The sequence below is a fragment of the Mytilus galloprovincialis genome, chromosome 7, assembly GCF_965363235.1.
Source record: "Mytilus galloprovincialis chromosome 7, xbMytGall1.hap1.1, whole genome shotgun sequence".
NCBI lineage: Eukaryota > Metazoa > Mollusca > Bivalvia > Mytilida > Mytilidae > Mytilus > Mytilus galloprovincialis.
Genome location: NC_134844.1, coordinates 50,588,747 through 50,660,835, shown reverse-complemented (window position 1 = coordinate 50,660,835; position 72,089 = coordinate 50,588,747). Strand labels below are relative to the sequence as shown.

The 72,089-nt window shown below is 31.8% G+C and overlaps 1 protein-coding gene across 1 annotated transcript; it reads right to left on the bottom strand.

Annotated features, from left to right (window-relative positions):
- Positions 1-23,366: 23,366 nt before the first annotated feature.
- On the bottom strand, positions 23,367-69,662 carry LOC143081742 (uncharacterized). The gene is made up of 12 exons (XM_076257467.1): positions 69,584-69,662; positions 67,549-67,884; positions 66,230-66,337; positions 64,696-64,749; positions 62,230-62,277; positions 57,993-58,082; positions 55,376-55,447; positions 51,871-51,894; positions 51,066-51,128; positions 35,333-35,374; positions 27,234-27,277; positions 23,367-25,470 (listed from the first exon to the last, which is right to left on the bottom strand). Exons 1-11 carry the CDS (start codon positions 69,636-69,638, stop codon positions 27,273-27,275), a joined length of 897 nt encoding a protein of 298 aa, XP_076113582.1. The 5' UTR covers positions 69,639-69,662; the 3' UTR covers positions 23,367-25,470; positions 27,234-27,272.
- Between the last annotated feature and the right edge of the window lie 2,427 nt (positions 69,663-72,089).

Genomic DNA, 72,089 nt, shown 5'->3' with positions numbered 1-72,089 from the left:
TGTGCGTGTGTTAATGACAGTGCTAGTGGGATGAGTAGCACCAGCACAATATTCAGAACTTCTGTGTTGGTACCATAGTAAAGGGGCATACCGAGTTACTCTAGTCCGTTCGTCCCGAACATCCAACAAAAAAGGGTTCCCTTCTCTTAACTTTGTTGCCTCAACACAATACTACAAAATTTATACACAAAATAGAAAAAGAAAATGTGGCATAAGTGCCAAATTAATAAGAACTCTCCACAAAAGATTAGATGACACGGAAATTAACAGCTATAAGTCACCCTACGGCCTTCAACAATGAGCAAAGTCCATACCGCATAGTCAGCTATAAAAGGCACCGAAATGACGATGTAAAACAATTCAAACGAGAAAAGAAACGGACAAATTGATGTACATAAAATGAACAAAAACAAATATGTAACACATAAACAAACGACAATTCATGAATTACAGTCTCCTGATTTGGGACAGGCACATACACACAGAATTAGGCGGATTAAACATGCTAGCGGGATCCGCACCCTTCACCTAATGTGGCATAAGTGCCAAAGAAGAACTCTCCACAAGAGACCAGATGACACAGAAATTAACAACTATATGTCACCATACGGCCTTTAACAATGAGCAAATATATATAGGAAGATGTGGTATGAGTGCCAATGCATGAGACAACTCTCCATCCAAATAACAATTTATAAAAGTAAATCATTATAGGTCAATGTACGGCCTTCAACACGGAGCCTTGGCTCACACCGAACCACAAGCTATAAAGGGCCCTAAAATTACTAGTGTAAAACCATTCAAACGGGAAAACCAACGGTCTAATCTATATAAAAAACGAGAAACGAGAAACACGTATAAATTACATAAACAAACGACAACTAATGTACATCAGATTCCTGACTTAGGACAGGTGCAAACATTTACAGCGGGATGAAACAATAGTATAACATCACAACATAGAAAAACACACGAGAATACGAAATTCAAACGAGAAAAGAAACGGACAAATGTATAGGCTCCTGACTTGCAACAGGCATATTGATCAAGACGGGGTTGAACATGTTAGCGGGGTCTCCACCATCTCCGTAACCTTGGACAATGCTTATTTCCACATAAAAAATATTAAAATTTGAAATTTTGGTAGCGTTACTTTTACCGTTCATGAGTTATCATGTTCCTTTAAAAACATAGAAAATGCTGAATTTTTCGTTTTTGTTCTTTTCAATAAGTTTGACTCAATCAAATGTTATAAACCTTATACGTAATGCTTATTACCCCATAACACAGATCTATCAAGTTCGATATTGGGTGGTGTTACTGTTCATGACTTATTAGATATAAGAAGTTAACTGTTGTTTCTGTTCTTTAACTTTAGTTTGCCTCAACCAAATGTTTTGAAACTTATACAAAATGCTTATGTTCACAAAACAGTCAAAATTACGTGAATCCTGCATCTATATGTGGAAGTTTACTTGTGTTTTTTTTTTCTCAAGCACGGACATATCTTTTTTAGGATTGCTGTGCAATTTGATAACAGACAGTGACCAGCATAAAAAAAGTGTTTATTGATATGCGTATACCTTCTGTGTGATTTTTCAAGATGCTTAAACAGACTACCCATATCTACATGTCCATGAAATGAAATCCAAGGTAAAATGATTGAAACATTTTGAATTATCTATCACAACTGGCAGCACATGGTGCTACTGAAGCAGTAAATGTTCTCTCTAATTTTTCATGGCAATTAAAAGGTTTAGTTTTCATTTGATCAAAGCATTCTTCAATTCAAAAATTGAGAATTGAAATGTGAAATGGGTTAAAGAGACAGTAACATGACAAAAGAGCAAAAAGAAGTCGAAGGTCACCAATGGGTTTTTAACAAAGTTAGAAAATCCCTCGCCCGGCAGCGGACTTCAGATGGCCCCTAAGCAAAATGTGTACTAGTTCAAACTCAATACATAAAAACGAAATTACAATTAAAAACATAAAAGACTAACAAAAATCAGAGACTCAGGCCTGACTTTGTCAAGGTAATCATACCAAGAGGCACACCCAATATGCATAGGTCAAGAGTCAAAAAGTCATAGACTGGTCAAGAGTTCCATGACAAAAAACATACAAAGCAGATTTTGAGGAAAGGGTCATCGTGGTACACTAAACTAACAGATATATCTATATATCTAATATAGATATTAGAAGATGTGGTATGAGTGCAATCAGACAATTCTCCATATAATTCAAACAAGATATACAAGTTGTACAATGAGGGCAAAGGTCAAGCTCATATGAAGATTATCGTGCTACAAGACTCACCATCTTATGACAATACATCTTCATGCTACATATTCAGAAGCAAGGTCAATTAAGAATTATACTTTTAGGTCAGGGTAATATACAAAGGAATACACTGTATCATGATGACACACCCAAAGTGCATAGGTCAGGAGTCAAAAAATCATAATCTGGTCAAGAGTTCCATGTCAAAAATACACAAAGCAGTCCTGCGCGAAAGTTCATCACGGTTCACGTAACAATGTATTATGTCATGATGCACTACACATGCCAAATACAGAAAACATGGGTCAGGGACAGAAACAGAAGACATATAACTAAACTCAATGGAACAGTACTTGTATTGCAGGTCACTATATACAAATGCCTTCAACATAGGACATAAACTCTCGCCACACTTCAAAGTTAAAACCGTCTGTCACAAAAGTTTGAGCAGGATTCTTTGCAACGATTATCTTACCACTGTTAATTGAAAATCGGGTCGTGCAGTTATGTCTAGACTCAATAAATTAAAACGGTAAGATAAGACATTAAAACACTTAAAACTAGGGTTTACCATTAATTTCTAATCTTACCATGTGATAGCACTATGGTAAACTGATAGAAACCAATGATGCAGTCATGAAATTGAATATTCGCAATAGTATACGATCAGAACAATAAAAGACAGAGTTGGAAACAAATGAAAGTAATTATACATAAGAATTTTTAATCACAATGCACAAATAAGGAACCGTAGTTTTTATTCAATTTATTCATTTGAAATGTACGCTCGTGTTAAACAATGGAAATTAACACTGTGTATTTATATAAACGATCAATCTTGTAAATAAATAAATAAATAAGAAAAAAACACAAACAAATCCAGACTTACAAACCCAAAGAAAAGAGTGTTTGAATAAAACATTTAATGCAAAAAAAGAAACAAATATAATTCAAAGATATGTTTGTACAAGTTATTATTTTTTTCTCAACAAAAATTTTACAAGTAATTACTGGTACAATTATATTTGTACAAGTAATAACTTGTATGTTGGCATCATACAAGTAATTACTCTTGCAAAGCTTTTGTACAATAATTATTAATAACCTGCACCAAATTATAAAATGTACACGACATATATATTAATTCCAAATTGGACAAGACTCGGGGAATATATAATACACATGTGATTTTGGTCTTAACACCCTCTGTCAGGTTTAGACCTAAATACGTTTAGTTATGTTTCAAGTTTGAGCTATTTATAGAATTTTTCATTGTAGAGACAGTTGGTTTGTTAACAATCAAGTACGTACTGTTCAGTGAATTTTGCCACTATTCAGTAGAATAAGTGAACTGCATGTTACACTACTGGACAATTCTTGCAGATCCTAATTGACTGCAAGCAAAATGTCTGAACAGTATTAAGTTTACAGCGGTGGATACGTCAAAACACAGCTTTTAAGATTAAATGGCCGTTTCCATTCAGAATCGGTAAATAGGTGAGCTGTTTCCAAAATACCACTAATAACATGAAATAATATAATGTGAACATTATGATAAAACTTAAATTGAAATTATCAGGAAACAGATTTAGGACAAACTAAATTCGACTAAATTTCCGTAATACAGGAAAACAATTATTTTCCTGTAAAAATACTTTTTAACAATTCACAACAATTATCAATTAAAGCTTATTTCCAGGTCAGTACGATGAATCATAGTCTAAATCAGCTTAAAGGGCATATTTATAATGAAAACAATAACATGAATAAGGTTTTGATATTTTTCTACACAGATATTGAAAAAAAACACAATATTTTACTGATTGTTTAATATATAATTTGATGGTTTAGGCTTTTGAAACAGCATGATCGTTGATGTGTTGCCAGAACATGTTAATTGCCAGTACATATAGTAAATAGATCGAAATGTCGGCGTCACTGATGAGTCTTTTTTAGACGAAACGCGCATATGGCATATATACACCATTTTATTCTTGCATTTATGGTGAGGTTATTTATGTGATATTCATGTAATAACGTGTAAAAACAATAGTAAAACTACAGCCATTTTTTTCTCTCTGGTGTCTCTATACTTAATCAATTGGGTGTATTCTTATCGATATTTAATTCATGGATACATGATTGTTTAATTAGATGTTTGTGTCGCTTTTGCCCTGCGATTACTCACATATCGGTAATTTGTTTTAAAAGATTTTTTTCGTTTATTTATTTTTTAATTTAATGCTTTCTTTGTGTCGATCGTACGAATTAAGGCGTTTATTTAACTAATCTTAATGATAGTGTTGCGCGTTGACACCACCGATTCATACTCGTGGAGAGTCGAGGTTTTACCCATAGTTTACCCATAGTTTTACCCATAGTTTTTCTTTATTGTTTGTACATCAAAACTTGTTTTTGTCGTTTGAATGGAGAGGGCCTCTGCTGCCTAGTGGTCTAAGTAGTTCTTTTACTGTAATCACTAGTCAGTCAACACTGATCTTGTGATTTTTAACCCAACTACTGCAGGTGCACTCGACACTAATTTCAACACAGTAGGGTTTTCAGTTTTCCTATCGATGGTCGGAGGCTTTCGGCAGTCATGCAGGCTTCTACCACCAATAAAAACTGTCCGTAACGAAACAGCCCAAATGTTGCGCCTAAAAGTTATATTAAAACACAAACAGTAAATTAAGCAATCAATCGTTTGAATGGCCTTTCATAACTTGGTACGCGGTGCGGTTTTTTCTAAAGCTGTTCGGTGATCTATTGTTGCCTACTTCTACATCATTAAGCGTTTTTAGTGTCTGTTGGAAAAATCACTCTTAATTAATCATATCCCATCTTCAGATATTTATATTAATTGCAGTCTGTGTTACATGTGTTCAGCGGATACATGCGAGTGTTTGCGTGCTTGTATGGAGTATGGACTTCTTTTTTTTCCCTAGGGTTATGGGTGTCAATGCGACAATGCCTGCCGATGTCACATATTGAGAAAACAGCTTTCTGCAAATCTTTAAAATAAAAAAATTAAAATTAAAAGAAAAACAAATTCCACCACTATAACTTGTGTAGGACGATAGTTCACCACTCTGAACGGTTACATTTCAATTACGTAAGCCTCGCTATTTAAATGATCAAATTGAATTGTCTCGACTAGTGAGAAGAAATGTCTTAATACAATTGATAAATAGGTGGAATCAACATAAGGTTTGTTTTATTTCAGTTCTTCATTTGTAAAAATTCGATTATGACAGTCAGATATATTTGTTTTCCACGGAATTCTCTCATAACGTCATTAAAAAGGCAACCAGAACACATCTTTTTTCAGAGCATTCGAAAAGAAGGATAGAGGTTGTCTTAATATCGTTTAAAAAATGATTAGAAAAAATTAATCTATCACCAAATCGTATGCGATACGACATTTATCCACTCTCGATAGTGAATTTTAAATATATTTAAGTCGCTTGGCAATTCTCTCGTTTCAAATTTGCCACTAAACGTAAAGCTCCTAAAATTCCTCGTGTAGATAAATATCGTATGATTCTCGATACATTGGTAGAATCTATATATTTTTAAAGTGGTTTCACATTGCTCTGATTTCCTTTTTGATAAAATCTGCCTTCTTGGTCATATGATTGTATCTATGCAAGTAAATACATAACGTTCATATTTGTTTCTGTTGCCTCACCTTAAATGAAAACATTTACACAGTTGACACGGAAACTATTGTTATTATAGGAAATGCCTATTGATCAAATTTATTTAGATTTGACGTTTTGACTTGTGAAGAACAGAGTGGCATTTGTTAATGATTATGGCTGTTGCACTTATCCTTTTCCTATTGACACAAGGTAGAGTATATTTTACAGCATTGTAACTCGGTAATGTCAAATAACAGCCAACGGGTCATGTATTTTGAGTTTAATAATGAACAATACAAATAAAATTATAAACTATATAGAATATACATACTAATTATATATATATAAAAACTCCATTTTCTGTCATCAGTGCTTTTTTTTTAAATCGAAATCATGTCATATGAACTTCAATTTTTATAATTCAAAATATGGAAATAGTTCTTGGTTTTTCGAGTGGGAATATGCGGGTATAAACGCGTTGTGAAGCCATATAATGTCGTACCGACGTTTCGTCACTTCCAACACGACAATACACTAGTTAATACAATATAAGCAAGGTTGGTGACCTTTTATTGTGTATATCAATAACACGGAACTTTATGTAACAAACCATATTAGTTTGTAGATTGTTAATTTCATGATTGTTAAAATACATGTACAATCGAAAAAAAAAGTCATCGAGTTTACATGCATTTTCAAAACAATGTACATCTTTTTCAAAATATTGCATTGAATAATATTTAAGACAATAAAACAACAGCATCATGTTATATCTTTTTTTACGATTTAGTCTTTTAAAGACTGTGTGCATACAACACTCATAACATTCTGTGAAATGACCAATTTTTGGCAACTTGAACGTTACGTTATGACACCACAGCATTTAGCAGTTTTGTCAATTTGCTTGATCCCCAAATGTACTATCGGTCAATTAGAAATCCGTCAGAAAGTTCTGTTTTCTCTTCTTAAACTTTGTTTATATGTTGAATAAACAATTCAAAGCAAGGGTTATTATTGAACCATTTGAACTGAATAGCTGACATATGAGTCTACTTATAGTCTTTTAGCCTATAATGCAGATAATACCTTTGAAGGGGGAAGAATTCATCAAATCTAGAATACTTGATGTGTATTGAATGATCATTTGATGTGTATTGATTGGTAATTCATGAATGTGACCTATCGAATTAGGCTATCTACCGGATTTTTAATAACATGAGCAACAATACGGGTGTCACATGTGTAGCAGGATCTACTTACCCTTTCGGAGCACCTGAGATCACCCCAAGTTTTTAGTGGGAGTCGTTTTTGCTTATTCTTTAGTTTTCTATGATGTGTAATGTAAACTATTGTTTGTCTGTTGTTTATTTTTTCATTTTTGCCATGGTATTGTCAGTTTATTTTCTATTAATGAGTTTGACTGTCCCTCTGGTATCTGTCGCCCCTCTTTTAGTCTGACCTTTTTTCTTATTAGTTGTAATTGGCTTTAAACTAGCTCTCAGTAATAGCAAGTACTACCTCTCCAAACTGCATGTACTAAGTGACTTTTTGTAGTTGGCAAATACAAGTACCATGTCACATCCACGCGATTTTGTTATATGTATTTCTATTTGTGTTCAACTGATTTTTAAGAGTTCGTTCCTATGTTGTACTGTAACATCACTGTCCCTGGTGAGTTGAGGGGGATTCCGCTAACATGTTAAACCCAACCACATTCTGTGTGTATGTGCCTGTTCCAAGTCAGGAGCCTGTAATTCCATGGTTGTCGTTTGTTGCTGTGTTACATATTTGTTTTTGTACATTTGTATACATTAATCAGTCAACTACTTTTCTTATTTGAATAGTTTTCCATTTGTGATTTCGGGGACTTTTATAGCTGACTTTGCGGTTAGGGCTATGCTCATTGTTGAAGGCCGTACGGTGACCTATAGCTGTTAAAGTATGTGTTATTTGATCTCTTGTGAAGGGTTGTCTTATTAGAAAATCATACCACATTTTCTTTTTTGTATTGACAATATCCCGTTTAATATATATAGAGATATTTTATACATAACGTCATTTTGTATGTGAACCACGACCGTTTGTATTCAGTTAGCGATTGTATTTCTCGGTTACTCAGATACTTTAAAACATAATAACTTGAAGCGCAAAACAGCGAATATAAGTCGGCTGATTTATTTGTATAGATACGATAATCTGTCTGATTGAGGTCGATTGAGTTTTCCCGAAAGAATTCATTCATTTTGTTATGATTTATAAAACCGAATAAATAAAAATAAACCTGTTCGTTAAGTCCTTTACAATGTTTAAAAGCTTTAAGTAAATGGTGAGACCTTACGCGCGATGTTCGTACCTCATTGGCAAATCGGTCTGGTTGGCAAGATGCAAGTCCAAAATATATAATTTTGTGATATCATATTCATTGCTATTGTACGTATTTTAAAAAATAATGGTTTTTAAAATAAAAATGAAAAAAAATAATTATTGAAACTATGTTTTATGCAGCATGCGACAAGCTTCATTTTTAAAAAAAAAACGGCTATTTTTAGGCTGTCCCGCGTAACATATTTCATTTATTGTAACCACTAAACTGTGGTTTTCGTCTAAACTATTTAATATTTTGAAAAAACGTTTTTTTTTTTTCATTATTGAACAGAAAGGTTCCTTCAGTCTTTTATGCATTTTTTATGACGTATGATGACGTCATAGACAAAAAAGGCGTTCCATACTACAAGGGCAAATCTGTCCCACGGGGGAAAAATTGAGATTCCAGATTTGAGAATCAAAAACATTTATTTAAAATGGGAAAATGTTAGTATTTATATTTACTACAGCAATGTTAATTTGCTAGATTTTGTGAATTTAAAGACAAATATCCTGAAAAATGATATATGGTAATTTATGAGCGATTTTTCAAAGGCTTACAAGGTTGTCGCACCGCCATTTTTTGACGTAAAAACGAACTCAACTTTAATTTACGTCAATTGTTTGCTTATCAAAGTGCTCTTATAATGGTAGATTTTTATGATTATTTAAAATGTTATTTTTCTTAATTTTTCAAAAAACAAAAATACATCAATTTTCAATAAGTAGTTAAAAAGCACCGTCGATTTTGTGGAGTCTTACAAGAATGTCGCACTTGTTTAAAAACAACGTTTTAGTCGAAGTTTTGGTTTGAACGTTACGAAATATTCGCGACGTTGTGTTACGCTTACATGTACGAACATCGCGCGTAACGTCTATATATATTTGCGGGTATCATGACTTATAATATGACAGCATCCAGAAACCGAACAATGCGTATTCCCAGTAGTAAGAAAAACGTTGGAAAAAAATCACGATGTAAGGTTCATTAGTATATTGATTGTTATCTTTGTTTTTTTTTTTGTGATTTATTTGGTTTACTGTTATTGCGGACTTTTTCACTATATTAGTATTATTTGAATTATGTATATATATCCAGGTAAGCAATTAAATCTTATGAAGCCTCAGTCACGCAAGACCATAAAGATCTCACTGTGATACATAGGAAATAAGATCGCGTTAGAGATAGGAGTATGATTGGCATGAATATTCATTTTATATAAATTTTACATCTGTTTGGTCAAATTCTTTAAATCATATGCATTTGCATTGGAAAATGTATAATTTAACTATTTTTCATATTTAGTATATTTGATGTAAAAATGGAGTTCAAACTAGTGTGTCGTCTCTTTTGTTGACTAGTATATAAAATTGTGGATAAATATAACAGAGACGATAAAAAAAAACAATCTACTATATCCGCAATTCTCAAAATAATGTAACAATTTAGGTAAAAGCCTATATTTAAAAAAATAATAATTTAATACTAACCAAACTTTTACTACATAACAGCGTATGTCCCCCATTTTTTTTTTTGCCCTTCTAACATCTTTCCTAGGAGCGAGTATATTTCAAAATATCGTATGCATATTTCAAAAATGTTCACGTAAATTGAAGACGTCATGAGTTAAACCCGTAATTGACCTATCAAATCGGTATAAGGAGTTCGGGTTAAAGGGTCATCCTCAGCCGTGCAGATTAAATGATATATACCGACTTGCTATAACTTTAATCAAATTTCAACATTCAACTAAATCTTATTTAAATCAATCATTCGCAGGTTTTTGCTTTTAAAGAGAGAAGAAAAACAACACTATAGTCTTAACATTTAGTTTTTCCACTTGCAAACTATACACATGGAAAAAAGTATTGCAACACCTTGATTTTTTAAAATTTGAAAAATCAACCTCTTTTTTTTTGCTTCTCTCATGCTGATAATATGCCATCTTGCTGCAGTTTAGAGTTGTCGAGGACCCATTACAAGGTGTCAATCACATAAATTTAAAAACTTGGTTATTTAAAGTGTTGAAAACAATGAGGATGAAAACATCTGTTTTGCTGTTTACGGGTACAGTAGCTGCATGTGCAGATACAAACTTATCGATTCGATATTTAATGATTAAGCTCAGGTGATACTTAAATAATGTTTAAGTTGTTCTATTTTACCAAATTATATCACAAAAAAATAAAAAGTGTTTTTTTTATTTCAATTTCAATTTGGTGTTGCAATACTTTTTTCCATGTGTATATATCTTTCTTTTTTGTTCAGTACGAATATTATATGCTTAGAAATTGTAATCGACGTTGTAGTACTGCTCGTTAAATTCGAATAGTGGTACCAAAATTGATCTCTGATGACAAATATGGGTAACAAATCCATACATTTGACAGATATTAGACTAGCTCTTGATTAATTTCCTCCTTTATAACGAAACAAATCTTATTATATGTGTCTTTATATCTCACGAAGTGTCAAGTAAATATATCTTTTCCAACAACGCTTGTTGTTCCAATATGAAAACGTTTTAGTCGTTTGACATGCAGACTAGAATCAAGCATTTGTTAACCATCGATAAATTATATGTAATGAATAATTATACATTTCTTTTAGCGTGGGCATCCTCCGTCAATATACATTTGTATGGGCCACATTATGCCAGAAGTCGAGAACATGTATGGGTAAATTGTTCGTCAGATATTGTGCCGTCCGGTCAGTATACCGAATTCGTCTTAAACGGTGGAACTCTGGACAGCTTAGAACGGCGAACAACGGGATGTTTTTCGGCAATCCAAAGAGCAAAATGTTCTACAGATATGTGTAGCTGTTCAGAAGATGCCAAAAGATATGCCATAAGAATTTACGTAAATCCACTTTTTGAAAACCTAACAGTTGTATGTTCTATGAAATTCAAGTCAGCGGTACCATTTTATGTGAAAAGGGAGATAGCAATCCGTGTTCTAGGTAAGTCAATTTTTTAATGATTTTTACACTAAAAACCATGAAGTCAAATTTCCAAAGGTCGTTTAAGATCGCATTTTATGTAGGAAATATTGGTAAATAATGAATATGTCCATAGAATTTAGAAGACGTTGTATCAGTGCCAACTAGTTATATATAGTTATCAAAGGTACCAGGATTATAATTTAGTACGCCAGACGCGCTTTTCTTCTACATAAGACTTATCAGTGACGCTCATACAAAACTCTCAATCCAAGTCACGATTATTAAAAAAATGTAAACAGTTATAGATCAAAGTACAACTGCTCAACTCGCACTTTCATTATTTATGTTCAGTGGACCGTGCAACTGGGACAACAGCTCTAGTTTGATATCATAGTGAACATGTGAACTAAGTTTCCAGTTGATTCATCACCTTTTGGTTCATAAAAAATGTCCTTTACCAAACACTTTACTTATGACGTTTACCTGAAGCGGGACAAACAAACTAACGAACAGGCAAACATACCGAAAAACAAAATGTCACTAAGTGTGGCATACGCTGGACCTAATATGATAATTATACATCTTTATCTTCAAAGGATAACACGTTGTCAATCAGGGATTAAAAAATTGGACGCATATTATTCATACACTATTATTTTCTTAAACGCTAGGTTTTTAAATCTCTTAAAAAAAGATCTTTGCGTCGAATCGCGTATTTTTATAACATGTGTTATATTTCAATCAAGGCAACGCATCTAAAATTTTAAATAATGTTGCACATTGAAAAAGCAAAAAAGTCCACATTCCTTCATATCTTTTTACATCGGATGTGACCTTGAAAGGTTATACTGGTATTATGTTGCCAACATTTCCTTGTGGTTTTGACTGATAACCAAACATATTTCGTATAAATATGCGCATATTCTTATAGATATAAGAAGATGTGGTACATGTATGAGAGCAATTGAGACAACTCTCCAACCGAGTCACAGTTTGTAAAATGAAACCATTACAGGTCTTAGTACGGTCTTCATTATGGAGTATTGGATCACATCGAATTTCGAACAGCAATCTATAAATACATTTCGTCCATGAATACTGATGAACATATTTTTTTACGAACGTAGATAAATGACATTAACATGTTTTGTTTGGAAATTATATACTTTTTCAAATCAATAACATATCGTGAATACTGAAACTATGTGCATATGAACGCATACGGAAGAATATCTCGATAGATGATCAGCCATATATATTTATAACTACTTTACAAACTTTTATAAAATATATATTAATAACAAACTTGATCATACTAATAACAAATGATTGTATCACTACAATAATTTTGCGATGAGGTCAAATCACTGGCGTTCAATCATTATCCACATAATTATGAACTTGTCTCAGAAAAAAAAATATATCTATGTACCTTTACCTCACTTTCAGGTATAGAGATACTATATTTTTCTGAGACCATCCCCTATTACTGTCGGTCATCCGATGTTCAGTTCTTTAGTACTGACTGTGATTATATCATTGCTCATTCAAATTCATGTTTGTTTTATAGCCAAACTTTCATTGCATGCAATTATTCATTATTATGACGCAATATTTATTACAGATCTTTCTGAACCTACGATTGAGGTGAACGGAGAAGATGTCATTGTTGCCGGAACAAAGAGGATACTGACGTGCAATGTTATGTCGCCATTAAACGTGAAAATGTATTGGAGATGTCTGAACATCACATCAAATTCTCCGAAACGTTATAATTTCACTCTTTCTATTTCTGCGTATGTTGAAGCAAAATCATCAGATCACGGAGAAGTTTGCACTTGCCTTGTAGAATATGAAACTTATGTGACGTCAGTATCATTGGTGCTTAATATTTCAAGTACGTACTTAGTGTCTAGTAATCAAACAATAATTAAGTAAACTAGTACATCAAATAACAAAGGTATAATGTATAATGTTTACATGAACAGATTCTTTCTTTTTGTAATGATAATAAAGTATCGGTTGATGGTAAATAAAGTGGTCAGATAAAAGAACATTTTTATCATTTACAAACTGTATAAGATTTTTTTCTGTAAAAGAGCGAAAGTTTACAAATTTGTAAAAAGGAAAAACAAAAGCGACCTAATTCATAAATAATTTATTGTAAAACCTGTAAAGGCCACTCTTAGGATTAGGAAAATCTCTGAACTCATAAGAGAGATAGCCTGAACATTGAGGTCCAAATGCATAAGGATTACTTCAGCACAAGAGGGTGACATAACAGGCCCCGATAAGACAATGTAAAACAATTCAAACGAGAAAACTAACGGCCTTATTTATTTAAAAAAAAATGAACGAACAACAAATATGTAACACATAAACAAACGACAACTACTGAATTACATGCTCCTGACTTGGGACAGGCACATTCATAAATAATGTGGCGAGGTTAAACATGTTAGCCGGATCCCAACTCGCACCATAACCTGGGACAGTGGTATAACAGTACACCATAAGAACGAACTATAAAAATCAGTTGAAAAAGGCTTAACTCATCTGATAGACAAATATACAAGTGGACGTGGCCTGGTACTTATACATCCCGACATAAAAAGACACAATGAACAGATATGAGAGTACTCGCAGTTACAGCTAGTTCAAAGCCACTAACAATTTATAAAAAAAATCATGCATTTAAGACTAAACAATCAATCCGTACACATCCAACATCCAATAAATTTAGTGTAAAGACATCATAAACAGCCAGAGAAAAACATGACCTTGTGCAAAGTCAAATTACAGGTACCGACAGATAGTAGATCCATAAATATGTTTACGTATATAACATACTAGTAATATTTAGTTAGCTCTTAATTCACTGATAACAAAATCAATATTTATACCAATAAAAACAATATTCAATGATCTCATTACAGTGTTGAATAGGTAACCTTTTAGAATAAGGTTATTTAAAGGAGATACAAGTTTACATGGATCATTTCAAAATTTCCGGGCACGGAATAACCTCTCAGTAGAACTATCAGTCTGAGAATAATCTGTTTTAAACTGTCCTAGAAAAGTTCTACCCGAGAACTGTTCTAAGTAGAATTGTCACAATCAGTTCTATGTAAAACTGACCAATACATATCTAGGTAGAACTGTCAGGACCAGATTTAGGGTAGGTATAACTGTTCCTATCAGCTCTAGTCATAGAACTGTCAGCAGAACTGACTAAATCAGTTCTAACCGTAGAACTGTCAGCAGAACTGTCTTAAACTGTTCTAACCGTAGAATTGACCAAACCTGTCAGGATTGTAGAACTGTTCTAAAAAAAAATAATATCATTATATTCGTTTGACTTATTTATATTTAAGACAAAGAGTCATTAAACCTGTTCAAACGATAGAACAGACTAAATCAATTCTAGCCATAGAACTGACCACAATCAGTTCAATCGTAGACATGTTCTAGTCGAAGAACTGTCTACAACTGTTCTAGGGTAGAACTGTCAGGATCAGTTCTAAGTAGAACTCTTCAATCCGTTCTAGGTAGAACTGACCAAACCAGTTCTATGTTAGAACTGTTCTAGCTAGAAAAGGTGTCAGGATGAAAGTTCTTCATACTGTCATAGAACAGTTCTCCTGACAGGTTCCGACAGATTTAATGAAAAGTATGAAGTAATCTCCATTGTACTTTAAATTTACACATGTTACAAATGTATATAGGTACCACGTATAACGGGTTGTTTAAATGACGTTTGAACATGATTTTAATTGCTTTACTTTCGGTTAACCAGAAGGAAAAAAACTCAACTTAGATTAACATTTTCATGAATTTTTAATTAGGTATACTACGCCTGATGCCATATATAAGTGAATAACCCATGCAATCGATTTTTATCTTTTTATTTCGTCTTTTCGTTTAATGCGACTCCTTTTACTTTGTATCATTTCGTACATTGACATTGGCTTTTTTTGTATTGGCTCTCCTATAAATATGACGATACAATACATATCTACAATACATATGATGATTGCAATTGTTGAGGTTCGAGGGTGGTGTACAGCTGTTCATGTATCTTACTGTATATCAGTGGCAACACAGAAACAGCAAAATACTAACAAAATGACGTCTTCAGCTTTATGAATAGTTTCATTGATATGTGTTTTATAAACTTCCTTGTTATCGTTTTGTGTGTTTCATTCTTCAAAAAGTTTAGCGGAAATATGAAACAAAAACTGCACATTGTTTGCCTTGAAAATCAGTAAATTTTCATCATTGTATTTTGCAGGTTCACCAATTATTCAAGTTAGCAACCAAACCGTATGCGATCGAACAGTAAATATTCAGTTACTCTGCATAATTTCAGGTAATCTGCATCATTACGGATTCAGCAAATGGATCCATACAATTAATGGCAACTACCTCCGAAAGTTGAATGGTCGAACTCGCGGTAATATGTCAATTTTGTTAATTGACTCATGCTCTTTTGAAGATGTTGGTAACTATACATGCATGGCTTGGAATAAAAACAAGAACATGGAGTATTGGTCTAACAAATCAACCACACTTACCGTTAATGGTAAGTTAGCTGAATATTTGGAAATTAAATATGTGCATAGGCATTTTTATTACGTTTTTGGGGAACAGAAATTTAAAAGTACCATTTAAATATGTTTGCATCTAGATCAGATTTTACTAGATTTATATAAAGTGACGATACACAATGTTCAAGCAATGAACAAAAGACAAAAGTATTATTGCATTTTGATTCAGCTTAATGTTACTGAATACGAAGAAAAATAAATCAAAAATGAAAAGATTTCATTAAAAAAAAAGCAAATCCTTATGTGAACTCAGATTGTTTTTTCTTTAGATAACACTGAACAACAGATTTGGCAGACCTATTCTAAGTCAGGAACCTGTCTTTTGTTGCTGTGTACCATATTTGTTTTACAGTTATTATTTTGTGCAATAATTAGGCAAATTTGTCTTTTTAATTGTTTTACATTTGACATTTCGGAGCTTTTAGACTATGAGTATAGACTTTGCTTATTGTTGAATGCCGTTCGATGACCTATAGTTGTTAATTTCTGTGTCTTTTTATCTCTTGTTTTCATATGATTAAGAAAAAAACAAAATTGTATACATGATTATATATAACACAGATTATCCTGTAATTGCTGAAACAGATACAATAACTGAACCAGAATTACAATTTGTTGTTTTCTACTATTCTGTCCCTTCTCCAGTTAATATAGAATGGTTCCGATATGAAGAGAAATTAGAAAATTCTACATCAAACTTTTTTTCCTCAACCGGACAAACTGTGCATTTACCATTTCATGGAGTAAAGGTTCCAAGTGATGGATTTAGATCAAGCTTGACCGTTATAAAACCCTTGTTTGGAGAATATATAGCTGTTTTGAAAAACGAAATTGGTGAAACTAAGCATCGTTTTAAATGGCAATCGGGTAAGTCAGGTTAAATCGTTGAAACATGTTTTTTAAAGGAAATTATCAATACCAATAAATTACAATTACGTAAATTAAAAGTACGTTTTTACTTTTGAACAAGGAATCTATTGTCCTTTCATTATTTACTAGCCTGTGTCGCTAAATTGTATGTGTGTACGTTTTCAACAGATGCCCTTTCTTGTCCCATATTGGTGATGTATATCTACTTTATGAAAATGTAGAAATAATCAATTTAAGAGCAATAGTGGTATCATTTGATGCATTGCAAAATTACCGTTTGGACATTTTGTATGGCTGACCTTTTGCTGCTCTATTTTCTGTGTATTAACCTAGCGCCTATTTTTCGATACACATTTACGAAATCATTGAAATAAGTCAAAAACTGATAGTTACGGCCAATTATTCACATAAAGAGTATTTATTGTTTTTATTTACAAAACAGATTAAAAAAAAATAAAAATTCGGCATAAAATGCCACCAAAAGGCAAATATTTCTTAAGAGTCTCTAGATAAATTGGTTGTATATGTACAGTTATCTTATCAGCTATATATTTAAAGGAATATGATTGGTTAAATATACGTAGTGACTATATATATTTGATATAGGGTGTTCTAAAAAATATGGGCTAGTTACCATATAGAGTTAGTTCCCATTAAAAAAAATGACATATCCCTGTCTAAAACAACTAGGTGTTGAGGAAGAATTTGAAAGGTTTCAACAGAAAAAGAAATTGATGATGAAAGCTTTGGATAAATTCATAAAAAGACATTTAAAGCTAACAAGTTGTTATTGTTGACACAAAGGAGCTACTTCCCCCTTCAACAACAAAAAACCTCTAGAAGGTTTAAACTGACGAAAAATGATTCATGTAATGCACGATTGAAATAAATTCATAAAACCATTTAAACTTACAAGATGTTATTGTTGGCATTTGGTTTCTGTACAGAAAAAAATTGGGCGTAGGTTCTTAATACTTAGTATTGAAGACTTAATCACTTTGATAGGCCGCTAGTCTAAATAAATCGTATATTACACTTACACACAATGTAAATAATAATATATCTTGGATGGGTTTAAGTTATTGCAGTTTCTATCTATCATACTTTTTGAGATAATTGGAAAAAAACACGAAACAAAATCATAAAACTATGAGTGGCAATGTTAATAAGATGCCAAAAATCAGCCAAAAACATTATTTAGAATGAACCGTCATCGAAGAGTTTTCAATTGTTTCTGCCATTTGGCACTTTTGTATTCATATTCATATTATGTTCGCCTACCTATCTATCGTAGTTTTTGAGGTATTAAGCAGATCATAAAATTGGCTAACATCCGCATTGCGAATAATTACTCCTTTAAGGGTTCATCTGATAATGTCGATGACAAATTAATGTATGTACAAATGTACATTTTGATACGTCATTTGACATATTTTCATTACCTGTTATAATTTCCACGATTAAGGCAAATTATGCATTTTACCATCAGTTACCTAAAAATACTTACTACCAAATGTTGGTTGAAATGTGTTTATTAGTTTCAGAGAAGTAGATCTTTACAAGGTATGCAACAGACAGAAAAGGTATTCATATCATTATCAAAGAGCAAAACACCCCTCAAAATAGTTATGAAAGGAAATCAAGCACAATTCAGTTAAAACATTGTCATTTAAGGGCAAAGTGACCTACAAAAAGATCATTTTCTCAATTTCACTTGGAAACAGAACCAAAGACCCCACCGCAATTAAAGATAGCGTGGTCCTTGCTTCTTCTGCTTGATTGAACTTCTATAATAAACGTTGTTAGCAGCATAATATAAAACTATGTGTAGTTCAGCAGTATGATACATCGATAAACGTGTCAAATAAACGACTCCATACGGGGTGATTGACAAAATAAACATTCAATGATTGTTCAAAATTAAACAATCCTTATTGTTTTTTTTTTTTTTTTTTTTTTATTAGTTATTATATTATTTTATCTGGTATGTTATTCTAGATAAGATGGCTTTCGACTTTCAAAAATTAATGTGGGGACTTGCTGGAGTTGTCATATGTATAACAACAATTGGAATAGTCGGAATATGTATAAAAACTGGAACTATACGAGGCAAGTAAATACATGTGTTACTGATAAAACATACACACACGCACACACAATCATAATATATATTCAAATACAAACACAATAAGGATAAAAATGTAAACTAGTACTCAAAAGGAATACATCTAATTGTGATATTATGTCAAATACAAATGTAAGTTATTAAAATCAATGCTTAAGAAAATAAACTTAGTCATAAACAGTATATTTTTTAAAGTTAATGATTTTCTCAAAATCTTCAACAATCATATTTTTAAATAGAATGTAATATACTGTTTTACATACAGGATATAATATGTTATTATGCCTCAGTATGTTTTTTCTATATAAAACATAATGAAATAGTTGTGCTATTTCATTTCACAGAATATTTGTAAGTCAATAGTTTCAAAGACTATTATCCCGATTAATAGTTTCCTAATGATCTTTCCCGTACTTTTTCATGCTTATTTTTCATTGGACAATATTGATGTCATTGACTATTTTGATTGGCAACGTCAACTCTGATATTGTAAACAGTATAATCTGTTTGTGTCGATTGTAATTTCACTTAGAAGAAGCAATTATAAAAGAGAGAAATTTCTTCGCGCGCAGTGTTTAAAGATCTAGAATATAGTAACTTATTCATAAGATGGGTTCGGTCGTCGTATTCTAAAAGTTAATTTGCGTTTGGTGTACTTTAGCTTAAATTTATCATATGGAAAATTTAACACAAGTATTTCTAGTGTTGATTGCAATTAATGAAATATTTACAAATGCAAGTAGAACTACAAAAAAAAACGTATAGTTCATCTTGTGCATGTCAAGTTATGTAACATTTTTTTTCCTTTTCTTTCAGATGATATATGTACACTTTTAGAAAATTAGTTAATTTCGAATATATATATAAACACTTAATGACTGTGTTGTGCAGTATAATAAAACACCTAATGACTGTTTGTGCGGGTAAAAGCAAGTTTGTTGTCGGCTTTGCATGAGCAATAGTTGGTATCTCAGGGACAACAAACTTGCTATTACCCTCACACCCAGTCAATAGGTGTATAATATTATATCTAAAACGTATTTTGTCTTATACTTGTCCTTCTGAATAGTATGCTGTTCTAATATAACGCTTATTAGATTTATGAAACATTTTTTTTCATTGATGGTCATAATGGCTTATAAAATTATAGATATATTTTGTTACCCAAAAATATGGTATTTCGTGAACTAATTAAACATGTTAAAAGATCATTACAAATACAGTTATTATTAATCAATCGTACAAGGTACACTATAAGCTTACAAGTTGCATTGCATTATGGATATCTGGGGGTTGAAAAGTAAGGACTTTGTCAAGTCAATCTAAATAAATTCAGTGCGTTGAAATAATTATATAAATCAGCAAAGCATGTTCAAGAGAAACCATTGTTGGAACAAGTTCTTGCAATCTTATGGTTTTATCGAAAAACAATGCATTTTTGTAAAATTTTTGTTTAATTTTATTTATTAGTCTATTAATTCATAGAATACTCGCTCTGTCTGTATGATATCGTTCATACGATTATATTTATTTAAACATAGTTTTGCTGCTTAGGTTTAATTTTTATAGTTTGATTTTTTTCAGGGAATGAATACGATACGAATATACAGAGAAATACACATGCCGCAGCTATGTTAGTATTAATTTCTTTTTCCATAATAGCATTTACTTTTCGGTTATCACAATGCTTACAAAAATTTATCTGAATACACATCTCTTCCGTTCTCTCTTTTAAACCATTGCTTCGACGGCTTTGATGTCCTGCCACTAAAAATGTTGTGTACTGATTGATACTTTGAGAAACCACGATTTATTTATTAGTTCTAACGAACTCTTAGTAAGTGCGTGTATTCTTATATTGGTTTTTGTAAGTTAGTTGGCCTAGTTATGCTTCGTATCGGTGTAGTGAGTAAAGACATTTGGAACTGGTGTTTAGAGTCTGTTCCTATGTTGGTCTGAATCACAATAAATTCGGACTAAGGGGCGTTGAGCACTGACAAAAAAAATTTAACCTTGCCGCATGCTGTATATGATTGTCCTAAGTCAGGAACTGGTGTTCAGTTACTGGTTGTCGTTGGTTCATGTTTGTCTTATTGTGTTTTTTTTTTTTTATATAAATTATGTTATATAAACTAAACGTTTAGTTTAATATCTAAATTGTTTCACATTATTCATGTTGACGATTACAGTTTTTATCATTACTGAGGTCCGTTCGGTGATCTATAATTGCTTTTTCTTCGTCATTTGACCTCTCATGGATCCTGTTGATAGTTTCTCATTGTAAATCATCATACATGTCCTTATCTTTATTTAAAAATGTAACTTCGCTTATTTTAAAATGTTTTAAGTAGCTTCAAAATCTTATGTACGCTAAAACGCAAAAACTTTTTATTACATCTTTGCTTGTTTGAATGTTCTACCATGTAAGCACTAAGCTCACACTAGCCAGAATTACTATACTAGTATGATCATACGGATATTGTTTTGTTTAAAAATGCTGTTTAAAAATAGGGGAATCTTTTATACGGATTGTGTCTCCCTCATGTCAATATGATAACCATTTTATGTTATAATTTTTTGTTTGATATGATATATAAACGAGTGTAAAACTATGAAAATTGCAACAAGTTTAACAAAATGCAATTTATGTAACCATTTATTGTAGTTTATTGATTACCTTTCAGACAAAATTAAAACATAATAGTACAGTTTCGACTTTTAACATCTGTTTTATTGCATAGGTGTTATACGGACTATTATTTTCTTTGAATTCTTTAGATATTATGCAGCTCCTGGGGAGGATAACTATGTCCATGTATACAATGATACCGAGCATTGTTACAACCAGGCAATGAATTCATCTGCTGGACAATACGAAGAAATACCAGACAGTTACGAAGATATAAATAGACGAGAAGAAGAGCGACACTATGACGTTTCGCACCACTACATTGATCTTGACAAGTGATATCGTAGACTTTTCTTAGTTTGAATAATTAATTATAATAAACCATGTTATAGTTAACGTATATTTTTAGGTTTTTCTTGTCGTATAACACACTGAGGGGTGTCAGGGTTGGTCAAATTAACTACCGACCGTATTGAAATTTCTTTGGACAACCCTGATACCTCGAATTGTGTTATACGACCAGAAGAAACATAAAATATGCATTGTATGACTTATAAAAACGCGAGGTTTGGCTAGCCACAAAACCAGAATAACCCACTATTTTGTCATGAAATATACAGGAAAATGGCAATTTTTATCTTAGAAGTTGTGTCTATGTGTGTTGCATTGCCGGTTGTGTTTTTTGCACTTCAGTGTATATGTTGCTTTGTTGTTTTCCTCTTAAAGTTGATTTGTTTCCCTCGGTTTTAGTTGATGACCCAGATTTGTTTTCTCTCAATCGATTTATGACTTTCGAATAACGGTATACTACTACTGCATTTACTCATATACCGTCAACAATATTAATATCATATGCAAAGATTTAAAGGATTCGCATCCTTTTATAGACCACTGACACTAAAGTGAAATATTCTTTTCCATTGTTTTCTGATGCGTTCAAGTTTGAATATGCCCTTTGGCTTATTCTAAATGTCAAGTAAAACCCACTAAATAATCTAGATATCAAGTTAAGAAATTTTTCTCCAGGCCCAATGAAAATATATTTGAACGACATATAGCAAGTACCCGCCTGATAACGGTTCATGAAAAATACAAGTCAACTTGTAAGTAATTTACTGTACCATATAATTTGATGAAAGAGGGTGCTTTGTCTTTTTGCAACGTCTTCGTGACATTTTTATGTCAAAAAAGCATATTGTTTTTCAATAATGTCTTACGGATTGAACTATTCAGAAATTTTTCATTTAAATGAAACAGAGAATCTGGATAAAATCCCCCCTCAACTTCCCCTTTTAGGAATTACATAGCTGTTGTTTTATATGAAAAAATAAATGTTGGACCATTTGATCATTAAAAAGAGTTGAAGGTAGATACAGATATAAACAATTAAGAACTGACACGAAGATAGACTTTAGTCGTGATACGTGTAAAACGAAAATCGAATATCCATACATGTAAGTCAAAGTATGAAATCCAATCAAGTCTGAATCAGTTAGATTTTCAAAATCCTATATATGAATGTGTTATATCGAGCTTGTTGTTGTGTAATGAAAAGTTTTGCATGATTCAATTCATCTTACATACATTCCCTATATTGTAGCGATATCGGAATTAACATATTGCACGTTATTTCTTGATTAAATGCGCGTGATATGTATTTCAATTTTAACCAGGAAAATAATTATCTTATACAGGTCAACATATTATTATATGCATTGAATCATATTTCTTTAAAACTTGGTATTGTCCGGGTTGATTAAAAAAAATGACCTATCGTTCTGAAAGAAAATAACTCCATATAGGTATATATATATATATATTTAATTCACATCTAGTTTTAAGCAAACAACAACTTATAGAAAATGTAGTATCTTAGACTAAAATATCACTCAGTTCATATCCAACATCCAATGTATTTATCGTAAAGACGTCATTTACAGTAAAACATGTCGTTGTGCAATGCCTAAATGTTGGTATCGACAGATTGCAGTACAGTGCATGTGCTTATGTATTTAACAATAATTTTCAGAATGGTTTTTAATTTAGTGATAACTTAAGATGTACACTTCTGAGGAAGCAAACAATTCTAGAATTAAACTATTTTTCTTAAACTAATGTTTGGGTTAAAATGACTGTAAAAAAATAATTGGTGAAGAACAAATCAGATGGTGGTGCACTTCTTTTTTTGCTACGACCATTTAAAAGTACCCAATTTAAATTATTTTCACATTTTTCATAAATGTTTACCCATCATATTTGGTCTATTATCATGAAAAAATCACAGTTCCACAATAAAACTTTTTTTCATACTTTCAATAAAGATGAAATGAACCAATTTGAATCAATTTAACTTTAAAAAAAATAACTATAGGTAGGTGTTACATGTAAAATAAAAAAGTGTTATCATCTTTTGTTGCTTTTTCGTGTCAAATTTACCATGCTGTCAATTTTGATTTTTATCGATTTAAAAAAAACATGCATATTATTTTAACTTCATTGTTAGAAATGATTGAACAAATACATATCTATGAAATTTTTTCAACATTTTGAATCAAAAGACTGACTTGATTGGTATTAAAATATGAAAATTGTATTACTCAAAAACTACTTTTTGTAAATACACAATTTTTACACAGAGTTTAGTTTGAGTATGACATTTCCCACTTGTATCACATGTTTTGGAAATTATTCCAGAATGAGATTTCAACGAGACTGAAACGTCAGAAGAATAAATCCTTAATGATATATTAATATTTATATATTATACCCCCCAAAAAAAAGATTCAAATACAGTGTTGAATTTTAAACCTTTTAGAATAAGTTTATGTTAGGGATCGATAAATTTATCGGATCGTATCGGTAAATAGCATCACCTTAAACACTAGGATGTGCTATTGTGTTGAAGATAAGTTTTGCAAAGGGACATCCAAACTTCCAAACCAAATCATTGTATCAATGGAAGAGTTTAATAACGGTTTTAGGTTCTTTGTGGTAACTAGACCTAATAATTCACTTATAATACTAGTTCATAGATTAAAGTGGAAAATAAACTGACAACACCGTGGCTAAAAGATAAACACAAATAAACAAACAAAAGAACACCAAATATAACATAAAAACTACCGACTGAGCAACACGAAATCCAACTAAAAGTGAACTTAAAATGCCATTGAGATCAAAGATAGAAAATGTACTGAACTTTTTTTCATATTGAGACCAAAATTTGTTCAGACTAATACATGATATACAATAAAACTCTTATTTGTCAAAACTATGTCTCGCTGTCAGTGTACCTTTCTAGTCTTTAAAAATACCGTTGCACTTAGCAATGGCATCGGCAAATGAAATGTTTTAGGGTATCGTTTGAGCAATAATCTCTAGAGAAAAACATCAAGGTATCACATAACACAATTACACAAAATAAAATATTGTTCAATTGAATGTTTATCAGGAACATACACATAGCAAAGTATATAAAAAAAGACATTATGAATAGAATATGTTATTGGATTAAAGACAGGTCCAAACGGGGAATAAAATCTACCAATAAAACCCTTTTAAAAACCATGAAATTGCAAAGCACATGTTAAATTGAAGGTTGAATTATTTCTTGGTTGATTTTATCGATTAGCTAACAGAACGCAATCGTGAAGAATACAAAATCTTAATTCTAAAGCTGATATAAACTAAGTATATTATCTCCCTTTTATCAATACACATGTATCTATTAGATTTATTCATGGCAAATCAGTTTCATACATAAGGCATGTAATAATAAAAAAAATAGACCTAGAAATCAGGTCAGTCATTTTTTGTACTATATATCTTAAGACAACTTCTTGATACCAAAATGTACGCAATCTGATAAGTTGTTTCAATCTTCAACTTAACACCTCGGACTACTTTTCGCCTGTTAGTATTCTATAATATTCGGGTTCTTCTTTTGGTCTTGCATTTCATTTTCCATTACTCCCTCTTGTTAATTTCGGTCATATGAGGCTATTTTCTATCTAAAAGAACAACCAAGACAGATAAACATTATGTACATGAATTCTGTTGGAAATAAAATGGAACAAGTATATAATGATACAGTTGCAAGGTAGGTAATGACGTTGTTTACGTTGATTTTTTTTTCACGACATCAAATTTTTACACATCATAAAAAGATGCATTTGTCGACTGATTTTTATCATTAGCTCGAAAACTCATGTTATTAAATAACATTTGGCTTGATTATGTATGACGATTTTGGTATCAGTTTTTTATGAACAATTCACCGACGTATTTTTTTCAATTAGATATATATATAGCAAATTTACACAGCCATTTATTTTTAGCACATCCACATTTATATGACTTAAAATTCAAATATAATAATAAAAAATAATCCTAAATGTTCTGCATATGCTGAATTCACTTTTCCAAAGGAACGTTAACTTCAGCTTAATAAAACAAATAATAACCGTTAATTTGAGAAAGGATTAGAACATCTAGCTTTACAACGATTATCACTTTGTTATACATCTGTTTTTGGGGATCGAGAAGTTCCCCTTTTCGCTTTTAATAATGTGTACATTTAACAACTATTATAATGATATATCACAACGAAGTCTGGCATTAACATTACATATTGTTATTGGGTAAAAGATATTATAGGCATTTAAAAGAATTCTAAGAACTGTACAGTGGCTATCAAAATAAAACTTGTCAGTAACTGCAAGTACTCTCAGATGAGTACTTAGTGTCTTTTGGTTGTTGGGATATACAAGTACCTGGTTACATCCAACCTGTGTTTTTGTAAGATGTATTTCTATTTGTATACATCTGATGAATTAAGGCTTTTTCAACTTATTTGTATAGTTCATTCTTATGTTGGACTGTTACACCACTGTCACAGGTACGGGGGAGGAATTGGAATCCCGCTGACATGTTTAATCCCGCCACATTCTTTATGTATGTGCATGTCCCAAGTCAGGAGCCTGTAATTTAGTAATTGTCGTTTATTGATGTGTTACATATTTGTTTTTCGTTATTTTTTGTTCATAAATTAGGCCATTAGTTTTCTCGTTTGAATTGTTTTCCATTTGTCATTTCGAGGCCTTTTATAGCCGACTATGAGGTATGCACGTTTTTCATTGTTGAAGGCCGTACGGTGACATATAGTTGTTAATTTCTTTGTCTGTTGGTCTCTTGTGGAGAGTTGCCTCGTTGTCACCACATCTTCTTTTTTATATCTTCACGTTATTTCATTTTTACATAAAACGGTGTTCGGCATCATACTTTAAGTTGATGTGTGCCAACATAACCAAAGAAATAAAAATATAAGTAACGGGGAGGGGTCTACAAAAGCTATGGCTACGTATATTACATAGTAACTGAATTAAATTGGGTAAAAAAATCTTTCTATCGATGTTTTACGAACTGGCCTCCTACAGATAGCGCCGACTTTAACTACATTTTATTGTTTTTCAACCAACATTTGTTGCTACCTATTTTAAGTAGCGAGCTCATTTTAACCCTGCTTTCTAATTTGTGGATCTTTTTTTATATATTTGCTTTGCTCGAGTATTAGTTATGGTGTTGAATAATACATAATACTTTGTTGTTTTCTCAATTGATATTATCTCCGGTGGTAATTCATTTGCTACTGTACTTTTTAACCAGTTACCAAAGTTCCAAATGGATAGTAGATATTTTTTTTCGTAATATATGTATTGACCGTGGTTTAATTTGTCCAAATGATGACTACTGTTACGTGGACACGTGTACTTACGTTCACACAATCAATAATTTATACATCATCCGTTCCAAATTAGTCTACAAGAAACAAATGTCTATTCGTTATTCATACTCATAACATAATCCTATGTTGTATTTGTCAAAACTTTTAGGAATTTTGGTCCTCAATGCTATTCAACTTCGTACTTTATTTGGCCTTTTTAACTTTTTTTGATTCAAACGTCACTGATGAGTCTTTTTGTTGACGAAACGTGCGTCTGGCGTACATACAAAATTTAATCCTGGTATCTATGATGAGTTTATTTATCACGTTCCTTAATGGGAATTATGAAAAATCGAAATAAAAATATCAATATAATTATATAGATTTGGCAATATATTTATCTAATGATTTATTAAGTTTTATTATATGACTATGCTTAAAATTTTGAAAAATAGTAACTGAAAAAGAAGGAGAATATTTAGTATAAAAACAAATAATAGTTTTAAAAGAATCTTATACTAGGATAACATATCATATCATTAAACAATTGTTGATACAATGATTTATCATATACTTATGAAAATAATGGTTTAATTGTACCCCATGATAAAACTTATTTGAACATATATTTATTCATTAAATTTGAGGAATTGCTTTAATCGTGTGATATCACTTTTGTTATCAACTGCTTCTGGTGTATATTAACTGTTTCCGTTTTATATCAATTGGTTCCGGTTATAATCGCCCGCTTTTCTCTAACTTTATCGCATGACATTTCAACGTCATTCGGCAAATTCCGGAAGATCCATCTATATTTTATCAACCCTAGAGGTATGACCCTCAGTCATTTGCTGCGCTGAGTACCATATAAAATAGTTTTTAAATCTATTAAATGTATAAATTTAAAGATGCATATACCAAAGAAAAAAAGAAACTGAAAGTTAGACCTTTTAATTGTGTCATGTTCTGTTGTTTTTATTAACATGCTTAAGCTAAAGCTTTTTACAAGCCTAGGTTTGGTGTAAAGAACGATTGCATATTAAGCTTAAATGTAGGTCGATGCCACTGCTGGTGGACGTTTCGTCCCCGAGGGTATCACCAGCCCAGTAGTCAACACTTCGGTGTTGACATGAATATCAATAATGTGGTCATTTTTTTTTTTATAAAATTCCCGTAAACAAAAGTTTAAATTTTTCAAAAAACTAAGGATTTTCTTATTCCAGGCATATATTTCCTTAGCCGAATTTGGCACAACTTTTTGGAATTTTGGATCCTCAATGCTCTTCAACTTTGTAATTGTTTGGCTTTATAAATATTTTGATATGAGCGTCACTGATGCGTCTTATGTAGACGAAACGCGCGTCTGGCGTACTAAATTATAATCCTGGTACCTTTGATAACTATTATGAACTATCTTTAATATAAGTATTGAATGTCAAAGCTATAGTACCTTAAAAAAATAGCGTTAGTCGTTGAATTGTTCTTAATATTCTACTACAATGTAAACGTGGCTAATTGACAATAGGGGTGATCTTAGATCCCTTTAAAACTCATTTATACGCATATAATAGCTGCGAGTCATATTTTTGACAAGTATCTGCGGATAAACCGTCATTGAGGTATTCAAGAGATTTTGAATCGCATTGCATATTTAAGTTTTGATTTCTCATGAAAAAATCCGAGGTAGCAAAGAGAGATATTTTATAAGTATTCGAATATATATGAAGGTCCGGCAAAATGAGATTAACCGCAGACCTTCGGTCAGAAAACTGACATTACTATAGTCAATTCCGATTAAAGTTGGGACTCATACTGTCTAAGACTGTGTTGACAGACTAGTTATAATGTAGTTTGACTACTTAGATCTCTGTGCCGCCGAGGACCCTACCAATACGAAACATGTTTGGTGAACAAATGTTTTATTGTATCTTTTTAATAACAATAGTAATTGTTAACATTCTTTCTACCATAAAAACCTAATAAAACTTGTTGAAGACTCTGCGTGAACACAACCTTACTTGCATGTAACTACTGTATAATCCCATTTCGTATTGTTTTGCAAATAAGATATATCTAAACTCAATATATATTAAACTAATCAGGTCTAAAGTAACCACAAGCTTGTTCGTGATAAATTTTATGCGAAACAATTGTTTTTATGTCATTATTATTCATTTTATTTCATCATTGAAGATGGTTTCCTAAAACATGTTTCCTGGAATATGTTTACAGAGTGTGTCTTTAGTGCCGTGTGGAGACAAAAGAGTGCCTCCCCTTGTCTCAGGTTTTGTGCTTTAATGATATACCAGATAATGAAGTGTGTGTCCGAGAATGAACTTCTCTTTGTTCATTACTTTAGGATTATTTATCTAAAACTCATATTTAACTATTCAGCCTCATTTTACTTTTTAGTCAGACGTCAATCGCTACCCTGATATACCCTAATGTTTGCTTTTGTTCTTTGGTTTTGTAGTTTTTTGGCTGGTACTTGAAGACGGATAGCGTTTGACGTCTTTAGCCAACAAAAGTATATTTTTACTTTATTCAATGTATGTTCATATTCTGAACGCCAATCTGTTCCTTTCAATTGGAAATACGGTGAACTAAATCAAACTCGAAAAAAAAAAAAAAAAAAAAAAAACTCGTTCAAAGGGTATTTACATCTTAATCTCAAACATCGCTTATCTCAAAATACTTCAATCACTAACATTTTAATAAAAACAATCTGGTTACCCTTCTATCCATAAGTGCCATGCCCAAAAATGACTTAAATGTCCCCGTCTTTCCAACAACAATACGGCAAGGACCACGTTTAATGGTCGCACATTCTCCTTAGATTTTGAAAATTCTATGAATCGAAAACTACTAGTATTATATATCTGCCTACATGACACAAACCGGGATTCGGTACGTAGGTGAAACCGGACGCTGGTTATTTAAACACAAGCAAGAACATCTTTTAAATTATCGTTTTAGAAGACCGCATTAATTTAAAAGTCACTTTTATTAATAGGTAAATGAGCAGCCTGGATTATCTCATTCAAAACACCTCTCATGTGATAATTTTACAAAAAATCTATCCGGATAAACATAGCGAAGTGTGTAAAGAAGTTAACATCAGTGTCAATGTACCTACGTAATGAAATTGCAGTAATTCCGAATACATTGATGACCCCAGTTCATAACTGGAGATCTCAACATCGTTCATGACCGAGAGTTGAAATCATTTCTAAGTAAAGGACCTAAATATTGCCACTGGCCCGTCAATACTTTTATGGATTGAGTGTCGTAACATCATTTACGACTCACTACATAATTACTGTACGAAATGGATGAAACGAGAAAAAGCTTACACAATATCCAGGGTTTTTTTTACTTTAGTAATGAATAGTTGATATTCGTGTTTGTTATTTTAAAGAACATTTTACTCCTAACGACAACCATAATAGCCATATAATTTATTGTATTAAACCACTGTTCCACTACTTAACTGTCTAATCTTCTTACTAGTGCACTCGGTACAATAAAAAAATCTGGTAATAAATTGTTTAAATAAGGCCTTTGAAAATAGTTAAATTAATTACTTTTGGAGTGTCAAAAATTCATTACAGGTACTTGAAAAATTGCAGGATCATATTGGTGATTTCGAATATGATAAAAGTTTTAATTTTTCTCCCCTTTATACTACTTTGCATCATAATTTAATTTAGAAAAATATCACACACTTAATTCAATGGGCGTTTAAAAAGTCAGAATGCTAATTTATGTATTGGACTTTTACTAGTTTCTTTTATAGTAACAACATGTCAATGAGACCTGCTTTAATACGATATCTGCTTTTAGATTTTTACTAGATAAAATTTTTGTTTGCTGAGGCCATTCCGTATATCGTCAAGTTATCGGAATTCCAATGTGAAAAAAAACTGTGCACCACTTAGTACAGACCTGTTTCTGTATTGTTGTGAGTAACAATGTATGACTAAAATCAGCATAGGTCCATCGAAACAACATCTGATACAAGAATTTAATAAATTTTTTAGATATTTTGAATGATCAATTGGCTCTCAATAAGATGACTTCAATATGTTCACTTAAGAGATTTATCCTACTGAACTGATTTGATCAACCTAATACTAACAATGAACAATGCAGTTTTCTGGATCTCAATCTTTAATCGAAAGCATAATACCGAATTCTACGATAGAGGAGACGATTTTTTTATTTCCTATTGTTTATTATCAATATTTAGATAGTGACGTTCTCTTGTCATAATCTTATGGTGTTTATCTATCTCAGCGTGTTCGATTCTCTCATGTAACTACTACGTATTTGATTTTAACGAAAGAGATATCTTTATAACTGAATAATTATTACACCAGTGTTTACGGTATCACAAACTAGTCAAAACAATTTCTTAATTTTATCTTTGGGGCAATGACATCTTTCGTAAATATAATAACAACATGCAGACATCTTGTACGTTCATGTCTTTAACATCCGATAGTTTATGATAATATTGTATATGTAACAGTAAATAGGTGAAATTAGGAATTACACATAATTACTAAACATTTCAGTAAATATCTGTAATTACTAATCAATTTAGTAATAAACATGTATTTACTAATTGTTACAGTGAATAGCGGTATTCACTGATTTTTTTTTTTGTCAATTTTACAACTATTTACTAACTTGTTATTTTTGTTTTAAAATTAAAGACACAATTTTAGAAACCAAATAAGAAACTAAAGGGGTATGGATTTTAGGGCTTACTTAAGGATTAAGGAATATAAGGCACATCAAAAGTGCATACTCTTTAGTTTTGATTATGAATTGAAACTGGAAAATGGTTATTTTATAATTTTTGAAACTCCCTAAATATCATTTGTAATATGCACGACAATGAAATGAATCCAAAATTGAGAAATACATTTGTGAGAAGTTTATAGGCAACTTCGCCAAGCTGTTTTTGATTGAATAATTGGTTTTTTGTTGCTTAACGTCCAGTGGCAAATATTTCATGCATTTTCAGGACGATGCTCTTTTTGATGATAGACATTCGTTTATGCCAAATTTGGTTAAATGATCTTGACAATTCTTAAAATCTATGCAGATCAATCAGATCAACTTGCCCAATTACATGTCTTTGAGTTAAATTCCTTTTCAAATAGGTTTAACTACGAATTCTTTGTGAAATTTTGTCAGACTTTTGCGATGAAGGTAATATTCTTCACAAATAAATTTATACATTTTCATATTTCTGTGTTTCTCGTTTTATGAGTTTTCAAAACCTCCAAACTTAAGCGTATATACTTGCAACAAAATTGTATCGTCGACTTTACCTGTATAAGAATATTTTTTTCTGGATTGAAAGAGTCAACTAAATGATCCATTCCTTTTGTTATACTTTCAATGATGACATTATTTTCTTTTTTTTTTTAGCCTGCGAATTTTGTCTCAAAAGCAAGACATAGCGAACCTACATTGCGTCGTCGGTGGCGTCCACAAATAAAACTTTCTTAAATTATCAGGCCTGTATTTCTACCAAACTAGAACAGAAGCTTGTTTGTGATCATAAGATAAAAATAAAATCGCGTTTTTCCGTATTATACTTAAAAATGGACTTAGTTTTGATGCCAGATAGCATAACATTCACACTGTGGTTAAAGTTTTTAAAACTTTAATAATTTTCTTAAAATATCATAGATTTCTACCAATCTTGGACAGAAGTTTGTTTAAATAAATCCTGGGGTTTTTTTTTCGTATATTACTTATATAGGGACTTATTTTCTTTTCCAGTAAACATAACATACAGTCTGCAGTATAAGTTTTTAAAACATTTATAAGGTTCCTAAACCATCCTGGATTTTTACCGAATGTGGACAAAAGCTTCTTACAGTCAAAAGATGGTATATGGAGGAAGTTTTTTAATAATGTTCCCCCATTTTTGTTGAGCCTGCGACTATCAACACAATTAGGCGATACACTGGGTGCCGTTAAACCCTTACAATTTTTTAAATAGCTGAAAACATCGATAACCTATCTCCAGCTAATGGGTTAAATTAAAGGTTACATGAATACGGATCCAATGAGGTCCAATCATTCACTTGCAACCATGTTTCCCAGCTTATTTTAACAAAATAGAAACATATTAATGCTAAAAGTGAATTATAATTTTACTTTATCATTTTCATTAACGACATTTTTTGTTTGTCTGTATATTTTGAACACAAGATTATGTAATTATCTTGATGAATTATGTGTACTTAATGAAAACCAAGCAGGTTTCAGAAGGGATTATTCTACGACTGAACATATTTTTACTATAAATATTTTATTTGAATTATTGAAATTGGGAAAGAAAAAGTTACATTGTGATTTTATCGACTTTGAAAAAGCGTTTGACTCTTTACAGCGTAATTTATGTCTGTTCGAATTATTGCAGAATGAAGTAAATGGGAAATTGTTTCGTGTTATTCAGAATATGTATGATTATGCCCAAATCTCGTATAATACATCAGGGTAAACAATCTGATTTCTTCCCTTTATATTATGAATTGTGGAGCTTTCAAATTTAAAAGAAATACATTTTTACCTACACACTGTTGGTCAAACCCTAATATCTATAAATTTCATAATCTGTTTAACTCGTCAAATATTGTAATATTAGAAAAACTATATAAATTTATCAAAGTTATAAATGTAAAAGTCAGTCCTCTAAGTTAGTTCTAATGTATTGTCACACCTGCTTGTAATAATTTTACCTAATAGTTATATTTATGTATGTTTCCTATAACTATGTAATTGTAGTTTAATGAGAAATAAAGTATTCGTATTCGTATATTCGTATTCGTAGCTAATTACCCTATTAGAAAACGGTATATTTTAAGATGATCACTTTTTAAGAGTACTCACTGATCTTCTTGTAAGTATAACCATAACTTTTGATCAGATGACCATATTACAACATTGTTTAACAGTTAGTAAATAGGTGTAAAAATTCATTTTAAAAAAGTAAGTACTGGTATTAACTTGGCCATTTCAGGAATTACTTGTATTAACTTAGAGCATCAGGAATTACATGTAATTCCTAAATTTAGTCATTACATGTAATTCCTAATTTCATCTATTAACTGTAACAAAGCACAAACAAATGTCGTCATTCATCTCAAAAGCTAGCAAACCGACTTTTTTTAAAAGGATTATAGTTACGATAATGTAGTCAGTTCATTAAAGATGGTATATTTTGGAATTAATATAAATTCACTCAAAGGTTCTTTGCATCGGATATAAACACATTTATTACATAACCAGTTATTGCCATAATACGGGTTAGGTTCTCCTCATACATTGTAAGAAAGTATGATACTAAAACCCTAACGGAAGGGATTCTGCTTGATTTCATATTATGACGACATTATCTTTCAATCAGTTTAATTGAGAGCTGGTATCTTAGTATCTGATAGTAGTCTCTTGTAAATGTATGTATCATTGTCATTTTGCTTAGTTTTTTCTGTTACCCATTCTGATATCGGTCTAGAAAGTCTTTTAAACTGCAAATTGCTGTGTTTATTCATGTGTGTTTGTTTATTCAACATTGGCGACAATATAGGTTGAAGGTTGAGATTATCACAAAAAACTTTCAACGCCGCCGCCTTTCAGCGCTTGTCCCAAGTCAGAAGCCTCTGGCCTTTGTGAGTCTTTTATTATTTTTAATTTTAGTTCATCAATATGTTTCAGAGTTAGTGTCAGGTCCATTTTCACTAACTATTGCACATTTTTGTTAAGGAGCCATCTGAAGCCGGCCTCTGAGTATGCCATTTTCGCCCTGTGTTGAAGACCCATTGTAGATTTGGGCTGTTTCTGCCCTTCGGTGGGTTGTTGTTTCTTTGACACATTCCATATTTCCATTCTTAATTTTGTTTGTTTCCGAGTTTTTTTGTAATTTGTTGTTTTAAGTTTTACATTTTCTAAAAATATATTTTTCTTTATACATGCTTCATTAAGTATGCATGTTTTTGATATCATTGACGATTCTTTAATTCATTAAAAAAAAAATACAAAACACAAATCGCACAAACCGCATAAACCGCACAAATGTGGACCAAATAGCCGTTCCGATGTATTATGTAGTAAAAAAAAGTATTCACCGTTATCTGGTCGAGCTGTGAGTAAATCATCTTCTTCTGCCTCTACAAGGTAATTTAATAGTATTTCAATTAAAATCATGCAGTATTTATGAATCTCTAGTTAAAAAATTTGGTTAATTGCAGTAAAGGTAGAAAAAAAATAACGATCGGAATTTTACAGAAGTGTTGAAGTGCTCTGAGTGATTTCTTTTTTTTTTTTTTTTATTGGTTTTGTTTAAATCATCACATAAAACTAACAGCCCTTTTATCTATCACTAAAATCATCAGGTTAATATTTATGCTACAGTACGTATAAGCCTCCGTTCATTAGCAGCACCGCCATGAGTTATGATGTACAGGATGACATTTAGCACACTTTATATGTAAAGATTAATAGTAACATTTGTATATCCAGTTCCACAGCTTGACCTTGATGGGTCTTAATACCAGCATGTTAACCTTCCTCAAAATATATCTATTTCTTTACGTTCCGTTATATCATTAAGGGGTTTTCTCCTACTAGGTATATTTTCCCGGGTTAAGTATTTGCACGGATGGTTTTGGTTGAGGGTATATAAGGAATTTGTATGGGTCGTGTTATAATATATTCCAGTTGTTTGCTTTAGCTTTTTAGTGAAAATCCAATTTTCGTTCAATCAAGAGAGATTCAGTTATCTTGACCGCCTTAAAAACTTTTTGTCTAGTGGTAGTGTGGAAGAAGTTTTCGAGTTATTTGAATCAGAGAAGAAGGCCCTTACTCATCGTAATAATATACTCAGAAGAACAGACCGACATGGTTTGGGGACGGTTAAAGAATATTCCGCTACTAATCTTACTGACAATAGTGAGAATGCCTTTAAGTTACGGGCAGCCATTTTAGAGCCTCCAAGAAGAGTCAGACTCGGTCCGTGTATATCTGCGTCCATTCGTTTTTCGTTTTGAAATATCAAAAACAAAAAACAAAAACGAAAGTGTTTTCATTTTTCGTTTTTGATTTTTTTAAAACCAAAATGAAAAACGAAAGTGTTTTCATTTTTCGTTTTTGATTTCTTAAAAACCAAAATGAAAAACAAAAGTGTTTTCGTTTTTCGTTTTTGATTTCAAAAAACAAAAAACGAAAAACAAAAGTATTTTCATTTTTCATTTTTGATTTCACAAAAACAAAAAACGAAAAACGAAAGGATATTCAATTTATCTATCCCACACTGTTTAATTGTCATTCAAAATATGAAAATGTTTTCATTTGTCAGCTTCAGAATAGAGAATAAAATTATAACAATGTTGTCGATTTTGTTACATACTTAAACAAAAAGGGTTAACATAGAGTTTTGTATATAATTTTAATTATTTCTCGGTTGATAATGTAAAATGTTTCCTTAATTGTTGTACAGTCATTGATAGTAAATGTTGCCAAATTGTAAACACCCCGGTGTTCTTTCGACATAATGTAGACAAACTAGACCGCATGACTTCTGAATTGAACAATTGTGCGAAGTAATCAAAGACTTTCAAATTACCTTGTATATATCTTTGATAAATAGGAAATTATTATAATTAAATATTAAACGAATCACAAATTTAGATTGTACAATATAATATTATATAAAGATGGAATAAGTGAATAGATTGATGACAATATCACACTAACAAGGGAGGTATAACTACTGTAAAACTGACACGAAAACTAGCCCGGTTGCCGGATCAATACTACTTTAATCGAAGATAATATCAACGGATACAAAAGTCTTTAACAATCTGAACAATATGGGTTCGTGATCTTTACTTTTAAGTTTAGAAAGGTTGATACAAGATTATTAGAATTGATGACCAAGGTCCATCTGCCAGTATTTTATGAACATCGAGGACGATAATGTATTTTGCTTGATCAATTGAGTAAAAAACAAATTTCTGCTATTTTACAATTCAAACCAGGATATTAAAGCATTCAATTATGTTGCCATTCGGGGCCTATTCGGTATTAGTTTTGCTTATTTGTGAAGACTATAAGGTGCATATTGAACAATAACTAGAGGCCGTTGATGGGTGATTATGGTATAACTGAGAATAGTGGACAAAAATGTAAATAATCGAGACAATGGACCAAGAAATAAATAAAATAGCTAAAAAAAGTATGGTGTTAAAATGTCATGTAGTTTGTCTCTAGGAGATTGTTATTGGTTATCATACGGTTTCTCTTAATTTCTATGTCTATTAATTATGCTTTCATTATTTGCCAACATATTACTTATTTTGCGAACTATAAGATAAGATAAAATAAGAATTTTATTAATATAATCAAGAACCCATAAAGGGCATCATTTTACAACACAATTTGATTGGAAAAAGCAAAACAGAAAACTAATACCATACTATAACGTTATGGACAGGATCAGAGCCTAACACAACATGTGTTTTAAATAACTATTATATCAAATCTTATAACAATAGAATATTATATATATCATAGATTTCCGGTAATTGTTCTGCATAAAACCACATTGGAGTCCTTGTATTTTTTTTATTTTTTTAGTGGACCCGTATGCATAAAGCTACTTAATTAAAGTTAATATTTTCCTTAGTAAACACTTAAGTTAAGGAAACTCCGCCCTTTTTATCTAAGTGGTATGCATAAAAAATCTTAAACTAAGTATTTTTAATTAAAATCTTAGTTGTTTGAAGTCACTTCCACAATACTTAAGTGGTATGCATAAAACTCCTTATACTAAGGAAACGCCTAAGATAACACTTAAGTCTAAGGTACCTATAGAGATTCCTTAAATTTTCAAAAATAGTTAAAAATCAATCGAAAGTATGCGATTTTTGCAGAACATTAATAGGTTACCTAAAATTAAATAGATTAATAACTATATCAGTAATAAAATACTAAGTATTCGTTTGTTTACTGCCAAATATTAACAATCATTGTGATTTTCATCAAATCACGTATAATCAAGAGATAACAGTGGGTAGTTATATACTATTTCCAATATCTCGTGTGTATACCGAAAAGTACTCAGTTTTTTACTCATGCAATTTATGGTTCTCTTTTGCTTTTGTTAACTCTGTACGTGCACGTTTTTTTATTTTTTAAAATACACCGCGCGGGTATCATTTGTAACCGTTAGTTCAAACAGAATTAAGGAATGAAGAGAGGGCATGGAAAACCGCATTTTTTATATCATGTGTGTGCGGGTTTTTTTGTTTGTTTTTTTTTTTTTTTTGGGGGGGGGGGGGGGTAATTTGAATTTTCAATTCAGTTTTATTTTAAAGATGTAGGGCATACCCTAATTTTTTTTCACTAAAAGGAACAAAATCGACAAGTTTTAAAACCTACCGAGAGGTTGATTTCTTTCATAAAAAGGGGGGGGGGTGGACATGGACCTCCATTTTGTTGAAACAATCAGTTGATTGTTTATGGAATCACTGTTACGGCAGTCAGAAGTCCCCACTGCTACACCCCATGAAATTCGAGAAGTTTATATAAGATCATATAAGGTATTTATGATACCTTACTCGTATCAAATTATTTTTTTATATTTCTTATGTATTCAACAAATATGATTTGTTTTGTAAAATGATTTGCTTAGTTTAAACATGTTTATTTATAGTGGATTGGGAAACAAGTTTTTGCAACTTATATTAAGCCCTTTCCACTTTGCGAGTGCGAGTGCTGCCTTGAAGCGGCATTAACCTGCTCTTTTTCGAAATCTACAAGGGTGTCTTTAACGTGCAAGAGATATGGCTCTCTCTTAACACGGGTCAGCCATTTATCGTCCACTTCCGACGGACTATTTGCGATATGGCTCTCTCTTAACACGGGTCAGCCATTTATCGTCCCTTTCCGACGGATGATTTGATTACAATGCTACCCTTAGTCTTATGCTATGTATACGCCACTGAAACCTTGGTCATGTTTTGTTAGAGTTTAAAACATATTGTTGTATCCAGAAAATATTACACCCATTAAAAGATGATTAAAGATTAAGTATAGGAAAGTCTTGGATAACCGAAATATTTTTCTTCCAATGCTCATCCGTCAAAACATCAACCGTAAAAAGCGTTGTCTTCTTTGCGCCAATCGTTCATCATTACAATGTATACTATGTTTATACGTTCTATTGAATTGTTTTACATACCAATATCAATTTAGCACCAGCTCTTTTAAAAAAAAGCATGCAATGATCAATAAATTTAAATTATCATAACAACCTTTTACACGGATGAGTACATGTGATGAACTAGTATATATCATACGGTAATTACAGAAAGGTTCCGATTTAAGTATGAAGACTTAAGTAAATTTATGAATACCGCTTAAGAATTTTACTTACTAGTATCTAAGGAAATATTCTTAGTGAAATCTAAGTTTATGGAATACTTAAGTTAAGATGTGTTATGCATACGGCCCCTGCAGGTACCACTCTACCCCATCACTACGTACAAATTTCTACGGCAATACTTTTGTCGAAAAATGTGTAAAGGGGAGCTGGGTAGCTGATGTCTGCTGGAGAAAAAAATCAAGGTTGCTGTTTGGCTTTTATTTTTTTAAAGATAGGTCCAAAGTTGGGGTCGAACACTCAACCCACCCTTACCAAAAATGTAATAAATATTGTCCCCACTAGGTGCAAAGTGAAGCTGGGTATATGAGGTCTACACGAAAAATCCCGGGTGTTGTTCTACTTAGTTTTTTTGAATATTTTTGATTGCACTAGGTGAGAATGTAAGCTAGAAATCGAGGGCCTACTTGATCAAAATTACAAGTTAATTCATAGCACGGATAAATCGTTTTTAAGCTAATAAACAATTTTCTTGACCACCATACTTTGAATACAAAAAATAAACCTTTTGTCCAATCATAATTAAGCGAAATCCACTAGTTCAGAGGTAGAATGTTTTGTAAGAACAGTTTTGTGTGGCAAAAAAAGGTTAAAAGTTTCTTTTAATGCAGAATTATTATTCCTTTTCATGAGAACTATTTGACAGAATGCCGATAATAAGGAAAGCTATTTCGCACAATAGTGCAATTTAAAAAAAAATCATAATCATTTACGATCCTATAAACACTCAAAAGTGTTGACTATTTAAAATGTAAAGCGGGCAGTACGCTGTGAAGTATATCGAAAGCGATTGATTTTGCCTTTATATAGCTATGAACTAGAAATGAAATATTAAAATTCATTGAATAGTGTCTTTGACTGATTAATTATATATTAAAAGCTGATGATATAGTAGTTAAATATTAATAAAAACATTTGAAGTACGTTTGAGTCTTTTGCAACATTTATAAATATTTGAAAACTGGCTGCTACCGACTGGCAGCTTGAGCCTGATCTCACAAACTCCGCATTTTCATTACAGCCGATTATATTGAGTGTATAGACAAGGGTTATCTCTTTGGTTTGCTTGCTTGTTAGCTGAACCGTGAAGTCATTATTAGGTAAGGTATACTACAATCCTGTAGAAGGAGCCTAGTCCTACAGACAGATTGATTGGTTATCTGTCAAACTAGTCTTCTCTTAAAGGAGGGTAGTTTACCTAACCTAATGAAACAAGCAAGATAACCAAGGAAGCTACCTTTACCTACATACAATGCAATCGGCTGTAACTTCTTTACATTATAGGTTTTAACCCCTTGCCAAATTATTGGGTTCCAATAACGTTTGGAAAATTAAGTCAATGCGCTTTCCCATAGGGTTTTATGCAGAACAATTACCAGAAATCTATAATTATGGAAGCTTGCAAATCAATATCAAAATCGAAATCTAACTGAACAATGAAGTTACTTACATTAAAATAGGTTGAGACATTGATGAAGGCGAAATAAGCTTTCATATTTCATATTCTTGAGTGTCTTATTATAATCAGACGGTCATTAGAAAGAAATTTTATACCAAGACAAAAATTAATGGAAAGTTTCATTGGTGAAATTAACACTACAATACAAATAAAGGATTTTCAAATAATCATGACTTTTGCTTGAAGTAAAATTATCAATCAATCAATCAATCAATCAATCAATCAATCAATAAATAAATAAATAAATTAATCAATCAATTTGTCAATCAATAAAATTGAGAATGGAAATAAAAAACGTGTAAAAGAGACAACAGTCTAACCAAAGTGCACAGCCGAAGGCCACCAATGGGTCTTCAACACAACAAGAAAAATCCCTCAACCAGAGGCGGGCTTCAGCTGGTCTCTAAAACATTATATACTAGTTATGTGAAAATGGACGTCACACTGAACTAAGATAAAAAAAAAAAAAAAACAGATCTCACACCTCCCACTATACAACTATAGCTAGCTAATGTAGAATAAACAAGCACACACCAATATGCACAAACAAACTTAGTTTAAAATAAATCCGAATCCGATGTCAGTAGCACTTTTCACAAAAAAATCTTAAGTGTTAAATTTATCGTATGTCTTAAATATTCCTTAACAATTCAACTAAATATTTTTATCGTAAGATTGATTTTACACTTAGGATTGCTTGTGAAAAGGGCTACAGGGGAGGATTGAGCGCTCACAAACATGTTTAACCCCGCCATATATTGCATGTGCCTGATCCAATCCAGGAGCATGTATTTCAGTTGTTGTCGTTTGTTGATGTCTTTCATATTTGTTTTTCGTAATTTATGTTGTTTTAAAGTAGCCAGTGATTTTTCTGTTTCATATTTTTCATTTCATGGACTATTTTTCAGCCGATAATACCGTATTTTTTTCTCATTGTTGAAGGTTATATGGTTGTCTATATATAATTGCTTACATCCACAACATTTGAACTTTGTGGGATAGTTAACTCATTTGCAATAATACCATATTTCCTTATTAAAAAATTGAGGTGGGTGGGGGGGGGGGGTATTTCTTTGGAAAGTGTCAATGTTTTCTCCCAAGTCACCCAGTTTGAATAGAATATTTTGACATTTTGCTGTGCTCTTGTATTTGTGTTAAGAGCAAACCAGAGCTCACGGCATGATGGTGGGTAGTTGATGATTAATGGTAATCTCTGGATGTCTTTTTGAGTATGACATACGGTGATTTGGTGATGTCTTCATGCCATACATTGTCCCATTACTTTATATAGACAGCCTGTCAGACAAAATGGTCTATCAACGTAGCTCTCCTAGCCTTTCGTATAGTAAGACGAGGAACAAGATATAAACTGACTTATCTTGGTATATACATGATTGTATATTTAATATACTGATATAGATATAAAAAAGAAGATGTGGTATGATTGTCAATGAAAACAAAAAAACACAGAAATTAACAACTATAAGTCACCGTACGGCCTTCAACTATGAGCAAAGCACACAAAGCATAGTCAGCTATAAAAGGCCCCGAAATGACAATGCAAAACAATTCAAACAAAAAAACTAACGGCCTAATTTATGTACAAAAATTAAATGAAAAACAAAAATGTGACACATAAACAAACGACAACCACTGAATTACAGGCTCTTGACTTCGGACAGGCACATACATTTAGAATGTGGAGGGGTTAAATATGTAAGCGGGATCCGAAATTCAAGTCAAATTGATATTTTAAAACAACATAAAAATAAAAAAAGTACAAACAAATTATTTTAATAAATGTTGAAAATATTATTGTGTTTGTGAGTGGAAAACGGCTTGAAATTGTAGAAATATTCGAAAGTAGCTCTATCGTCTTTGTTCTTCAGCTGCGTAAACTGAACACCAATCAAGTAATCGATCTTTATGACTATGGATTCAGTATTCCATGGTATAAAATATCATGTTCTGCTGGTCGTACACTCAATAAGACTTAAGTTGGAATAGATCTACGAAGACTTAAGAACGGGCATGTGTTGTTTGGCAATTGTACATGCCCACGGCACAGATGTCCAGATATTGTTCGGAAGATGTTTTGAGAAGTTACGATTCTACCGGACATGAAAAATTAAACTGTTACAATATATTACAGAACAGCAAACTGGCTATCTTTGCTGTAAATACAAGTTAAAAAGCTGACATGGGTTACATTAAAGCTAAAAATCTCAATCCTGTGGCATCAATTATTTTTTTTAAAACATATGGTCTTTAAAATTGGAGGGCTTAACTAGCATTGAGCCGTATCCAGGTCCTAAATAGAAAACAAAGAGATGTGGAGTAAGTGTACACGGGACAAAATCGCACAAAATATACAGAAAAAATACAAATAAATAATGAACAGGGCTTTTATTCCTGTTCTTCATCTTGAATTTAGCTGGAGGGTCTTCAACGAGGAACCAGACCATTGATACTCATTATACAAATTAACGTAGGTTAGTGCATCGGACTACAAAAATAAAAGTTCCTGGTTCGATCCCTGCTCCAGGGAGAACATTTCCTTTCCACTATTAATAAATATGTTTAAACTAGCAATCGCCACACACTTGACTATGTGGATTACATTGTTTTTTCTTCATCCTACATATGTCTTTTGATATTGTTCTTACATGTAACAATTAAAAGTCTAACACTGTATCTATATATTTTGCTACGAGAACAGAACATAATAAAATAAGTAAGACAAAACTTGCGCTTTAGATTAGGAAAGGTCCGAAAGAGTTTGTATCATTTTTTCCCCAGTTCTTCCGGGGTCCTTGAGCCCTTCCCTCGCCAAGTTCTGTCCCTACACAGCTCAATTGCAACGTAGACAACCAGCTTCCGCTACAGTCACCAGACCAGAACCTTTCAACAAACAGCAGTAAAGTTCTAATTTTAATCTTTTAGATGAACAATCCAAGTTTGACAATAATGTTTGTTTAAAGTCGAAAACTGTAAAAAAAAATAGTCTTAAGAATTGTTTAGAATTTTAGAGAAATATTTTAAAACCGTCAGACTTTATCTTAAACGTTATTGAGTATGGTTACAGATTGGAGTTTGTTTCCTTGTCGCAAAAAAATATTCTTAGAAATAATAAATCAGCTTTCGATCATTCAGACTTTACAGAAATCGCCATTCAGGAACTTCTGAAAAAAGATCTTGTCAGTGAGATTTTCGAGCCTCCATACTGTGGGAATTCCAGACTTATTCTAGACCTAAGACATGTCAATGCTTGTATTGTTAGTAGAAGGTTCATTAGAAGGCCCTTTTTATGCTAAAAAGGGTAATTATATGCTAAAAGTTGATTTAACTAGCGGATATCATCACATAAGTATTCAGCCTGATTTTCATACTTATTTAGGCTTTTCTTGGAAATTTAATAATTAGACACGATTTTTCGTATTTTCAATTTCGCCTTTCGACCTTTACAGCGCTGGTTATACATTTACTACAACCTTGAGGCCCTTAGTCTTCTTTTGGAGGCCTCAGGGTATACAAATTATCATGTATCTTAACGACGGGTGGATTTGTGATGATTTGTAGAGTTGTAAGTCGGCTAGTGTTCATTTACAAAATGATCTTAAACACGTGTTTAACAGGTGTTCATGTGAATGAGGAGAACATTCAGTGGCACCCGGTTCAAGTTTTGGAGTTGTTAGGCTTTACCTGGAATCTTTAAGAAGGGCCATTGATATACCTGTTCATAAACTTGAAAATCTCCGCAGTAAGGTGCACAACCTTAGATTCAAGTGTTTTGCTACGGCTAGGGAACTTGCATCTGTGGTCGGTTCTATTATTTCTCTTGAGATTTGCCTACGGTCCTATTTGCCAGATTTTTACTAAACAGTTGTTTATGCTTATTGCCAGTAAGGTTTTTTGGGACACAAAAATTAGTCTTCCGCCTGAAGCTATAGATGAGCTTCATTCTTGGTCTCAAAATATAGATAGTTTATCACCTATAGTTATGTCCCCTTGGTTCAGACTTTTTTACTGTATGTGGGACGATTTTAATAAAGCACAAAGCTCAACACTTAGAGAGCTTAAAGCTGTAGAGTTGTTACTAAAAACTATGGGTTCAAAACTCTGTCTTCTTTTATAATATTGATTTATCAGTTGCATGAGTGCCCATACTTCAAAATTGTACAGCTGATTTTGTTGGCAAGTTCTTCGACTTCGACGATTTGGACATACATCAGCGTATTATGGGGTCGTTTGACCTGCGATCTGTTTGCTAGTAGCAACAATTACAAAGTTGTAAAATATTATTCTGGATGCCAGGTACTAGCGGGGTTGACGCTTTCGCTAATAATTGGGCACTTGAGAGCAGCTGGATAGTTCCACCTGTACATTTGATCACCAGGACAAGTATGTATATATGTTTTGTACAGCTAAAGGTGTACTTGTTGTGCCTAAATGGATATCAGCCTCTTATTGGCCATCGACTGTTCATATGAAAGGAAAATATTCACCTTGTATTGTAGACTATGTAGAATACAAATATCCTACTAACTTTTTTACACCAGGTTCAGATAAATCTAGCATTTGTGCTACTCAGACTTTTTAAAGTAGCGTTTTAGTTTTACGTTTTGACGCTAGTAGTATTTGAATATTTTTCATGTTAATTAACGCACCTATTTACGTTTGGTTTTGGTTTGGATAACGCACGTATATTGACACGAAATATGAAATATTTGTGGAGAACTGTGCTCCCTATAAGAGAAGACTGCACTCTCTATTTTTGCAAAACACTAGTATGGCACGAATATAGACACGAAATATGAACTATTTGCGGAGAACTGTGATCCCTATAAGAGAAAACTGCACTCTATTTTTTCGCCAAATACTAGTAAAGTATGTATGTTGACACGAAATATGAACTATTTGTGGAGAACTGTGCTCCCTAAAAGAGAGGACTGCGCTCTCTATTGTTTTTGTATATATGGAATATTACCACCTTTTTGGATTCGAGCGTCACTGATGAGCCTTTTGTAGACGAAACGCGCGTCTGGCGTATATACTAAATTTAGTCCTGATATCAATGATGAGTTTAGTTACAGGAGAACTGTACTCCTATTAAAGACAGTTTTGTACTTTCATATGTTTACAATTTATGGACGATTTCACATTCTTGGTATGGGTCTGCTTGATTAATGCGACGTTTGTTACAAAGTTAGAAAGACGTGTTATACTATATTCCAGTTGTTTGCGTTAGCTTTCCCTCCCTCCCCCTCCATCTAGTAGTAGCTTTGTACATTTGATACTTATGTAATTATATAACATGTTGACATTGATACACATGATTGATATTTATTGTTTTTGTTTGATTCGTTGATTTTATAAAATTTATGCAATCTTTGTATCGGACGCACAACCTAGTTTCTTGTTTGTTGTTTATTTTAGTTAGATCATAAAATATTTATTTTAGTAAGAATGAAATGAGGTAGAAAATAACTATAAATACAATGCAATAAAACATACGAACAGTCTCCTACCAGATTTACTTATCATGAACATTAGAAAAAGTGGAAATCTTACACTCAAATAGTAATTAAGGTCACCCCGGATGCACACATGGCATCACTATGAACGGGAAACAAGTAAGGACAAACCAGTTTTTCAAAATTTTACTTCAGGCAAAAGAAAAACAAATTTGATTGGTCATAAAACAAATATATTCTAATTAATTCGAATAATTAGAATAGTTGCCAACGTGCAGTTTCTACTTTGATATAGATATATATATTTATATATACAACTCGTCTAAACATCAGCCCAACAATATTAGATTTGTAAATTTGCTTTCGCAAATTTTTTGTTCTTCCCTCGCCGAGATTCGAACTCATGCTACTGAGATATCGTGACACCAAATCGCCTGCACTGTATCCGACGCGCTAGACAACTCGACCACCTTGGCTTCACAATAATAAAGCTTTCGGTGGCCGATGTTATCTTTCCTCGTCAGTTTTAATCTAGCGTCGTAATACAGTACATGATATATAAGGGATGAAGATGGTATTGTTATAGATCAGCTGAATTATCTATAGTAAAGGGTCCTACAAATAAATGCAAGATACAGTCACAGAAATATTATATTTATAAGTACGTCTGAACCAGTGACAACTCTACAACAGATTATCCATCGGATCACCAGAAGTGATGGTGATACATGGCTGTGTACATTCTTTATATACAACTCGTCTAAACAACAGCCCAACAATGTTAGATCTGTATTTTTGCTTGCGCAAATTTTGTTCTTTCCTCGCCGGGACTCGAACTTATGCTACTGATATATCGTTACACCAAATCGCCTGCACTGCATCCGACGCGCTAGACCACTCGACATATATACATATATTTTATACGAAGATACGTCGAGGGTGAAACTTTAAAATTCGATAATTTCATAATCGTGATTCGATAAATCCGAAAATCCATTGGTATCACGTGTGTTTTCGTTTCCGCTATTTATTTTTGATATTTTCAAAAACAATAAATGAAAAAAAGAACTCTTTTTGCTTTTTTTTTTTTTTTTTTTTTTGATATCACAAAACAAAACAAAAACTTCATTTGGATTAAATTTATGTGAATAGTTCTTAGTATTGGTTATTGAAAATGAACAATGTTGTCGGTCCATTTTATGATACGTGGTCATCGAATTGGAATTATATTTCAAAGTAGGTATTGGATATTCGCGCTTATCATCAATTGATTAACAATTTTAATGAAAAATAGACCGCCTGATATATGAATTAAAATAAGGTGATTAATGAAACACAGACTTTCAATTTTTCTTCTTTTATTCTAATAAGACATACAATTGTAATATTTGAATATTACAAATACACAGTTTCTATCAGTTCAATTAATAATATAAGAATCAAAGACGAAGTTGATGAATAAAAAGGCCATTCAAACTTATTAACAATTATGTTTCATGATTCATGTATGATAAATGCAGTGTAGTGTTGATAGATGCTGTCTGTAATATTTGATATTCGATTGTTTTGGTTGTCATTAATAAGGCCGGGTATTTTTATAGTATGTAACAACTATAGGTTACTATATTGCCTTCAACAATTGACAAAACCCATATCATACAGTACATATAAAAGGTCCAGAAATAACAAATGTCCATCTGAAATAAGCCGTCTTGTATCAATTATTTGCAGTTCAACTTTTATCTTGTAATTGAACAGCCAGATTTAACTCTGACCAAGTGTTTTATTTAACGTTGTTCCACTCTTAAAAATAATAATGTCCTAAGGAACAAGCAAGTGCTACGTTTTAATCATTGGGGTATACAGGTTGATTGTTGTGTTAATTGTGTTCTGCGGCCTCAGACCTGTCCAATATTTTACAGTTTGTTACCCCGATTTTGATTTTTGTCCATGGATTTATGAGTTTTGAACAGCGGTATACTACTGTTGCCTTTATTTACAGAATGGACTGTTAGAAGCTTATATCTTACTTAAAACATTGTTTAACACGTCGATACAGGTAAAACAAAAGAAAAAGCAAGTAAAGATTTAATATCATCAAGTATCGGAAAATTGTTTTGTGCATAAACTTCTTTACATTAAAAAATACCCTACATGTTAGCCGGCGCCCCTTTAAACAGTAGCTCAACTTAACAAAATAGAAAAAAGAAAGTACAGCTAAAGGTAAACAACAGGTATTGGTATATGAAGAATAAGACACAGGATATGCGTATCATGATTTTTGCGTGCGCAAGGACTACTCGTTGTTTCCGCTCATAGTTTCCGTGAATACCTTTACATGGGTTTTGTGTTTCAAAATGGATAAAGTGATTAAAGTATATTTTAATGCAAAAACGAAGAAAGAGATATCGTTATTAGTTATTTTTTTGTTTATAAGTTTGGATTAAAATCAAATGAGTATTAAGAATCTATTCATATACATTATTTCAATGTGTATTACAAAGAGGATATACTAGTAGTCAAAGCAGCTAATAATGACAAGTTTTTTAAATATTATTTTTCAAAATTTAGTTTTCTCCTATAATTTTCTTGTTTCTTATCGGGTTTTATTTTTTACATGGTTAATGAGGGGAAAAAGAATAGGATACGAAGAAAGGTTATTGTTAAACCATATCGAGTTCACCATAGTCGAATACATAATTAATATGAACAAACGAAGATATAACAACTTGCAAACAGTTATATTCTTTTGTTTGAATTTTCAAGAGACTATTATTATTTACCCAAATGGTATCACCTGAAGACCCCCTTTTTTCTGTTTTTTTTTTTTTTTTTTCTCTCCGCAAGGTCGTATCGCTCTTTTTTCGTTTTTTTGTGTATTGTGTCCCTTGTGGGTTTTTTTTTAAATAAATAATTATAAAACGATCACTGTGAACAAAGTGCGAATCGGGCTCACGGTTGGTTTGTTTGGCAGATAAAAAGCGGTAAATAAATGTCTTCCTTTATTCTGTCATATGCAGTATTTAATAGAATAATACCGATAACTTGTCACTCTCTAAGATGCAGGAAATGTATTTAGCTTCATGTATGCTATAAATTGAATAGCTTTATTCTCTTCTGTCCATATATTTTTTTTTTATAATGAACAAAAACAGTTCAACTGATGATAAAAGACGAAACCTGTTTGGCTGAGAGCAGTAGAATGGACCCAAGATGTAACTTTTAATGTCAATGCCATGTCATTAACATCATGAATTTGACATACTGCTACATGCTAAAATGTTGCTGTCTAATTAAAGATGTTAGAAACCAAAAATAGAAAGTTCAAATATATTTAACTCTTGACTGCAAGATATTTACATCCCACCTCCTTTGTTCTAACAGGGTTGATCTGAGCCGGATCACCCCTACCAGATCACTCCAGTTTGAATTTTCTTTATTATGCATGCTTTCCTTTGTTCTGTAACATTTTGGCGGGAATGTCAAATCCACTATAAAACTTATTAATTAATTATACGAAAAAGACTATCTATCAAACTTCACATAGAAAAAATCCATTGTATATGCTGAGATTCGAACGCAAGACCTTTAGCATATTAAGCCACGACACATACCACTACACCAGGACGACTAGATACTAGCTTTCTGTAATGTAACGTACTTAAAGGAAGCAAGATGTTTTTATAAGTGGGAGAAACAGGCAAAAGAGTCGGTAAACAAGAGTTGGGCGATATTTTTATAAAGTGGCGATAAAGTGTGGGCCGATTGGTTAATAGGGCGAGTTGACATTGTTTGATATCTACTCATCGTGTTCAAGGGTTACAAGCATTAGCCTTTCAAAAAGGGCTATTCGACTCTTAGCTAATGAAAATGAAAAGTGCTCTCGCTTTGTAGATTAATTTATTTACTAGAATAGCCACGTGCATCAATCAAAATTTTTTACTACACACGTGATGTCACACGTTATGAAGTAGTATCGTTTAACGTTGTTGTTTACGAAACTCCAGAAGATTCGACTATTTATAGATAAAAGTTACCTGTCTACCAATATCATGAATATGCATGATTAATGACCAGGCAAAATCTAATTGCTAAAATAGAGAGGACAAATCCGATACTCTACGCAAGAAAAATTCACGCACTAACTGTCCATCGTTCAATTCTTAATCTCGACTCCTAGGAGTCGATAATAAATGGTATACATCATATTGTAATATATAAAGTATATTATAATGGTTTTGTGGCGTTCTAAACTAGATTTTATGAATTGTAAATGGGTTGTTCGTCTAATCTAAAACAGCTGGGATGTAAAATTGTTATCCCATACGGACTTGGTGTGTCAGTGTTAGATCACCCTCTGGCCTCCGGCCATCGGGGTGATCTTACACTGACACTCTGGGTCCTCGTGGGATAACTATAATATAAAATAATTTCTTGAAAATTACCTTCATCAATTGAATGGGTTTTACAAAATTTACATTTACCTCTTTGTGCATCGTTTTCAGGAATGTCCTCCAGTTTATCTAGTGATGGGTATTGTGTTTCCACTGCAATTGAATATTCATATAAGTGATACAGTATTTAGCGGAATAACACTGGTAACTTGTCACACTATAGGAAATATTTTATTTTTCTATAATGAACAAAAACAGTTCAACTGATAATATAAGACGAAGCCCGTTTTTGACTGAGAACAGTAGAATAGATCATGTGCAGTAGCATTTGAGAATAGAGTGCAACATATGGAGCAGAATATTCCTTTCTTTCGGAGAAAAAAAGATCCGCCACTTATTTTTATTTGGGTTCGTATCGCTCAGTCTTTAGTTTTTTTTTTTTTGTGTTGATATAGGTATACTGTTTGTTGTTTGTCTCCTTGTTATATTTTTTTTTGTAAAGGCAGTTTCATTTTCTTTTTTGGACTACAGAGTTTGAGTGTGCCTTTTGTGTCTTACGTCTCTCTTGTATGTCCAAAACGATACATATTTACACTCTACCACATGCAACTCTGTTTAAAGTCAAGCGATTAGCTTCTACTATAGTATTGGCATTATCATTTTCATATTACTATTGATGGTTGCATTACTCAATCGAGATTGCAATCATATTACATTTTAATAAAAAGGTCTCTTTTTGTCCTCAATGCTCTTCAACTTCGTACTTTATTTGGCCTTTTTAACTTTTTTGGATTCGAGCGTCACTGATGAGTCTTTTGTAGACGAAACGCGCGTCTGGCGTATGTACAAAATTTAGTCCTGGTATCTATGATGAGTTTATTTTCAATCGACTTACCGTTGTGCTTTCTTTCTTTTACATCTGCAAAAAGAATATGCATATTGATATACGTAAGATGCGCATTTGTGATATAAGGCAAACACAATTACTTAGTGAAAAATACATTAAAGATAGCATTATAGTCTTGAACAATCAGACATATCGTGTGACAATCTTTATCAAATCACATATAGTGTAGACAGGAACGAATAAAAAGTACCATGTTAGATAAGTCATTTCCCTCTATACCATCGATAAAAGCATAAGTACAAGTATAACAAAAAAATCACGTTTTATATTTAATACAGTAAGCACGCCGTGTTGTTATATTTGTTTTTCGTTTAGTGTTTTTTCTTAAATCAGGCCGTTGGTTTCTTCGGTTTCAATTGTTTCACTTTCTGTTATGTCAGGGCCATTTATAGCTGGCTAAAAGGAATGGGGTTTGTTCATTGCTGAAGGCCTTTCGATGACCTTTAATTGTTTAAGAGACTATTGTGTTAATCATGCAAATTGTCTTATTGCATATCTAATATTGAATATATATTATTTAGCAAATATAGCAAATATACACCACGAAAAAAAAAGAAACACAAATGATCAAGGTAACTTTTTTACAGAGTTAAAATGCAAAAATTAATATAAGAAAGGATATTTGAGTAACAATACCATGCAGTCGTCATGTTAAGGTAAAAGTTACTTAGGAATAATAACTAATCTGCTCACCCTTCTGGAGCACCTGAGATTGACCCTAGGTTTTTGTGGGGTTCGTGTTGCTTATTCTTTAATTTTCTATGTTGTGTCATGTGTACTATTGTTTGTCTGTTTGTCTTTTTCATTTTAGCAATGGCGTTGTCAGTTTATTTTCGATTTATGAGTTTGACTGTCCCTCTGGTATCTTTCGTCCCTCTTTTCTAAAGATTTGTATTTTTCACATATCCCTCGTTCCCCCACAAAACATGATAAGCATAATTAATTACATCAGATCACTATCTCTTATTTACTACGGCAAAGATTGCATGGACGCAACAGTTTATAATATCCAGTACGATAACTGACTACTTCCAGACAGAGAAAAGGTAGAGTTCTTGTTCATTTATTTATTTTTTTCATTTTTTTTTTTTTTGGTAGAATAGATATGAGGAAGCATCTTACTATTTGTGAGATATTTTCTACAACTGTTCAATATTAACGAAAATAAAAAAGATATTAATATTTGTAAGGTAGCATGATTTAAAGAGTGACCCTTACTTCGAATGTATTTAATTTCTCCATAAATTGAGCAAACGAAAAAAAAGTAAGGACAGAAAAATATGTCCATGAGGATTGTGAGATAAGTCGCTTTTGCATCCCCATTATTTATATCCAGGTCAAAATGAAAGGACCCGGTTTTGAAATCAGTCTTACCTGGTTATTTATTAACATCGACAACTGTAAAAACCAGTTTCGTCATGGAGATTAAGACATACTAGCATTATGTAATTTGAAATTTTACGTTCTACAGGCGTTAAATGTTTCGTTGCACATGTGTGAAAGAGAAAAACATTTGCATTTATTTGAATCGTAAACACTTGAATTTCTGCTTTTTATTGGAAAATGACCAAAAACAAACAATTCAAACCAGTAAAAAAACTTCCTGCTTTATGTTAAAAACACTGAACGAAAATTAATACGATGAACAGCAACAAACTATCTATACGTTTTTCGATATGAACTACATGTATGTAAAATTCAATTCGAATATTTTAAAACTGTTGAACAGCTTTAAGAATTGAAGGATTCCTATTTACAATTTCTTTGTCGACCCGATGGTTTATATTGTATCCTACTGTCCTTTCTCCAAAAATCCATTTAAACACTTTCAAATAGCTGCCGCTAATTTATGATAATGTGAAGCTTTCCATATCTGTATTAAATTGTGATACAGTTAAACTCATCCGTAAAATTTTTACGACCATTATGCTTTGTTTATCAGGTCATTTTTTGTTATTATGTCACACAATGTTATGCCGATAAATTTGTTCAGAAAAACCCTTTTTGTTTTTTTCGTTTAAGGCAGTTTGGTAAAGGAGAAATAATTATTTAATAAGCTTAAGTAGCACAAAAAATCAATTTCAGCTCTTAATGCTACATTTGAAGTCCACAGGACGACTATATAACTACTCCAACTCTTAACTGTATTATACGCCCTTATCATAAATGCGGCATATTGCCATCTGACGATCAAACCAACAAACTCAAGCATTGGAGACAATCATGATACCATTTAAGAGGTTGAACAAATTGAGTATAAGAATTGACAAGGCACTCTGAGAACTAAACTGTTGACACAGAAAAAAAGTCGTCTTTGTCTGATTTTGTATAATGGACTTGTTATTTGATATTTCACAATTTTAACTATACAAAACATTTATTCAATGAACCTTGACTAAAGAGGCACTGACAAATAATCTCTGTTGACATTAGAATAAACATTGTAATGCAACTGCTTTATGTTACCTTTAAACGAACCTCAACACATAAAGTAAGCAAAAGTATCAAGTTCAATGCGCCATGATAAGAAAACGTGGCCATGCGATCTCTAAGATAATTATATATGCAAATGATAAGATACAGTTGCATACGAAATATCATTGACATACGTGTACCATTTGTGGTTCATTTAAACACGTTTCAAAGCCAATAAACAATGACTGAGTATGCGGGATCAAATATTCTCCATGTAACTAAGATATGTCAATACTGCTTATACAACTGTATCACCAATATCATTAATTTACCAGTATTGATTCCCCTTTAACTGAGCAAATATAATTGCTGACGTCGCTGTCACCGCCGACAAGGAAAGCCAGACACATGATCATGAAGATGGAATATCTTATCAGAGTAACTCATTAGATGAAATATAAACTTACAGAATTATTTACATATTTTTCGTAGATATTCTCATCTAGAAAGATAATTACATATTCTACTATCGATATCACATATAATTAACCTTCTACTAGTGGTTCGTTTTAAAATGACCAAATAACATACTAGTACATCGTTGACGACGCCACCCGAAACTCGTTGTGCGGCTTCTTTGATGCGAAACAAATAGCACAACAACAAATATCCTCACTAGGAAGAGGAAAATAAAATTAAGACAGGATTTTACCACATAATTCTTGATTCTAAAGTTCAATGTTAATTTTGTATAATTTGTGTTCATGCTACCTACCGAAAATTCAAGATCCAAAATTTGAAAGACTATTTCATTATATATATAATAGAACGTTTAAAGATAGCTTTTATTAATCTTTTGTATATCAATTTTTTACCCTTCTCAAGTCAATTTTCAACCATTTTCCTGTTTCTGCGTTCCCCCTAGAAAAAATACTTGGAAAGAGAAACATACAGATTATTTCTAAATATCGAATTCTTGATTTCGTATTGCATTATATTTTCCTTTTTTTGTAAATTTCATTTCGTTTTAATCGCGTACTAAAATTATATCATTTTGTGATTAGACTATTAGGATTACCTTCCTTGTTAAAAAACAGTATACCAATAAGAAGTCCACACGGTGATGCACAAGAAAAACACACATACTGCACTAAAATAAAAATGATAAAAAACAGATACATAAAAAGTTGCATTTATTTTAATGAAAAAGTTTATATCACAATTTTTGAAAAAAAACAATTTATATTTCAATTAACTGAATTAAATATATTTGAATCATACCAACCGTGCAAGAGCCTCATGTTTAGTCAATATCGTTAAACACCCTCTAGAAGGGTTTAAGTCATTCGTCTCAAAACACACCACAAGCGCTCAGTTCATCTTGTCGTAAATATTATGTAAAATTTATCAAACAAACACGTTAAACTTAGTGCTTGATAAGACTCTTCTTATTTTGTCTTTTTCAGTGCTATAATGATAAAATCTTTACAAGACTGTTACTAAATTTAAGTTCACGTCTTTGCGCAATATCCAGGTTTCCTGTCCCGCAATTTCCAATTTGTTACGTGGTAAGTTATATCAATCTTAAGTTGGTTAATTAAATTAATATCGCTCTGGTTTAGTCATGTTCCCAACAACCCAATGTGAAGGTTATTTTAATTTTCAGCTATTCAAAAACGAATTGTATAACACCCTAGTTTCATATTTGAAACACCCACATAGGCCAAAGTGTGACACTAAACACCTTACTAAGGAATGATACCTAATAATTAAAAGGATTGTTTAAAGATTAAATAAACATGGCAAAATTTAAAAACAAATTGACCGGTTTATAGCTTTGAGTCTTAAAATTATTCAAAAGATATCTGATCAAAATTTGTAGATCAGAATATAACAACTGCTGTTAGGACTCCAATTATGATATAAAGTATGGATTTTGTCCCAAAAATGCAGTTTGTAAAAACTAATATTCCTAAACAACAAATTGTTAGTTTTAACTCAAAGGGAAATATAACACCTACTGAATAATAAACATTATGAATCTTTATATCATGTCTTTTGAAGTGTTAACAGTTACCTTAAATAAAATAAAATTAAGAAAAAAAAATACCAAGCGATAAATAAATGTTATTTTCAAAATCAAACTTATTTTCATACTTGAAATACTAGCAATAAATAATTTAGTTCCTTAAACAATGGCTATACTAAAATCACTTACTTGCGTTTTGAAGAACGGAGTCATTTGTTGCATTTTATACATTTATATCAAATCAAGTATAAACGAACTAGCTCATTAAACAATTAATCATGTCGATAAATAAAGTTGAAATGATTTTTTAAACACATAAAAAAAGACATATGGTGCGAAAATCAAACAAATGCTTTATTAAACTTATGAACTAATTTGAACGTTAATTTTTACTTTGAACAAAATGTACTAAACATAATAACAAATCAATATATTGAGTTTTCATTTAAAAGTTTATCATCTTTTATTTACAATACATGGAATATTCAAACTGGCGTACATCAATAAATGAAACAAGATCCTTTCTTTTTCAGTAATTGTTGGTTCTTTTTCTTAGATAAAGTCTTCTTTATTGATAAACAGAATGGTGGTGTTCCTTTGGCACCATCTTACGGTGTTAATATTTCACAGCTCGTTCGCTATGTCCGTGTCTGTTGTGACGTTTTTGATTTTAACGAACCTAATATATATATTACTGGTAAATTATTAAACCAGGGATATAGTTACCATAAATTGTTTCCATAGATATAAAGATTTGGTTTTTAAGTTTGGTTAAACTAGCTGTCAGATAACTGCGAGTACTCTGAGATATGTTCCTAGTGTCTTTTTGTTGTTGGGATGTACAGGTACCCGGCCACGTTCACTTGAATTTTTGTCCTTCTGATGAGTGAAGCCTTTTTCAACTGATTTTATAGTTCGTTCTTATGTTGTACTGTTATACCACTATCCCAGGTTAGGGGAGGGTTAAGTCAGGAGCCTTTAATTCAGTGGTTGCCGTTTGTTTATGTGTTACATATTTGTTTTTCGTTAATTTTTCTATATAAATAAGGTCGTTAGTTTTCTCGTTGGAATTGTTTCATATTGTCATTTCGGGGTCTTTAATAGCTGACTATGCGGTATGGGCTTTGCTCATTGTTGAAGGCCGTACGGTAGCCTAAGTTGTTTATTTCTTTGTCATTTTGGTCTCTTGGGACAGTTTTCCTAAGTCAGAAATCTGATGTACAGTAGTTGTCGTTTGTTTATGTAATGTATACGTGTTTCTCGTTTCTCGTTTTTAATATAGATTAGACCGTTGGTTTCCTGTTTGAATGGTTTTACACTAGTAATTTTTGGGCCCTTTATAGCTTGTCGTTCGATGTGAGCCAAGGCTCCATGTTGAAGGCCGTACATTGACCTATAATGGTTTACTTTTATACATTGTTATTTGCATGGAGAGTTGTCTCATTGGCACTCACACCACATTGTTTTATATCTAGTTGTCTCATTGGCAATCCAAGTACCTTTGATAACTATTTACCACATTTTCTTTTTTAGGTATGTGTAATGTAATTGATACAATCGAATTACCGACGGCTTACTTTAAAAGTAGAGAAATTCGAAAGAATACAATTGAACAAAGACGGTTTGGGTTTGGGTTTTTTATGAAAACTTTATAGGAAATACTTACATTTACAGCTGTTGTCTGTTAAATTTGAAAGTATCCAAAATATAATCATAATCAGAACTGTCAGTACTAAAAAGGCAATCCCTTTACAAGCTACAAAATAAGTTGCTTCCTAAATCCATTTGTTTTCAACAATCGAGTTGGCTTCTATTAGTAAAAATGCAGATTCAAATTTGACTATAACTTATTGCTGTAACATAAGAATGCATTGAGCTTATAACATATAACATTTCATGTGATAGATGAACTATTGCTAGTTTTGATGAATTGCCTAAGAAATTGAGACGTAAAACAACAATTAAAGTGCTGCTCCCTTCTTCGTTGCTTTTGCATAGTAATTTTTAGATATTCATTGATACACCATCCGATAGCCTCCACTCATAAAATTAGGCCGTGTTAACAACATACGCCATGTACAGTTAACATGTTTACATTTAGTTTTATGTAATGTACTCTGGTTTCACATTAAATTTGTTCACATATTTATACCTGGCTAGAATGAAAAACATTGTCCTGCATTTTTGTTTAGTTGTTATCTCTGGCCTGCGTTTTTATTTTTCACACTATGCAGTCCTGCTTTTTTTTATTAAATTATCCTGAATTATCTCTGCCTTTTTTTTGGCAAAGTGTCTCATCCTGCCTTTTTCTTACTCAAAACTCCTGTCCTGCCTATTTCTAAATATTTCATCATAGCACACCGTGAACATTTAGTTTTATTAATGGGAACGTAATTGTGTTAAGTTTACGTGTGCATTACACTGACACAACACCGAGTGTATGTCAATGCCCTAGTGTTTGTGTTCCTTATAACTTATCAATTCAAAATTCAAAAAGTTTTCAGTTTTCATTTTTTTTTCTGATTTGTTGTCAAAGTTTGAAAATATCGAAATTTTAAAGTTTTTTTAGTTTTTAAATTTTTTAAAATATTCATTTTAATTAAACAAGATGCTGACTTGTGATCCTCCGAATTACTTATTGCCGGGTTTGCAACAACATGAGCAACACGCGCGCGTGGAGCATGATCTGCTTGCCCTTCCGGAGCACCTGAAATCACTCCTTGTTTTGGTACGGTTCGTGTTGCTGAGTCATTAGATTAGTGATGTATTTTGTGTGCTATTGTTTGTCTATTAGTCTTTTTCGTTTTTAGCAATGACGTTTCCTGTGTATTTTCGACATACTAGATTGATTGCCCTCTGTTATCTTTTGCCCATCTTTTGTTTTATTCACATGATAAAAAAGAGAAATATGTTTCTTTAAGTCTAAAAAATAATTAGTAATACCTGATATGTACACACTTTGATTAACTTACAAAATGAACAATATTCAGAAGTTAATTGTCGATATTGTGATTATTGCTGCATGTAATTTTGAATAGCAAATAAGGAAACGGGATATGCGATTTTCTTAAGCTTGAAATAAGGGAAATTTCTGTATCTGTATTTGCACTTTTGTAAATCATCTTGCGACCATCAACTTTGAGCAAAATACAAGTACGCAGTTACGAACCGTTCCTTGATTGCGTTCCTATCCAATGTACCCTCATTTTTCAGCTACGATCTAAATTTGCCGACCTGCGTTCCTGAACATACTCTATTATAGAATATAAACGTTCTTATTGCATTTTTTTTATAATTTTTTTATCGTCCTGAACATGCATGAAATATTTGCTACTGTCAACCATCAATCATTTTAAAAAAAAGCCGTTTATAAATAAATCATAAAGAAACTCAGGTTTCCACTTCTCGGCCAACGTTTCTCTTAGATGGATTTTGATAATTTTTATTTCCTTTTCGACCATACAGCTCTTCAATTGTTTCGGTTCTTATATTTATTTGGCTTCTAAGTATCCAGCTTTGAGCGTTCTGGGTGAAGGTAAATACAGCGCCTATACAAACGGGTTGTTTAAATTTGCATTGGATATTTTATTCGCTTCAAATGATGCTGCCAATCGAAAATAGTACGTGGGTCGATTACGGTTTCAGTTACTGTAATCTAATTTATTGCGGTACGTTCTCTTTAAGTAGAAAATTTGTATTTATATTAGTTTTTCTGATTTTTCTCTGCGATTCATAAGATTTCTTACCCCTATTTTTTTTAAATGTACCGATAATTTTATTACTGACTGTAAATACAAAGTAAGCGGGAGATTAAATTGAATCCGTTGTACTCGGGGCTTAATATGAAAAAGAAGATGTTGTATGATTGTTTAGGAGACAACTCTCCATAAGATACCAAGTGACACAGAATTTAACAACTATAGGTCACCGAATTGCCTTCAACAATGATCAAAGCCCATAGTACTATAAAAGTCCCCGAAATTACAAATGTAAAACTATTCAAAAGAGAACACTAACGGTCTTATTTATGTAAGAAAAAATTAACGAAAAGCAAATATGTTACACATCAAAAAACGACAACCACTGGATTACAGGCATGTAAAAACATATTGTGGCAAGGTAAAACATGTCAGCGGGACAACTCCCTCCCCCGCCACCCCCCCCCCTTTCCCTGCCATTTTGGACAGTGGTGTAACAGTACAACATAAGAACGAACTATAAAAATCACAATGGCCAGGACAATGTAAAACGCTGAATTTTAAGTTAAATTCAAGGAAATATTGTTTGCCTTAAATATCTATAGCAATCAGAACAACAGTTTCATGAACTTGTGCAATAGCGGTTAATCGATCCGACTGCATTTCATATCACTCGAAAATACAATATCTTGAATGGACATTTTACCTATGATTTTACATGAACTATCAAAATAACGCAAATAACGACCAACATTATGCTAAAGCAATAACGGAAAAGTATATATCAACCAAAATAATAAACAGACTATGCTTTGGGTAAAAAGTAAAAAGACCAATAGACATACATACGTACACAAAACGCAACATAGAACACTAAAGACTGATCATGAAGAACTCCATTAAAATATGGAGATCTCAATTGCTCTGGAGGAGTAATCAGATCCTCCTCCAAGTATGAAATCCGTCGTGTTGTGCATGTAATTCGGAAGCCTCTTGTTTTATCATTTTTGATATATTTAGTTTTTCAGAAATTACTGTTTTTGTCTTGATTTGTTTTGGGTAAATTTCATTTCATAACATTCTATTCTTATTTAGTTTCGCACATGTAGCAGGTATCCCTTTTTGAGTCCATCTCTTTTTTCCATTATACATAAAAAAAATCAAACCTTGAAAAAGCCAAATGGTCAAAACTGTACGCTCAGTTTAAGTTTAGCATTTTTTAAGTTTGCTTTAATATTTAAATTATAATATTTTAAAACGAAGTTTATAATTTCAAATTTTTAATTTCTTGATGAAACAATTAAAAAATAAATTAAAAAAGAATTGGTTATATCATAATTTAAAAACTTTTATAGAAAAAAATTCCAAAAACTAAAATTAGATTTTCTTTTTGAAATTTTGAATTGATATAAGTGTAACACGGTAACACGGACAACAAACACTAAGGTTTTCATAAGTAACTAATTATATGAGTGGAGGCTATGTATTACTATAATATGAAACATGCAACCACACATTATACACTTTGGTATAATTTTAAATACATTATCGAGACAAGCTTAAGCTTAGTTGGTCAAGACCACGTGGATATAAACGCTGAATACAGTTTAAACGGAGTTGCCAGAAGCAATGTTTACCTCTATTTGTCGAAAGATAAACCTTCTACTGGTATAAATATTCAAAAGACTATAAACTAGACTATTAGGTGCTTAAAGTGCAAATCAATATACGAAAATCAAATAAGTAAGACATGAACAAACAAAATATACGTGGCTTTCAAAAAATCGACTTCGGGCGTTCCAGATGAAGGTGAATCCAGAAAAATGATTTGGACGCTTAAAATCCATAGACATTTGTTTTCATTTTTTTCATAAAGTTTTTTTTTTCATTTTTGGCAAAGTCTAAATACTTTTATGGAAGAAATGTTCATAAACGTCATCCTAGGTATAGCATTGAAAACAAAAAAATAGTCTATAAGGCTATACCAAAGCTGGCTAAGACAATCAATGCTTCGGGATATAACAACATAAGTATTTTGATTGATTTTTAAGTCAACAGTAAACTACAAAAGAAATAATAATATTTCATACCAGCACAGATTTTTCTTACTTCTTAGCTGTCTAGATATTCTAGAAATAAATGTTTCCGTTTCAAATTAGGGTTAGTTTTATCATAAATGCAATATACCTTAAAGACAGTACTAACCTGCAATTAATCTCGTTTGCGACATGTTCTTGCAACATTTGTTTAAACCTTGCAATTAAGAAAACAATTTTGAAACATAATTGCAATATTTTTAATGTGTAATAGAGATATATTCTATTCTATTGTTTTAATTAAAAATCTATATAAGACACCAGTCGACTGATCCATCAACATAAGATGCATCAGCCGCTTTTCATTACAAAAGTTGAAAAACACAATCATCATTTAAAAAAAAGGTGTTTAATATATTGTTAGATATTTTTATGCTGACTTGTGAGCACAAAATTAGCAAGGTAAATAAGTTATAACCAAAATCTCCGTCTTGTGAAAAATATTAATCATTATAAATTGCATGATTATTCTTTAGCTGTATCAGAGTAAATACTGTTCACAAATCGTTTGAGAAACAACATTACTAACTCCATCATGTGTACAGTTATACAAATGTACCTTCTACACAGTTAAGTTGGATCGTAATAACTATAAGAAGTGTTGACCATACATATTTTGCAATATCTAATCTTGAAAGTTAAAATGTCTATTGCTAGAAATATTCAAGAGACTATAAACTATATACAATCAGACCAAACTGCATACAATGTAATACATGTGTAACATTTCTTTGTCGGCTTTAAAAGGTCCAATATGAAAATGCGAAACAATTCCAGCAATTAAACTGAAAGCCTTATTCTAAATAAGAAACATACAAACAAACAAAAAATATACAGTCATTAAGAAACGTTATATACCTATATGGAGTTATTTTCTTTCAGAACGACGGGTCATTCTTTTTCAGAATCAACCCGGACGATACCATGTTTCAATGAAATATGTTCAAAGGCATAAAATAATGACCTGTGTGAGGTCATTATTTTCCTTGATAAAATTGCAATATAATTTACTTCAAAATTTAATTCGTCTGATAGTTTTTTGTTGCCGATTTGGAAATTTATATTTTAAAGTTCAATCGATGATAGATGTAAAAGAAACCTTCATTGCCCGCATTTTAATTTTAGAAACAAATAACGTGAAGTTTTGTTAATTTATCGCTACGATAAAGAAACATTATCATATATGTGAGATGAATTTTAATATAGACTTTCATAAATAAAAAGGCAGATTTAACATATTCGTGTGTTAGATTTTGAAAATCATATTGAATCACACTGAATAGGTTGGTTGGTTTTTAGTTGCTTGCTTAACGTCCAGTGGCAAATATTTCATGCATGTTCAGGACAATTAACGCTGAATAGGAAATCATACTGTGACCTACATGTATTTATATTCGTCTTTGTGTCAGTTCTTAACTTTTTTAAATTTATGTACACCTTTTACTCTATCAAATGATCAACTAATAAGATAATCTTATATTCTATTAAATAATATTAACGTAACTCAGAAAAGGGTCGGGTGCGGAGGGTATATAATTATATCCTGATTATCTGTTAATAAAATGTATTGCTATTCAAAAGACAATCTTTCTGAATTTTTCATTCGATTCAATTAAAATTGTTAAAAAAATAACCACTTTTGATTTCCGCGACAGAAATGACATAACAAATAGACAAAAAAAACATACCCTCCCCCTTTTCCATAAGCTAAGTGGTACAATAAATTACTTACAATGTGTCTTGTATTTGCCATGCACCGTTATCGGATGGTAACAATACATTTGTGTCTTACTTCATGCAGTTACAGTAATATTTTTTATTGTGTATGGATAAAAAATTTTAAAAGGTTTATATCTAGATTAATTAGTGAGTTTTATTTCACATTCTTAATAAGCCGTAGGTCGTGTTAAAACCTGGACGTATTAGAAAGGAATATCCCACTTAGTGTTGTCGGTAAAATAGGATGCTAAATTTTACTAATCTTTATAAAATATAATATTTTTTTGACGGTATATAAGTCAGATAATGCATATTTTAAGGTTTTGCTTGTCGTAGAACACACCTCCGGGTGTCAGGATTGTTCGAAGAAAGACCTCCCTACGGTCGGTCTTTCATTTGATCAATCCCGACACCCCTCGGTGTGTTCTACGACAAGAAAAACCTTAAAATATGCATTATCTATAACAGATAAACATGGCTTTCAAATATTCGTCTTCGTGCGTTAAAAGAAAGGTTTCGGACGCTTACATTGTTGTTTTCATTTTCTGAAAACTCAACAGACTTTTACGGACGAAATGTGATAAAACATCATCCTAGATAAAGTATTGACCATGTTCTAACCAGAAATGTCAATAATGCTATACCAAAGCTGGCTAAGACAGTAAAACTTTCGGGGTAAAACAACATATGTAATTTGAATAATTTTAAAGTCAACAGTAGATAACGAAAAAAAAATATAATAACTCATATTCGCATAGGTCTAGAAGGTTTTGCTTGTTTTCTTTTACATATAGTTACGTTTGTTGGTTCTGAATAGAGGTTATGACTTTTCCTTGATTACATAATTAGTACCAACCTGCAAGTAATCTCGTTTTCTTCATGATCGTACAAAACACATGTTTGTGCAAACCTGACAATAAAGAAAACAATTTTCTGGCTTTAAATAAAATTAATCGAAGAGATGATCTACGATACCAAATGACTGTTTCATCTGAATAAGATGCATCAGCCACTTTGTATTACAAAAATTGACAAAAACACAATTAAGATCATTTAACAAAGTGTGCTGAATCTGGTTAAATCATTTTATACTACACTCGTTCTATTTGAGCAGTCAAAATGCGTTGACCGTATATTTCTATGTCATATACAGTCACTGACATGATATCACTTTTCCTCATGAATATTTAAATAGAAATTGCCGAAATTATAATTTTAAAATTATTTATACGACCTATTCAACCTGATCTTATTTTCAATGTATACAACGACTCAAACTTATTTCTTTTGCAATTTTTATTTGAAAAAAACATAATTCACTTGCTTATATTTTTGGTCTGCAAGTTATAAATCATTATGTTTTATGCTTATTTTTGATATTTTAGTTCATTCTTAAACAGATTCGTTCACCATCGAAAAGTACATTTCATCGTGTTGTATATTTCTCGGCCTGCATGATATGATGCCTTTTTATTTTATTAGATTGCAGTATAAAGCCAATAATAGTGCATTGACTTGACATATCAACGATATAATGATTCGGCCCGAAACGGAGAATTAGCTCAGCAGAGTCTCGAAATTCCCTGTTTCTAAGCCTCGTCCTTATATCGTTGATATGTTAAGTCAATGCACTATTTTAAACTATGTATGCGGTCTGATAAACACTGAATAAACAGAAAAGGTATATATCTAAGAAAGTTCATATCAATTAAATATCGTAAAGGAAAATAAATCCCCTACACAATTAAACATTAAAGATAGATTATATTTATAAATTGAATACATCCATCCTGATAAGATGTGTTTCTTTGTCCGATATGTTCTCCTATTTATTTATATTGTTGTCCTGCAATAATATGTTGTCATTTTAATGTTATATTTTACCTTGTCATTTAAGCGGGAGGTTTGGCGTGCCACAAAACCCGGTTCAACCCACCATTTTTTTCTTTAAAAAAAAGTCCTGTACCAAGTCGGGAATATGGCCTTTGTTATATTATAGTTCGTTTCTGTATGTGTTACATTTTAACGTTTGAGAGTGAATTCACCTTACTATAAGACGTGTCACGGTACTTTTCTATCCCAAATTCATGTATTTAGTTTTTATCTTATATTAGTTATTCTCATCGGAATTAGTTTAATGTTTGTTTGTTTCTGTGTATGTTACATTCTAATGTTCTGTCGTTGTTCTCTTCTTGTATTTAATGCGTTTCCCTCAGTTTCAATACGTTATCCGGATTTGTTTTTTCTATTGATTTATGAGTTTCGAACAGCGGTATACTACTGTTGACTTTATTCATGTATTTGCTTGTGTGGTTTCAGAGTAAATGATTAAATTAATCTTTTGAGAATCAATCACGTTAACTTCCATGTTTATAAGTATACAACAATACCTTCTACACATTTAAGTTGGGTTGGAATAACGGACAGAAATGTTAACCATAGAGATATTGCTCCAAAGTAACCGATCACTGACCACAACATGACTCTGCATTTTCCATCTGTAACAAATGCAAAGATTATCATCATCATTCTCAGCAAAGTAAATTACATTATAGTTGTAGAAAATTAAACTAGTGCTGTTCTAGAATCAGATGTCAAGTGATATTTGTACAATGTATGTGCAACCGATATAGATAAGATATGGTCAATGTCGTCTCCATTCAATTCATTACACGCATATGCCTTTTATGTATGCAACACATCTGATGATTTTATATTGATAGATTGGTGTATCTAATAAATTAGAGTTGGTTATTGGTGTTGGTATCATGTTTGATAAAAACAAAAATTAAATCTTTTTATTGTCGACTTGGTATACATATGTATTACAACTGTTTTGTTATCTTGCTCTTGACAAAAATGCATTGTTTGCAATAGTATAGTAATTACTTAACCTAGTGTACTTATGAACTCGGGCGATTAATTAGTATTGGTTGCTAACATGCAGTGGCAATTACTTTATGTATGTTCAGGAAAACATCTAATAAACAGGCAATGCTATATGTTCACAGAAGCTCCTATATTACATGGCCACTGTAAAATTACGTTATACTATATTTGCAGTAAAATAACAAAAATTTCATCAAAAGTATCGCCTGGATGACATATTTTTTATTATTTCTTTATCTGAATAGGATGATATTATGCTTTGAATATAGTACTTTGTACCTTAAGAAAAAACAACAAGTCCCCGCGGGGAAAAAATCGTATTACTGCTATCATCAGGATACAGGTTAAAAATCGAAATAATTGTAGTTTGCAAAAATCTGTTAACATTTTCTTCTCCGTGTTAAATATGAAGGGAAAAAAGGCAACTGCTTTAAAAATATTTTTTAGTTTTAGCTCATTAAATATATAAAGCACAGAGAGGGACAACATGAACTAATTCCACTAATATTAAACAAAACAACGTTAACTGAACGTAACGACACGGAACGCGAATCAAGCTATACGTGAACGACCTTCAAATGGATCAGAACTGAAATAAGGAAGATAAAACAGGAAGTTTTACACTATCGGGTAAATTTCAAATAATACTTCTTTCAATATCTATTAATAGCTTACTACAGAAAAACATTTGCTTTTTGAGTTTAAAAACAATCAAATCGATGAGTATATGTCGATTTCAGTAGTTCTTGATCATGCACTGTTTGCAAATTTTTGTGTTAAGTGAAAACAATATGCAGTATATTTTAATCCCACATTATACCTTTATATCGCAGAACTGTTACATCAACATTTGCTAAACCTTTATTTGTACCATGCAGACATTTCCATTTTCCATTCATTCTTTCATTTATAATTCCACGTATTAAACATGTAGTCTCATTAGTTGTAACATTCTGAGCAAGTACCGCATTATCAGAGTGTGTATCACAGTATGATTTTGTCTGAGCAGGATAGCATTCTCCAATAAGTTTATTAGATGGATCTATAATTTCAACTCGGAAATGCAAATTACTAACTCTGCACTTTAAACTGAGTTCTATCTCACTAACTGTCCATGTAAGGCAAACATGATATTTGCAAAAATATGAGTCAATTCCTAAAATAAAACGACACTTAGTAATTATTAAACTAAACTATTGACAAAACTGAACAAATTAACATTCTTCTATGAATTACATTCTTTGATTCATGAGCAAAATTTGCTACTTTTGACATAGTCAGCAATAACATATATATTACAACGAACACCAGTAGTATCATATTTTTCATCTTGTGTTGAATATACGTACCTGGATACATATATCAAACGTATAATTAATCTAATTAAAAGTTACGAAACAAATGATTAAAGTTCTGTTACGAACTTCTTTCAATTTTTCATTATGCAACCTTTAGTAAAGTTTTCACTGAATGTTTTCTTATACATGTTATAAACGAATTAGCCAACAAAACTTTAAATGACTTTTTCAAAACAGGTGTGGTCGATTGATAGGATAATTAATAAAGAGAAGGTGCAGTATGATTGCAAGTGTGACAATTCGTAACAATAAAAACAAATGACATAGAAATTAACAATTATGGGTCAACGTACGGCATTAAACGATGAGTAAAGCCCATACCGCATTATCAGTTTAAAGAGGCCACGAAAAGACAAAGGTAAAACAATTCAAATGAGCTCAATTTGCGTTGTTTGCGTTAATACCGTGTTTGTCTTCAAAGTGCATCACTTACCATAACAGAAACGCTGATGTTCCAGAAAGTAACTTTATTTGAATTCTACTTGTCTCTAAAATATATGTTTTTTTTACTGGATCGGCTTCATTAAAGTGCATAATTTTTAGCAACGAATCATGCAAAAATGTCAAAAGAGAGGACGTTGTTACCATTGATAAAGCGATGGAAACAAATAATAGACAGTAGACATTGACTGTTAAATGTAATTAAATGTATCCCATTCGGAGTGCTGATGATCAGAGAAATCGAGGAACATCACTTGTTATAACAAACTTTTAATGTCCTATCTGATTTTATTGTATTTTTTTGTAAATGTTTGAAATTTGTATCAGTTTTTAAAAAAGCTTACTTGACTCTTATGCATTCGTTCGGTAACAATCAACTTATGAAGAATTATTTTCATTTTTACCATTGTTTCGATGTCATCATGGTGATTCTTTGCTGGCTCTTATTAGCAGAGGGAATAGTCAGCTATGTAGTCGGCTCGTCCGTCCTAATCTGAGTGTAACTTTATCATGGTTATAATTTCTCGTTGATAATATTGAAAAGTTTACGATATCAAGGTTCAAACTCTTTAAGACAAAGTTAAGCTTTATCGAAATAACCTGTGTATTTCCATTTTGCTGATGCAGTTCCTAACGTTTCTATATATATTTGACATGAAAAGTGCATAGAAATACTAAATCAAGGTCCATTATAACTAATTCACCAACATCTTATACTTATTTACTGACTTGCTATTACAGGATTTTGATTATAAAAAGTTATCAAAGATACCAGGATTATAATTTAGTACGCCAGATGCGCGTTTCGTCTACATATGACTCATCGGTTACGCTCAAATCAAAATAGTTGTAAAGTCAAACAAGTACAAAGTTGAAGAGCATTGAGGATGCAAAATTCCAAAAAGTTGTGCCAAATACGGCTAAGGTAATTTATGCCTGGCTTCTAATATCTCATGGGTACTACGTTGTCATGGTTGTGTAAAATTAAAAAATAATACGGTGTGGTTAATTTTAGTAGCAAATGTGTGTTGTACACTGAGTAAAATATGTACTTACCATTAGTGAAAAACGCAGTAAATAACCATATTGCCTGGGGTATCAACTGTACCATTTTCGATTGTGCTAACAAAATGTAAGTGCTGAAACAATTGACATAAACAAACGGATAATATCAATCAATAGTCTAGCAATTGCACTACAAATAAAAATATGTATGTTCCCTTTTGCTAAATCAATATTTTTCGCCACTTTATTATTTTTATCGCAAAGTATCATGAATGTATTTGTCATTGAAAATTTTCCTTCCTTCTAGCCCCTTCTCCCAGCAAATAAGATGACTTTGCCCCACTTTGTGTAAGATTTTCTTTCAAACGTATCTTTTAGTCTACTTTGTAATGAATGAACACCAAACGTTTACTTTTAAAAAGAGGGCAAATTTTATCAAATTTGGAACAACTTTTCTAAAATAGGGGTCAGCTTACTTTGAATTGTAAAGAAACATAAGTCCAGCAATATAGCTAATTATAAATTATGTTTAGAACAAATAATACCAGATAGATGTATACATGGTATAGTTCTTTGGTAAAAGTTTCTTCAAATAATATAAATATGTACCCTTTTGTACTAGGGAGTGGTTTTTACAACAAAACTATCTTTTTATCACTTGAATTTCAAAAAAGATAGTCATTTACCTTGAAGGGTTACCCCTAATTTGAGTGGTTGTTCCCAACCTGTTGAATATATTTCTTCATACAGACAGGTCGTTTTCCCGGACCATCGTAAATGAAAAAATGTTGAGACGTAAACTATACGGTATACCTGAAACACGTGCTTCGCCAAAACGTCTGTCAAATCATCTATATCAAAGTCAAAGGATAAAGTTTGAAGTCAGAGAGTTTTCTTGTTTTTGAACATTTTTCAACATAACAACAGATTTCCTTTCGAAACCATCGTAAAAGAAGGAGAAAAGACTTCGAAAGATTGCTCAAATCACGCGCTTTGGTTAATAAATCCTTTATGTGACATGTGACGGATGCCATTCAACCATATCATTTTAACTAACAATACAATCAACACCTTTATTAATTAGTCTTTGAAATGCAATCAATTGTTTATTGGTTGTCTGTCAAAAATCTTAACGAGTTCAAGGTAAATTCCGAGTATTGTCTGATCATGTAAAGTCCGAAAAAAACGGAAACAAGATGGCTGAAATTAAATCAAATCGTTATATATATTTATATCGCCAAATTCTTTCGCAAATGATGAATTTAATCGCCCAAATTATTATTTTGCAAAATTCAGAACATAAAACTTCTTCTTACACACATGTATTTTCGTTATTAAATGAAAGCTGAATGCCTGAAGAACATAGAAAAACAGAGATTGCAAAACAAATGATTAAAATATCTGTTTTTCTGATACTAGGTAACTGTAATTAGTAGTTTCTGGAAACAATTACTAACCTCTCATACATGTCATATGTAGCTTAATATTCGTTGATTTTTTTTCAAGACAAGGAAAAGGTAGAGCTTTGACATGACCCACATTGTCACTGTATTTGGTCTTTATCTTATACTCTCGTTTTATGTCTCTAGACACTAGATGTTTTAATGTTGTATTAACTCTTCACATTATAGATAAATCAATAAGGTTTCTCAAGTTAATTTTTTCGTTTTATGCACATATCAGTTCAGCTAAGGTGGCTTGTATGTCTTCCTCCATCTTGGATTTTGAAGTAGCAGATAACAATTGGTCTAGATCTTTAATGGATTGTGCAAATTTTGAGATTTGTATGTAACTCATGTTTAGGAATTTTCATGTGCATATAAAAAATATTTATTTATTTATCATAATTACATCTGTATTTTTAAAGAAACAAAATACTCTTGTTTGAATCCTTTTTATTAACTTTGCAACATAAGGGGAGATAACTCAAATGGTAAGGGAGATAACTCAGAAACAGACATTTTTATAAAAGCAAGTGTTGCGTATTTACCAATTTAAATTTGTAGCAAAAAACAAGTCTAATGGCCCAATTTTTTTTTATTTTTCTTATCTGCAAGCATGTTAAAAGAGCTATATTCACATATTCTATCCTAAAATGCTATGGTGTAGTTTTTCTATTTATCACACAAAATAAGATTGTCCATGCAATTCGGTATTGACGTGAATATCAAATATATAGTCATTTTTATAAATTTCCTGTTACAAAATTTTTAATTTTTCGAAAAAACTAAGGGTTTTCTTATTCCAGGAATAGATAACCTTAGTCTTATTTGGTACAACTTTTTGGAATTTTGAGTCATCGTTGCTTTTCAAATTTGTACTTGTATGACTTTACAATTATTTTGATTAGAGCGTCACTGATAAATCTTATGTGGACGAAACGCGTGTCTAGCGTATTAAATTACAATCCTGATACCTTTGATAACTATACTAATCTGACAACTTTGCACAACTTGTAGCGTAAAAATAGGTCCCGTGACCCATATGTTTAATTATATTTTTGTAATAAGCATGATTAAATTTACAGTTCGACAACTCTATTGATCTTATTTATGAC

Excerpts from the sequence above, each read along its gene's own strand:
- LOC143081742 (XM_076257467.1), bottom strand. The coding sequence starts at position 69,638 with ATGGTACAGTTGATACCCCAGGCAATATGGTTATTTACTGCGTTTTTC. Across the intron at positions 58,083-62,229 it reads GCAAACGAGATTAATTGCAG|CTTGTAAAGGGATTGCCTTT; the intron begins GTTAGTACTGTC and ends CTTATTTTGTAG. Across the intron at positions 51,895-55,375 it reads ACTGTTTTTTAACAAGGAAG|ATGTAAAAGAAAGAAAGCAC; the intron begins GTAATCCTAATA and ends TTCTTTTTGCAG.